Genomic DNA, 65,678 nt, shown 5'->3' with positions numbered 1-65,678 from the left:
GCGTGTCTATAGCATGGGGTCTCCAATCTTGTTCCTGGAGAGCTACTGTCCTGTAAGTTTTCGCCCCAACCCTAATCAAGCGCACCTGATTTTAATAATTAGCTGGTTGATAAGCTGACTCATGTTAGTTACAACTGGGGTTGGAGCTAAAACCTACAGGAGGGTACCTCTAGCCCTGGTCTATAGTTTGCGTCCGAAATCGCACCCTATTCCCTAAGTAGTGTATTACACAGGAAATAGGGTGCTATTTGGGACACAGACACTGTGTGTGACTGGAAACTTAATGAGGATTTCCCTCCACAGGAATGACTTCCAACAACCTTGGGTGGGAGGGAGCTCTCTGACTAATCACTAGCTTGTGCTGGCACTGTGCAGTACTAGGACGCAGCCTATAGACCAGGGGTGTCAAACTCATTCCATAGAGGGCCTATAGTGTATGCAGGTTTTGTCATTTCAATTAATCCCTAGACAACCAGTTGTGGGGAGTTCCTTAATAATTAGTGACATTAATTCATCAATCAAGTACAAGCATGGAGCGAATACCCGCAGACACTCGGCCCTCCGTGGAATGAGTGTGAAACATATGCTATAGACCAGGTCTGGGCAAAGGCCGGCCCGGGGGCCGTATGCGGCCCGCGACCTGATTCAATACGGCCCGCGGAATCATGCTCAGATTTCATAAGGAATTTGCGATAGTAAAGTTTTGAAAAACGTATTTGTTATTCAAATTAAAAGCCCAATGAATACTCGCCTTTGTGTAATGATTTAACTCCCACCGCCTTTTTTATTAAGGCACGTATAAATAACAACTGCACAGAGGACAGACAGTGACTGACAGGCTGACACACACGTCACAGTTACAAATAGTAGATAGCTAGAAATTGTGCAAATTCGTTTTTCAAAGATTTCAAAGAAAAGGAAAGTAGACAATGAATGTAGGGTGTTCCAGCAAGAGTGGACATCAAAATAGTTATTTATTGAGGTATCAGGGAAAGCTGTGTGCTTAGTGTGCAAAGAGAGCATCGCTGTCTTGAAAGACTACAACTTGTCCAGACACTTCCAGACGAAGCATGCAGAGAAATATAGGAATATGTATTCTGAGCAGAAGCCAAGTGCATCGAAAGAGTTGCTTTCCCAGTTGCAAAAGCAGCAAGGACTTTTCACAAAATTGCATTCAGGAAATGCGAGAGCTAGCTTTGCATTGTCCCACAAAATTACAAAACATAGCAAGCCATTCGCCGAAGGCAAATTCATTAAATAATGTTTAATTGACTCTGCACCAATACTTTGCCCCGACAAGAAAGAGCTGTTTGAAAATGTTTCCCTGTCAAGACGAACAGTGACACGGCGTGTTGAGGACATCTCAGAGAATATGGAACAACAGTTGAAAGACAAGGTAAAGGATTGCACCTATTTCTCCTTGGCCCTGGATGAGAGCAGTGATGCACGTGACACGGTGCAGTTGTTGATATTCTTACGAGGCATAACCCCAGACTTTGAAATTACAGAGGAGCTTGCTTCAGTGCAGTCAATGAAGAGCACAACCACAGGGAAAGACTTATTGGAGGAGGTTAATAAGTGTGTGGCAAAGCTGGGACTGAGTTTTGAAAAGTTATCCAGTGTGACCACTGATGGGTGCCCAAACTTGACAGGAAAAAACATTGGCCTTTTGAAAAGGATACAAGATCAAGTAGCTGAGCTGAACCCAGATCAGAAAATAATTTTCCTGCATTGCATTATTCATCAGGAGGTGCTCTGTAAATGTGTTCTGAAAATGAGCCATGTTGTGGATACAGTCACTAAAGTGGTAAACTTCATAAGAGCAAAATCTTTAAACCACAGGCAGTTTGTCTCACTGTTGGAAGAGACAGAGTCGGGTCATGCAGATCTCCCCTACCACACAAACGTGAGAGGACTGAGTTTGGGGAAGGTGCTTAAAAGGATGTGAGACCTGAAGTCGGAGATTGCTGAGTTTTTCCAAGTTAAAGGACAATATGTGGATTCCCCTGAACTGCAAGATAAAGAATGGTTGGCTGATTTTGCCTTCACCGTGGACATCATGGCCGTCATGAATGAACTGAATTCCAAAGTACAAGGGAAGGGCCTTTTTGCACATCAGATATACAGCTTTGTCAAAGCCTTCAAGGGAAAATTACTCCTCCTGACCCGCCAAGTAGAAGCCAACAATCTCACCCATCTTCTGAACACTACTAGTCTGTTCCCTAACAGATGACCAGCGGGAGAAGTATACATCGCTGCTGCGTGCTTTGAACGGTGAGTTTTCTCATCGTTTTGAGGATTATACATGATGTATAATCCTGCAATATGATTCTGGCCCGCGATGGCAAAAATATATGCTAATGTGGCCCTCCATGGAAAATAATTACACAGGCCTCCCATAGATGCTCTGTCCATATTATCCCCTTAATAGGGTAGGCCGGCCAAGTGGTAATGGCTGGAGCTGAATGAGTGGAATGCTATTAAATACATCAAACACATGGTTTTCATATGATTGACAGCCTATATTGGGCCTATATGAATTCAAGCTTCTTTTGAAGCAAATCTTGTGTTCTAGAAACTAATATGTAACACTTTAAAGACATTTGTTTATTATAAAAGCTAAAATGTTGATACAAATACCTGTCCTTTAAATTACAGTAATTTTTTGAATATTAGGTTTCTACATTGTGTAAAAGCTCTATTTTCCTATTGAGATGTATTACATTGAAAATTGTACACTGTCTCAAGATATGTATGAGATATGTCACTCATTCATTACTTTGATCATTGATCTCCTGAAGAAGCTATCACAGAGTTTCTAAATCCAGAGGTGCAACATCCCGAGACTTCCGGGAACGCTTGTGAAACAGACCAAGCAGACCAGGCCGGGGTTTGAGATTTGAGAAGTCAATGAGAGAAGTAAAGCATTCTTCCTTAGTTGTTAATTTTCTTGAAATCTAAAGGCACAACCTAGATTTGAGCCAATGTCTTAAGTAGTTGAACATGTTATTACTCCAACCTTGTGAAAGTGACGGCGTGAGACGACTGTTAGACCCGATGACGTGTTTCTGCGGATGAGCTTAGCTAGCCAACGTCACCATGACATAGCCTACAAGCGAGATCTGGGATTTCTATTGGAGAAGCCGTTTCTGCCTATCTTTTTTTCCTAGTCGCACAGTGCTCCCAAATAAAGATAAATATTTCGTAGCATATGCGACCAAATTGGTCACGCTTTAGAGCCCTGATTCCACCACATGTTCAATCACTTGGGCTTCAGGCTGAGAAATCGAGTGGGAATGTGTTGGTCATAGGCGAATTATGAGGAAAGACTGTATGTACTGTGGTATTCTGTGATGCAGAGAAGCTGTCATGTGTTATTTTTGTTACGTAGTATATCCTAATAAAATATTAAAATACTAAGAGGAATACATAGAAAAGCACTCTGTACTAAAAACAATATGTATAAAGAATGGGGGAAACTCATGACATATAGCATCAAATTAGTGTGTTGACATGTACTACATGTACCAAGTAAATGTATTTTGAATTAGGTCTGAATATATATTTGTATTTTTTATTTGATTTCACCTTTATTTAACCAGGTAGGCCAGTTGAGAACAAGTTCTCATTTACAACTGTGACCTGGCCAAGATAAAGCAAAGCAGTGCGACAAAAAACAAAACAAAAGTACAGTCAATAACACAATAGAAAAATCCATATACAGTGTGTGCAAATGGCGTAAGAAGGTAAGGCAAAAAATAGGTCATAGTAGCGAAGTAATTACAATTTAGCAAATTAACACTGGAGTGATAGATGTACAGATGATGATGTGCAAGTAGAAATACTGGTGTGCAAAAGAGCAAAAAAAGTAAATAAAAACAATATGGGGTTGAGGTAGGTAGTTGGATGGGTTATTTACAGATGGGCTGTGTACAGCTGCAGCGATCGGTAAGCTGCTCAGATAGCTGATGCTTAAAGTTAGTGAGGGAAATATAAGTCTCCATCTTCAGCGATTTTTGCAAATCGTTCCAGTCAAATCAAATCAAATTTATTTATAGAGCCCTTCTTACATCAGCTGATATCTCAAAGTGCTGTACAGAAACCCAGCTTAAAACCCCAAACAGCAAGCAATGCAGGTGTAGAAGCACGTGGCTAGGAAAAACTCCTTAGAAAGGCCAAAACCTAGGAAGAAACCTAGAGAGGAACCAGGCTATGAGGGGTGGCCAGTCCTCTTCTGGCTGTGCCGGGTGGAGATTATAACAGAACATGGCCAAGATGTTCAAATGTTCATAAATGACCAGCATGGTCAAATAATAATAATCACAGTAGTTGTCGAGGGTGCAGCAAGTCAGCACCTCAGGAGTAAATGTCAGTTGGCTTTTCATAGTCGATCAATAAGAGTATCTCTACCGCTCCTGCTGTCTCTAGAGAGTTGAAAACAGCAGGTCTGGGACAGGTAGCACATCCGGTGAACAGGTCAGGGTTCCATAGCCGCAGGCAGAACAGTTGAAACTGGAGCAGCAGCACGGCCAGTCATTGGCAGCAGAGAACTGGAAGGAAAGGCTACCAAAGGAGGTGTTGGCTTTGGGGATGACAATGAAATATACCTGCTGGAGCGCATGCTACGGGTGGGTGTGGTTATGGTGACCAGTGAGCTGAGATAAGGCGGAGATTTACCTAGCAAAGACTTATAGATGACCTGGAGCCAGTGGGTCTAGCGAAGAATATGTAGCGAGGGCCAGCCGACGAGAGCATACAGGTCGCAGTGGTAGGTGGTATATGGGGCTTTGGTGACAAAACGGATGGCATTGTGATAGACTGCATGCAGTTTGCTGAGTAGAGTGTTGGAGGCTATTTTGTAAATGACATCGCCGAAGTCGAGGATCGGTAGGATGGTCAGTTTTACGAGGGTATGTTTGGCAGTGTGAGTGAAGGAGGCTTTGTTGCAAAATAGGAAGCCGATTCTAGATTTAATTTTGGATTGGAGATGCTTAACATGAGTCTGGAAGGAGAGTTACAGTCTAGCCAGACACCTAGGTATTTGTAGTTGTCCACATATTCTAAGTCAGAACCGTCCAGAGCAATGATGCTAGTCGGGCGGGCGGGGGCAGCGATCGGTTGAAATGCATGCATTTAGTTTTACTAGCGTTTAAGAGCAGTTGGAGGCCACGGAAGGAGTATTGTATGGCATTGAAGCTCGTTTGGAGGTTTGTTAACACAGTGTCCAAAGAAGGGCCAGATGTATACAGAATGGTGTCGTCTGCGTAGAGGTGGATCAAGGAATCACCCGCAGCAAGAGCGACATCATTGATATATACAGAGAAAAGAGTCGGCCCGAGAATTGAACCCTGTGGTACCCCCAAAGAGACTGCCAGAGGTCCGGACAACAGGCCCTCCGATTTGACACACTGAACTCTATCTGAGAAGTAGTTGGTGAACCAGGCGAGGCAGTCATTTAAGAAACCAAGGCTGTTGAGTCTGCCGATAAGAATACGGTGATTGACAGAGTCGAAAGTCTTGGCCAGGTCGATGAAGACAGCTGCACAGTACTGTCTTTTATTGATGGTGGTTATGAAATTGTTTAGTACCTTGAGCGTGGCTGACGTGCACCCGTGACCAGCTCGGAAACCGGATTGCACAGCGGAGAAGGTACGGTGGATTCAAAATGGTCAGTGATCTGTTTGTTAACTTGACTTTCGAAGACTTTAGAAAGGCAGGGCAGGATGGATATAGGTCTGTAACAGTTTGGGTCTAGAGTGTCACCCCCTTTGAAGAGGGGGATGACCGCGGCAGCTTTCCAATCTTTAGGAATCTCGGACGATACAAAAGAGAGGTTGAACAGACTGGTAATAGGGGTTGCAACAATGGCGACAGATAATTTTAGAAAGAGAGGGTCCAGATTGTCTATCTCAGCTGATTTGTACGGATCCAGGTTTTGCAGTTCTTTCAGAACATCTGCTATCTGGATTTGGGTGAAGGAGAAGCTAGGCAGGATTGGGCAAGTAGCTGCAGGGGGTGCAGGGCTGTTGGCCGAGGTTGGGGTAGCCAGGACGAAAGCATGGCCAGCCATAGAGAAATGCTTATTGAAATTCTCGATTATTGTGGATTTATCAGTGGTGACAGTGTTTCCTAGCCTCAGTGCAGTGGCCAGCTGGGAGAAGGTGCTCTTATTCTCCATGGACTTCACAGTGTCCCAAAACTTTTTGGAGTTAGAGCTACAGGATGCAAATCTCTGTTTGAAAAAGATAGCCTTTGCTTTCCTAACTGACTGTGTGTATTGGTTCCTGACTTCCCTGAAAAGTTGCATATCGCGGGGACTATTCGATGCCAGTGCAGTACTCCACAGGATGTTTTTGTGCTGGTCGAGGGCAGTCAGGTCTGGAGTGAACCAAGGGCTATATCTGTTCTTAGTTCTACATTTGTTGAAAGGGGCATGCTTATTTAAGATGGTGAGGAAATTACTTTTAAAGAATGACCAGGCATCCTGTACTGACTGGATGAGGTCAATATCCTTCCAGGATACCCGGGCCAGGTCGATTAGAAAGGCCTGCTCGCAGAAGTGTTTTAGGGAGCGTTTGACAGTGATGAGGGGTGGTCGTTTGACCGCGGACCCATTGCAGATGCAGGCAATGAGGCAGTGATCGCTGAGATCCTGATTGAAAATAGCAGGGATGTGTTTGGAGGGCAAGTTGATCAGGATAATATATATGAGGGTGCCCATGTTTATGGATTTAGGGTTGTACCTGGTGGGTTCCTTGATAATTTGTGTGAGATTGAGGGCATCTAGCTTAGATTGTAGGACTGCCGGAGTGTTAAGCATATCCCAGTTTAGGTCACCTAACAGAACGAACTCAGAAGATAGATGGGGGGCAATCAATTCACACATGGTGTCTAGGGAACAGCTGGGAGCTGAGGGGGGTCTAAAACAGTAGGCAACAGTGACAGACTTATTTCTGGAGAGATTCATTTTTAAAATTAGAAGCTCGCACTGTTTGGGCATAGACCTGGAAAGTATGACAGAACTTTGCAGGCTATCTCTGCAGTAGATTGCAACTCCTCCCCCTTTGGCAGTTCTATCTTGACGGAAAATGTTGCAGTTGGGGATGGAAATCTCAAAATTTTTGGTGGCCTTCCTAAGCCAGGATTCAGACACGGCAAGGACATCAGGGTTGGCGGAGTGTGCTAAAGCAGTGAGTAAAACAAACTTAGGTAGGAGGCTTCTGATGTTAACATGCATGAAACCAAGGCTTTTATGGTTACAGAAGTCAACAAATGAGAGCGCCTGGGGACACACAGGTCCTGGGTTAACCTCTACATCTCCCGAGGACAGAGGAGGAGGCTATCAAAACTGGTCATCTAGTGCGTTGGGGACAAAGAATTGAAGGAGCAGATTTCTGGGCGTGGTAGGATAGATTCAGGGCATAATGTACAGACAGGGGTATGGTAGGGTGCGGGTACAGTAGAGGTAAACCTATGCATTGAGTGACGAGAAGAGAGGTTATATCTCTGGACGCACTAGTTATGCTGGGTGACGTCATCGCATGTGTCGGAGGTGGGACTAAAGAGGTATCTGAGGCATGTTGAGTGGGACTAGGGGCTCCGCAGTAAACTAAAACAATGATAACTGTCCTAAACAACAGTATACAAGGCATATTAACATTAGAGAGAGACATAAAGCGAGGCATAAAGCAATCACAGGTGTTGATCGGGAGAGCTAGCTAAGACAACAACGGGTAAGACAACAAGAGCTAATCAGCTAAGACAACAACAGGTAAAATGGCGATGAATGGGCAGAGAGGGTCAGTTAACTACACACAGGGCCTGAGTTCGAGGCTGGGGCCGACAGATAACCAAAATTTAAAAAATGGAGTACCGTGATTAATTGAACAGTCCAGCAGGCATCAGCTATGTAGCCAAGTGATCATAGGGTCCCATGAACAGCAATAGATGAATCAGGGAAGCCGCTAGGTAGTCGTTACTACGCTAGCAAGTGGGAGACATATAATAACTATCAGGTGTAATTCCTGGATACCCACATAAAACAATTATACAGTTTACTATAGAATACTATAGTACTTACTAAATAATTCTATAGTATTTTATAGTAAACTGTAGTATACTGTAGAACACCATACACTATACTGCACACTGTCTAGAGTGACGCAGCGGTCTAAGGCACTGCATCTCAGTGCTAGAGGCATCACTACAGACCCTGGTTCGATCCCAGGCTGTATCACAACCGGCCATGATTGGTAGTCCCATAGGGCGGCGCACAATTGTCCCAGCATAGTCTAGGTTAGGGGAGGGTTTGGCCGCGGTAGGCCGTCATTGTAAAATAAGACTTTGTTCTTAACTGACTTGCCTAGTTAAATAAAGATTAAATAAAGGTGTAAAAAATTTAAAAAAATAAAAAACGGCAAATCGGCGCCCAAAAATACCGATTTCCGATTGTTATGAAAACTTGAAATCGGCCCCGATTAATCGGCCATTACGATTAATTGGTCGACCTCTAGTATTTACATACACTCAATTAGGACATCAGGATTGGCAGAGTGTGCTAAAACAGTGAGTAAAAGAAACGTAGGGAGGAGGATTCTGATGTTAACATGCGGCAGGTAGCCTAGTGGTTAGAGCGTTGGACTTGTAACTGAAAGGTTGCAAGATCAAATCCCTGAGCTGACAAGGTTAAAATAATAATAATCTGTCGTTCTGCCCCTGAACAAGGCAGTTAACCCACTGTTCCTAGGCTGTCATTGAAAATAAGAATATGTTCTTAACTGACTTGCCTAGTTAAATAAAGATAAAAAACCAAGGCTTTTACGGTTACAGAAGTCAATAAATGAGCGCGCCTAGAGACACACATTGTTTAACTTGGGTTAAATTGTTTAACTTGGGTAAAACATTTCAGGTAGCATTCCACAATAAGTTGGGTGAATTTTGGCCCATTCCTCCTGACAGAGCTGGTGTAACCTGTAAAGTCAGGTTTGTAGGCCTCCTTGCCTGCACACGCTTTTTCAGTTCTGCCCACAAATATTCAAGTGGATTGAGGTCAGGGCTTTGTGATGGCCACTCCCAAATGGTTTGACTTTGTTGTCCTTAAGCCATTTTGCCACAACTTTGGAAGTATGCTTGGGGTCATTGTCCATTTGGAAGACCCATTTGCGACCAACCTTTAACTTCCTGACTGATGTCTTGAGATGTTGATTCAATATATACACATAATTTTCCTCCCTCATAATGCCATCTATTTTGTATAGTGCACCAGATCCTCCTGCAGCAAAGCACCCCCACAACATGAGTGGCCTTTCAGGTTATGTCGATATAGGACTCGTTTTACTGTAGATATAGATACTTTAGTACCTGTTTCCTCCAGCATCTTCACATGGTCCTTTGCTGTTGTTCTGGGATTGATTTGCGCTTTTCACACCAAATTACGCTAATCTCTAGGAGACGTCTCCTTCCTGAGCGGTATGACGGATGCGTGTCCCATTGTGTTTATACTTGCGTACTATTGTTTGTACAGACAAACGTGGTACCTTCAGGCGTTTGGAAATTGCTCAAAAGGATGAACCAGACTTGTGGAGGTCTACAAAACATTTTTTTGAGGACTTCGCTGATTTCTTTTGATGTTCCCAGGATGTCAAGCAAAGAGGCACTGAGTGTGAAGGTAGGCCTTGAAATACATCCACAGGTACACCTCCAATTGACTCAAATGATGTCAATTAGCCTAACAGAAGCTTCTAAAGCCATGACATAGTTTTCTGGAATTTTCCAAGCTGTTTAAAGGCACAGTCAACTTAGTGTATGTAAACTTCTGACCCACTGGAATTGTGATACAGTGAATTATAAGAGAAATAATCTGTCTGTAAACAATTGTTGGAAAAATTACTTGTGTCATGCACAAAGTAGATGTCCTAACCAACTTGCAAAAAACTATAGTTTGTTAACATGAAATTTGTGGGGTAGTTGAAAAAGTAGTTTTGTTGACTCCAACCTAAGTTTATGTAAACTTCTGACTTCAACTCTATATCCCTTCCCTTTTTCTACATTTTGTTATGTTACAGCCTTATTCTAAAAAGGATTAAATAAAAGTTTTCCTCATCAATCTACACCCAACACCCAATAATGACAAAGTGAAAACAGTTTTTTTTAGAAATATTTACATAAGTATTCAGTCCCTTTGCTATGAGACTAGAAATTGAGCTCAGGTGCATCCTGTTTCCATTGATCATTCTTGAGATGTTTCTACAACTTGATTTGAGTCCACCTGTGGTAAATTCAATTGATTGGACATGATTTGGAAAGGCACACTCTTGTCTATACAAGGTCCCACAGTTGACAGTGCACGTCAGAGCAAAAACCTAGCCATGAGGTAGAAGGAATTGAAGGGCTCCGAGACAGGATTGTGTCGAGGCACACATCTGGGGAAGGGTACCAAAACATTTCTGTTCTCTCCAAGAACACAGTGGCCTCCATCATTCTTAAATGGAAGAAATTTGGAACCACCAAGACTCTTCCTAGAGTTGGCTGCCCGGCCAAACTGAGCAATCAAGTGAGAAGGGCCTTGGTCAGTGAGGTGACCAAGAATCCAATGGTCACTCCGACAGAGCTCCAGAGTTCCTCTGTGGAGATGGGAGAACCTTCGAGAAGGACAGCCATCTCTGCAGCACCACCAATCTGGCCTTAATGCTAGAGTGGCCAGACGGAAGCCACTCCTCAGTAAAAGGCGCCTATAGTACTCAGACCATGAGAAACAAGATTTTCTGATCTGATTAAACCAAGACGGAACTCTTTGGCCTGAATGCCAAGCGTCATGTCTGGAGGAAACTTGGCACCATCTCTACGGTGAAAAATGGGGGTGGAAGCATCATGCTGTGGGGATGTTTTTCAGTGGCAGGGACTGGGAGATTAGTTAGGATCGAGGGAAAGATGAACGGAGCAAAGCACATTCATCCGGTGCGGACAGAGAAGGATGCCTCGCTTCGCGTTCTTAGGAAACTATGCAGTATTTTGTTACAAGCATTTCGCTACACTCGCATTAACATCTGCTAACCATGTGTATGTGACCAATAAAATTTGATTTGATTTGAAGTACAGAGAGATCCTTGATGAAAACCTACTCCAGAGCGCTCAGGACCTCAGAATGGGGCGAAGGTCAACAGGACAATGACCCTAAGCACACAGCCAAGACAATGCGGGAGTGGCTTCGGGACAAGTCTCTGAATGTCCTTGAGTGGCCCACCAGAGCCCGGACTTAAAACCGATCAAACATCTCTGGAAAGACATGTAAATTGCAGCGACGCTCCCCGTCCAACCTCAGAGAACTTGAGAGGATCTGCAGAGAATAGGAGAAACTCCCCAAATACAGGTGTGTCAAGCTTGTAGTGTCATACCCAAGAAGACTCAAGGCTGTAATCGCTGCCAAAGGTTCTTCAACAAAGTACTAAGTAAAGGGTCTGAATACTTATGTAAATGTGTTATTTAAGTTTTTTATTTTTAATAAATGTGCAAACATTTCTAAAAACCAGTTTTTGCTTTGTCATTATGGGGTATTGTGTATAGATTGATGAGGGGAATAAACGTTTTAATCAATTTTAGAATATGATTGTAATGTGACAAAATGTGGAAAAAGTCAATGGGACTGTATACTTTCCAAATGCAATGTATACACACATAGAGTGGGCTTGAAGCTCTGCTGCCTTGTAAATATACCATCCAATCAAACCAAGAGAAATAGCAGAAAGAAATAAGCAAATGAACAGCAATCTTACTAATAGAGGTGTTAAATGTCACAGCTATTTTTAAAATAGATAGTCATGTGCCACATCAAGTCTTCCTTCACACTATCAGCTTGTATCAACATATATATCAACATGGAGACACACTAGCATACAGTACATATGCCAGAGGTGCAATTAAAGTTCCAAAGTTTCCAGAAAATTAGACAGTAAATACCAAACTTATCTCCACTCTCATAAATCGTTCTCAACAGGTGTTTTATGTTAGTACGGTAGTTGTTTAACCGACAAAGTTATGAGGTTTCTATTGCCCTAAGAAAGTGTGCTTTCTATATCACGGTGACGATTAGGTCTCTCTTATGGCCCATTGCCTTATGATTCCATGGAAGACAGTCATTTTACCCCCAACATATTACAGTAAGTGCATAAACCCACAGTATGTCTGATCTACCAAGAAAAAGTGGTGGGGAGTTCTGGCTGGGGGAGGGGAGGTCAACCTGGGACAGCCCCAGGTAAGTAGGTGGACTGACACCCCTGTCTATCTCATCACTAGAGAGACTACAGAGGCCCAGTAGGAACATATGAGGAGGAGGACATTGTGGGGAGAGCCACAGGATGAGCAACTATGTGGGTTTTCTGCTGCGTCAATTATACCTTGTTGTCCCCAACCTGCCACAAGTTCTCCTTCTCTCTTATGTGTATGCTGTGTTTGTTATATCTAGGTTATATGTCATGTTCCTTCTCAAATTTCCCTAATTAATTCAGTGACTAAAAACATGCCCCGTCACTAGACCGAAACCCACTCCTGTAGTGAATGTTCTATGTCATCCCCAGCTACGGTGTCAGACTGTACCTTGGTTATCAACCATGTGTTTTACAGTTAGTTGTTGTACCCTGCTCAATGCCTGTGGGTCTTCAAGTAGATCAGTGCAATATGGTTACCTATATTGCTAGATTAGTTGGCACACAGGCTTGAAACAAGTCCGTATCGTACTGTTAGCATGTGCACACATCTTGAAATATGGAACAATAATTATATGCCTGCTCTACATACAACATATGGTCAATAATATTGTTGATAAGATCAGTATTGGAGATCATTTGATGCCCCTTATCATACTCTGTCATTGATTAATAGGACTAGTATAAGTGATTTATTCCTATCAATTAAAGCTCTCACTCAGCGCTCTGCATTATAAGAGCATCCATATGGTGACCTTGGTCTTCTTCATCTTCCTAGTCTGGACCTGTATTCTTACTGGCATGTCATGCAATAACACACTGTAACTCAAGTTTTATTTGTGTTTAGTCTATCCATCAGACATCAGTCCTTTATCTTAATTCTTTCTGGAAACTTCCTCTAGACCAAAAAGGAAAAAATCCCAAGACTCACAAGATTCACAAGACATTTTCTCTTTCTATAAATCCTGATGTACGGTTTAGGTATAGGGGAAATGCACGGCAGGAACTTCCCCGGCTGTACTGTAAATCAAATGACATTCCCTTTGTAGCTTCCCAAAATATAAATGTTAGAGACAAATAAATCTGCCTGTTTCTCCCAAGCCCAAAATAGGGCTAGACACATAGTTGTAACGTGAACTGTTCTGATCTGGCCTGAACTTTGTTCAGCTGGGAAGAAGTGAGGGAGGAGAGAGTCTGTCAGAATGATCAACAGTGCAGCGAGGGTCGGAATTCCCCCTTATCTAGTGTCTGGAATCTTTCTCTGGCACACAGCACATGACTGTTAGGGTTTCAGAGAAAGAAAAACAGATAAATACAGTCATTCTAAAAATACATTCGGGAAAGAAACATAGCCTACTGTCATATTTAGCATCATGACATTATTCCACATTACACCACATTAGCCCATTTTGATGTAGAACCTACAATATTTTGGTTTGAGACTGCTTTTCAGCTGTTATGTCCTTAGACAGAATTGAATTAGAGCCTAGTAAACGTTACAGTCTTTAGGGATTTCCAATAAAATCCACAATACAAACAATAAACAAAGGGTAGCATTCAGACATGAGACCATCTACTTAACAGCCTCTTTCATAGTCAGTAACAGTGCTTCACCTGAAACAGTGCTTGAATGCATCTCAAATGGCATCCTCAGTTCTGGAATGTGTCCCAAATGGTATCCTAAGCACTACTTTTGACCAGAGCCCTATGGCCCTGGTCAAAAGTAGTGCACTATATAGGGAATAGGGTGCCATTTGAGATGCAAACCAGACCTCTGGAGACATAATATCTGATTGTGAATGCCAGTCACATTTCTACATTTCACAAGACTGTAGCTGCCAGAGATAAGTAAATATTGCAATTAATAATGCAGGCTTTCTGCAAGAAACAATTCAATAATTCAATAAAATATATACCGAGTGCAGACTGAAGGAAAAGCAGCCAACAAGTGCTCAGCACATGTGGGAACTCCTTTAAGACTGTTGGAAAAGCATTCCTCATGAAGCTGGTTGAGAGAGAGTGTGCAAAGCTGTCATCAAGGCAAAGAGTGTCTACTTTGAAGAATCTCAAATCTCAAATATATTTATTTGTTTATTTCATAGTTTTGATGTATTCACTATTATTCTACAATGTAGAAAAAGCCTTGAATGAGTAGATGTGTCCAAACGTTGGACTGGTGCTGTATATTATAAGATATTATATAAAATAAATATTGTGGGTGTGCAGTTGCTTGTGGAGATCAATGAATTAACAGCTTACATCCTCTTTACCAGGTGCATAGGAAGTCATGTACTGACAGCAGAAGTCATGCGTATGACCAGCACCCACGTAAAACAAAGCAACACAACAACAAAAAGTCTGAGGGATGCATTTGGTGCAGTACTTTCCATCATATGTTGCAGTACTTTCCATCACCTGCTGCAGTACTTTCCATCATATGTTGCAGTGCTTTCCATCAGCTCTGCAACACTTCACTTTCATTGGCAGTTGAAGGTGAATGCAGTAGACACTCATAAATACTTATACAAATGAAAGCCATTTTAGTGTTGATATAATTTCAACCTGATGCATTGTTTTACTGTAGCCTACTTTGGTTGGGAAATGAGCAAGCATCACAGATCATAAATTAGGACAGATCTTCAGACAGATCATAAATTAAGACAGATCATAAATGAAGTCAGATCATCAGGTAGATCATACATGAAAACAGATCGTCAGATAGATCATAAATGAAGACAGATCTTCAGATAGATCGTAAACGAAGACAGATCATAAAGCCATCCTCTAACTCTGTTTGAAAGTGTACTGTACCGTATGTCATTTTGTCAGCATACACTATATCTCTGAGTCTAGACCTATCCCACTGGGCACATCATCTAATTTCAACGTGGATAATTAGGTAATATTTGGTTAGGATGTTGATCATTATGATTACAACCTATATTCACCCACTCAAAAAGATAGCCAAAAGTTAGTTGAATTTCCAATGTGTTATCACTTTCCTTCAACCATCTAAAAGCACAACCAATTTCCAATGGAAAAACAATGTCTGATTTTTGGTTTAGTTGTCACCCAAATGACCATCACTTCGCTTTCAACCATTTAAAAGCACAGTAAAGTTCAAATGGGAAATACAATGTCAGATATTTTGTTTATTTATACAACAGTTTAATGTGTTATCACTGTTCTTCATCTAATAGCACAACCAGATTACCTGGATTGCAGTTGAGATTACATTCAAAGTACATGGTGCAAGTGATCGATGCAGTTCGATATTCTGCGCAGATTATTACAGCAATAGTGAAGATCTCCACAGACCTGCGACAACCTATGCATGCTATCTTGAACATGCACGCTTTATATGATTACATAAGAAGAAATGTATGGATACAGTAACCTCAATATGTGGCCATGGATGTGTTACTCATTTTAAGGTTGAACGCTACATTAGTTTGTAAAATAGCCTTAACTTTCGGCTATTTACTCTATTACAAAAGTAATATTGAATTGTGTTTGATTGACAATGCAACCAAATATCAACATTTAAAGGAGATGTACAGTATCTACTTCTTGGATAGTTCCATCTAAGCCACTGGCTTAATCCTATTCTTTAACTTTTATTTGTGGTTGAGTTGGAGACATGAATGTAACATTTTAATTTGTTAACAAGTTAGTAGGCTATTTATAGTATTTCAAAAGTGATATTGAATTGTGTTTGATTGTCAACACCCAAATATCAACATTCGAGGGAGATTTATCTTCTGCTTGAATAGTTCCATCTGTGCCACTGACTTAGTCTGGCTTTAATTCTAGTTTGTCTACAAATTAATAATTTATATGTTGTATTCACCTCTTCATCTCAACCAACAATATAAGTTAAAGAATAGGAATAAATCCCCCTTTGCCTTGAAAATGCCCTTTTAATAAAGTTTGATATATTTATATTCTTTAACTTTGATTTTTGGTTGAGATGGCGGCTTGAATCGAACATATCAATTATTCATTTGTAGATCAACTGGACGTAAAGGCAGACTAAGTCAGTGGCACAGATGGAACTATCCAAGCAGAAGATACATACACAATTCAATATCACTAAATATCATTACATTTTAAATCAACCAGAGCTTGAAACCCTAGACCTGTTGTATCTCTATTTTTAGTTGAATTCTGGGTTGAATTAAAACAATGGCTTTTTATGACTTTGCAAATGCTATGCAGGCCTAAATAGCATCATTGATGATATATGAGTGATAAAGTATGGTCACATTTAATTTCATCTGTTAAACCTACCCTTTTGAAATGACTTCGATACCAACCGTGAATGTGTTTAGCTAAGCAGGGATTGGTTAAAACCCTGAATGGGAGACCAAAGGGTAGCTCAAATCAAATCAAAGCTTATTTACAGTGAAATGCTTACTTACAGGCTCTAACCAATAGGGCAAAAAAGGTATTTGGTGAACAATAGGTAGGTAAAGAAACAAAACAACAGTAAAAGACAGGCTATATACAGTAGCGAGGCTATAAAAGTAGCGAGGCTACATACAGACACCAGTTAGTCAGGCTGATTGAGGTAGTATGTACATATAGATATGGTTAAAATGACTATGCATATATGATGAACAGAGAGTAGCAGTAGCGTAAAAGAGGGGCTGGCGGGTGGTGGGTGGCGGGACACAATGCAGATAGCCTGGTTCGCCACTGTGCGGGAGCACTGGTTGGTTGGCCCAATTGAGGTAGTATGTACATTAATGTATAGTTAAAGTCACTATGCATACATGATAAACAGAGAGTAGCAGCAGCGTAAAAAGAGGGTTTGGGGGGGGGCACACAATGCAAATAGTCCGGGTAGCCATTTGATCACCTGTTCAGGAGTCTTATGGCTTGGGGGTAAAAACTGTTGAGAAGCCTTTTTGTCCTAGACTTGGCACTCCCGTACCGCTTGCCATGCGGTAGCAGAGAGAACAGTCTATGACTGGGGTGACTGGGGTCTTTGACAATTTTTAGGGCCTTCCTCTGACACCGCCTGGTGTAGAAGTCCTGGATGGCAGGCAGCATAGCCCCAGTGATGTACTGGGCAGTACGCACTACCCTCTGTAGTGCCTTGCGGTCAGAGGTCGAGCAATTGCCGTACCAGGCAGTGATGCAACCAGTCAGGATGCTCTCGATGTTGCAGCTGTAGAACCTTTTGAGAGTCTCAGGACCCATGCCAAATTGTTTTAGTTTCCTGAGGGGGAATAGGTTTTGTCGTGCCCTCTTCACAACTTTCTTGGTGTGTTTGGACCATTCTAGTTTGTTGTTGATGTGGACACCAAGGAACTTGGAGCTCTCAACCTGCTCCACTACAGCCCCGTCGATGAGAATGGGGGCGTGCTCTGTCTTCCTTTTCCTTTAGTCCACAATAATCTCCTTAATCTTGGTTATGTTGAGGGATAGGTTATTATTCTGGCACCACCCGTCCAGGTCTCTGACTTCCTCCCTATAGGTTGTCTCGTCGTTGTCGGTGATCAGGCCAACCACTGTTGTGTCATCTGCAAACTTAATGATGGTGTTGGAGTCGTGCCTGGCTATGCAGTCGTGGGTGAACAGGGAGTACAGGAGGGAACTGAGCACGCACCCCTGGGGATCTCCAGTGTTGAGGATCAGCGTGGCAGATGTGTTGCTACCTACCCTCACCACCTGGGGGCGGCCTGTCAGGAAGTCCAGGATCCAGTTGCAGAGGGAGGTGTTTAGTCCCAGGATCCTTAGCTTAGTGATGAGCTTTGAGGGTACTATGGTGTTGAACGCTGAGCTGTAGTCAATGAATAGCATTCTCACATAAGTGTTCCTTTTGTCCAGGTGGGAAAGGGCAGTGTGGAGTGCAATAAAGATTGCATCACCTGTGGGTCTGTTTGGGCTGTATGCAAATTGGAGTGGGTCTAGGGTTTCTGGGATAATGGTGTTGATGTGAGCCATTACCAACCTTTCAAAGCACTTCATGGCTACGGATGTGAGTGCTACAGGTCTGTAGTCATTTAGGCAGGTTGCCTTAGTGTTCTTGGGCACAGGGACTATGGTGGTCTGCTTAAAACATGTTGGTATTACAAACTTAATCAGGAACATGTTGAAAATGTCAGTGAATACACCTGCCAGTTGGTCAGCACATGCCCAGAGCACACGTCCTGGTAATCCATCTGGCCCCGCAGCCTTGTGTATGTTGACCTGTTTAAAGGTCTTACTCACGTCGGCTACGGAGAGCGTGATCACACAGTCGTCTGGAACAGCTGATGCTCTCATGCATGCCTCAGTGCTGCTTGCCTCGAAGCGAGCATAGAAGTGATTTAGCTCGTCTGATATGCTTGTGTCACTGGGCAGCTTGTGGCTGTGCTGCCCTTTGTAGTCTGTAATAGTTTGCAAGCCCTGCCACATAAGACGAGCGTCGGAGCCGGCGTAGTATGATTCAAGCTTAGCCCTGTATTGACGCTTTGCCTGTTTGATGGTTTGTCGCAGGGCATATTAGGATTTCTCGTAAGCTTCCGGGTTAGAGTCCCGCACCTTGAAAGCGGCAGCTCTACCCTTTAGATCAGTGCGAATGTTGCCTGTAATCCATGGCTTCTGGTTGGGGTATGTACGTACAGTCACTGTGGGGACGACGTCCTCGATGCACTTATTGATAAAGCCAGTGAGTGATGTGGTGTACTCCTCAATGTCATCGGAAGAATCTCGGAACATGTTCCAGTCTGTGATAGCAAAACAGTCCTGTAGTTTAGCATCTGCTTCATCTGACCACTTTTTTATAGACTGAGTCACGGGTGCTTCCTGCTTTAATTTTTGCTTGTAAGCAGGAATCAGGAGGATAGAGCTGTGGTCAGATTTACCAAATGGAGGGCGAGGGAGAGCTTTGTACGCGTCTCTGTGTGATCTAGAATTTTTTTCCCTCTGGTTGCACATTTAACATGTTGATGGAAATTTGGTAGAAGTGATTTAAGTTTCCCTGCATTAAAGTCTCCGGCCACTAGGAGCGCCGCCTCTGGGTGAGTGATTTCCTGTTTGCTTCTTTCCTTATACAGCTGACTGAGTGCGGTCTTAGTGCCAGAATCTGTCTGTGGTGGTAAATAAACAGCCACGAAAAGTATAGCTGAAAACTCTCTAGGCAAGTAGTGTGGCCTGCAATTCATCACAATATACTCTACTTCAGGTGAGCAAAATCTAGAGACTTCCTTAGATTTTGTGCACTAGCTGTTGTTTACAAATATGCACAGACCGCCCCCACTCGTCGTGTGCTGTTCTATCTGTAGATAGATCAATTCTCCAGTAGGAGGTGCTGCCCAGCCTATATATTTTTTCTGATAGTGGATATAATGTTGAAGATCTGATGTTGTTTTAAAGGTACAAATTCAACATATTTTATACAAGGTTTGTCTATGTTGAAATTTGATTACCATGATGACATAATCCTGTGGTTGAAATTTCACCCTCAAAACAACTTTTTTCAATTCCAATGTATTTTCCTTGTTGATTCCATATCAAAATACGTAAAAAAATTACGTTGAAACAGCATTAATTCAAACAGTTTGTGCCCAGTGGGATATTTGTTTATCAGGGAGAACAACACATTGAATTATTTTCTCCCTGATGAGAGAGACAATAAGACTTTCTGGAACAGCGTGTCCACACCCTTGAATAATGTGGAGACACCTTGTGTGACATACTGATCTAATCCCCTAATGTCTTTGGCAAATGCTGCTGCTGACACATCAAAATACACAGACAAAAAATGGAGGGGTAGAGTTTAAACCGTGCCTTGAATGCTCTACACACCATGAAGACAAGAATGGCAGCTCTTGATGTGGAATAGAGTTCCATGTAGTCATGGCTCTATGTGGAACTTTGTACCTCCCATAGTCTGTTCTGGACTTGGGGACTGTGAAGAGGCCTCTTGTGGCATGTCTTGTGGGGCATGCATGGGTGTTCGAGCTGTGTGCCAGTAGTTTAGACAGACAGCTCGGTGCATTCAACATGTCAATACCTCTCATAAATAAAAGTAGTGATGAAGTCAATCTCTCCTCCACTTTCAGCCAGGAGAGATTGACAAGCATATTATTAATATTAGCTCTCTGTGTACATCCAAGGACCAGCCTTGCTTCCCTGTTCTGAGCCAATTGCAATTTTCGTGGCACCTGACCACACGACTGAACAGTAGTCAAGGTGCGACAAAACTAGGGCCTGTAGGACCTGCCTTGTTGATAGTGTTGTTAAGAAGGCAGAACATCGCTTTATTATAGACAGACTTCTCCCCATCTCAGCTACTACTGCGTTAATATGTTTTGACCATGACAGTATACAATCTAGGATTACTCCAAGCAGTTTAGTCATCTCAATTTGCTCAATTTCCACATTATTTATTAAAATATTTAGTTGAGGTTTAGGGTTTAGTGAGTGTTTTGTTCCAAATACAATGCTTTTAGTTTTAGAAATATTTAGGGCTAACTTATTCCTTGCCTCCCACTCTAAAACTAACTGCAGCTCTTTGTTGAGTGTTGCACTCATTTCAGTCGCTGGAGTAGCTGACGTGTATAGGGTCATCCGCATACATACATACATAGACACTCTGGCTTTACTCAAAGTCAGTGGCATGCTGGTTCTGCTCACACTGCCCTACCCTGTGCTTTGACCTCTTTCTCCCCTCTCTCTCCAGATGAAATCTCGCGTCTTGTGACGGCCGGCCGCCCAACAACCTGCCCGCTTGACCCTATCCCCTCCTCTCTTCTCCAGACCATTTCCGGAGACCTTCTCCCTTACCTCACCTCGCTCATCAACTCATCCTTGACCGCTGGCTACGTCCCTTCCGTCTTCAAGAGAGCGAGAGTTGCACCCCTTCTGAAAAAACCTACACTCGATCCCTCCGATGTCAACAACTACAGACCAGTATCCCTTCTTTCTTTTCTCTCCAAAACTCTTGAACGTGCCGTCCTTGGCCAGCTCTCCTGCTATCTCTCTCAGAATGACTTTCTTGATCCAAATCAGTCAGGTTTCAAGACTAGTCATTCAACTGAGACTGCTCTTCTCTGTGTCACGGAGGCGCTCCGCACTGCTAAAGCTAACTCTCTCTCCTCTGCTCTCATCCTTCTAGACCTATCGGCTGCCTTTGATACTGTGAACCATCAGATCCTCCTCTCCACCCTCTCCGAGCTGGGCATCTCCGGCGCGGCCCACGCTTGGATTGCGTCCTACCTGACAGGTCGCTCCTACCAGGTGGCGTGGCGAGAATCTGTCTCCGCACCACGTGCTCTCACCACTGGTGTCCCCCAGGGCTCTGTTCTAGGCCCTCTCCTATTCTCGCTATACACCAAGTCACTTGGCTCTGTCATATCCTCACATGGTCTCTCCTATCATTGCTATGCAGACGACACACAATTAATCTTCTCCTTTCCCCCCTCTGATAACCAGGTGGTGAATCGCATCTCTGCATGTCTGGCAGACATATCAGTGTGGATGACGGATCACCACCTCAAGCTGAACCTCGGCAAGACGGAGCTGCTCTTCCTCCCGGGGAAGGACTGCCCGTTCCATGATCTCGCCATCATGGTTGACAACTCCATTGTGTCCTCCTCCCAGAGTGCTAAGAACCTTGGCGTGATCCTGGACAACACCCTGTCGTTCTCAACTAACATCAAGGCGGTGACCCGTTCCTGTAGGTTCATGCTCTACAACATTCGCAGAGTACGACCCTGCCTCACGCAGGAAGCGGCGCAGGTCCTAATCCAGGCACTTGTCATCTCCCGTCTGGATTACTGCAACTCGCTATTGGCTGGGCTCCCTGCCTGTGCCATTAAACCCCTACAACTCATCCAGAACGCCGCAGCCCGTCTGGTGTTCAACTTTCCCAAGTTCTCTCACGTCACCCCGCTCCTCCGCTCTCTCCACTGGCTTCCAGTTGAAGCTCGCATCCGCTACAAGACCATGGTGCTTGCCTACGGAGCTGTGAGGGGAACGGCACCTCCGTACCTTCAGGCTCTGATCAGGCCCTACACCCAAACAAGGGCACTGCGTTCATCCACCTCTGGCCTGCTCGCCTCCCTACCTCTGAGGAAGTACAGTTCCCGCTCAGCCCAGTCAAAACTGTTCGCTGCTCTGGCACCCCAATGGTGGAACAAACTCCCTCACGACGCCAGGTCAGCGGAGTCAATCACCACCTTCCGGAGACACCTGAAACCCCACCTCTTTAAGGAATACCTAGGATAGGATAAAGTAATCCTTCTAACCCCCCCCCCCCCTTAAAAGAGTTAGATGCACTATTGTAAAGTGGTTGTTCCACTGGATATCATAAGGTGAATGCACCAATTTGTAAGTCGCTCTGGATAAGAGCGTCTGCTAAATGACTTAAATGTTAAATGTTAAATGTCGTTAGTAGAAATTTAAAAAAGCAAGGGGCCTAACATGTGACAATAACGTGAATGTGGTCAATTTGACCCCGACCATCTTGAGTGAGGTCTTTGAGAGTATACAGCTCACTTGACCAGAATTGGGTTGCGTGCCAAACGGCACCCTATTCCCAACATAGGCCCTGGTCAAAAGTAGTGCACCATATAGGGAATATGGTGCCATTTGGGACACACACAGACTAGAGTGTCTCTGCTGACTCGTATGATAAATGAATGAGGTCATTCATTCCCATTTCCCACCCTTACATGATGAACTCCATGCCTCCAGAAGAAATACACTATGTCGTTAAAAAAACATGGCCTCTATTAGTCTGCTGTGAGGAGAAAATGGCATTCCAAATCTTCCACTCTGACCTTCATCACAATGGCTGCTTATCAGCCTGGCCTCTGCCTGCCCAACAGCAGCAGCACCTCTGTTCAGAGGAAGCTAGTGTCAGTCAGTCCCCCATCGCCCATCCACCCACTCAGTCAGTCAGTTCACTCAGACCACCTCCCAGCCACCCACACAAGCCCTGCCTTCATAAGGAAATCACCCACCGCCAACACCTCAATAGGCCCTGATCTGGCTGCCTCTCCCAGAGCTGCCATGTGGCCGGGAAAACACAAGTTAATAATTAGGAACATTCTCAGACCCACAGACCTGAATTTCTGAATGCCTTTTTCCAGATGTTTCACTTCCTGTTGAGATGGTTTTCATAGTCGGTGGTGGAAAAAGTACCCAAATATCATTCTTGAGTAAGTAAGTAAAGATACTGTCATGGAAAATGTTTCAAGTAAAAGTGACAGTCACCCAGTAAAATGCTATTTGAGTAAAAGTCTAAAAGTATATGGTTTTAAATATACTTAAGTATCAAAAGTTAAAGTAAATGCTATAAATAATTTAAAAGCACAAGTTTCTTGTTTTTTGAATTTACGGATAGCCATGGGCACACGCCAACACTCAGACATCATTTAAAAATGAAGCATTTGTGTTTAGTTGAGTCCGCCATATCATAGGCAGTAGGTATGACCACGTGTTGGACCCCTGGACCATTTTACTCTCCTGCTAAGCATTCAAAATGTAACAATGACTTTTGGCTGTCAGGGAAAATATATGGTGGTAAAAGTATGTATTTTCTTTAGGAATGTAATAGAGTAGAAGTGAAAGTTGTCAAAAAAGAAATAGTAAAGTAGAGATATATGCACAAAATTATTTAAGTAGTACTTTAAAGTATTTTTACTTAGTTACTTTAGACCATTGTTCATAGCCTTCCATTCTGCGGCTGCTGTCATACTAGGAAGCCATGCTAATCACTAGACAGGACTGAATAGTGATAAGAACGGAAGTAGAATAGTCCAATCAGAGGAGAAATAGAATATTCTAAAGAATCACAGGTACAGGATCAGAGGAGACACTATCATCAGAGAGTAAAGTTGTCAGTAACTCTTAATACTTTACATAAACACAAACCTCACTCCTCTCTGTAACTTCTTGTAAGTCACTCTGGATGGTAGCGTCTGGTAAATGACTAAAAACTGGAAATGGAAGGGGGGTGCTAGGATTTACTCTGTTTTTATGATGAGTAACAGAGGGAAGGATGTAAGGAAGGGAAGGCAGAGCACATCCTGCTGTGGGCTTCCAGAGTGACGTTACTCTCCCTGTGTGATTCAGTCCTCGTGGGCCACTAGAGTCGTTAATGGTACATCTATGACATCAGTCAGTCAATCCCAGGTCGACTCTTAGAACAAATTGATTGCAGGCACTTGAGCTGAGCAGAGGGGGAACATGGAAATTACTAGGATGTGAGACAGTGAAGTGAAAACAGTCCTATTAACAACAAAATCGCAATTTAATCCCTGCTCAAGAGCATTTCATTATAATGGTAAATTAGCACTAAATCAAACACCACTAATATAAAAACAAGGGAGGGCACAAATGTCATGTAAAAAATTACGTGTTTTCACATATACAGTGGGGAGAACAAGTATTTGATACACTGCCAATTTTGCAGGTTTTCCTACTTACAAAGCATGTAGAGGTCTGTAATTTTTATCATTAGTACACTTCAACTGTGAGAGACGGAATCTAAAACAAAAATCCAGAAAATCACATTGTATGATTTTTAAGTAATTCATTTGCATTTTATTGCATGACATAAGTATTTGATCACCTACCAACCAGTAAGAATTCCGGCTCTCACAGACCTGTTAGTTTTTCTTTAAGAAGCCCTCCTGTTCTCCACTCATTACCTGTATTAACTGCACCTGTTTGAACTCGTTACCTGTATAAAAGACACCTGTCCACACACTCAATCAAACAGACTCCAACCTCTCCACAATGGCCAAGACCAGAGAGCTGTGTAAGGACATCAGGGATAAAATTGTAGACCTGCACAAGGCTGGGATGGGCTACAGGACAATAGGCAAGCAGCTTGGTGAGAAGGCAACAACTGTTGGCGCAATTATTAGAAAATGGAAGAAGTTGAAGACAACGGTCAATCACCCTCGGTCTGGGGCTCCATGCAAGATCTCACCTCGTGGGGCATCAATGATCATGAGGAAGGTGAGGGATGAGCCCAGAACTACACGGCAGGACCTGGTCAATGACCTGAAGAGAGCTGGGACCACAGTCTCAAAGAAAACCATTAGTAACACACTACGCCGTCATGGATGAAAATCCTGCAGCGCACGCAAGGTCCCCCTGCTCAAGCCAGCGCATGTCCAGGCCCGTCTGAAGTTTGCCAATGACCATCTGGATGATCCAGAGGAGGAATGGGAGAAGGTCATGTGGTCTGATGAGGCAAAAATAGAGCTTTTTGGTCTAAACTCCACTTGCCGTGTTTGGAGGAAGAAGAAGGATGAGTACAACCCCAAGAACACCATCCCAACCGTGAAGCATGGAGGTGGAAACATCATTCTTTGGGGATGCTTTTCTGCAAAGGGGACAGGACGACTGCACCGTATTGAGGGGAGGATGGATGGGGCCATGTATCGCGAGATCTTGGCCAACAACCTCCTTCCCTCAGTAAGAGCATTGAAGATGGGTCGTGGCTGGGTCTCCCATCATGACAACGACCCGAAACACACAGCCAGGGCAACTAAGGAGTGGCTCCGTAAGAAGCATCTCAAGGTCCTGGAGTGGCCTAGCCAGTCTCCAGACCTGAACCCAATAGAGAATCTTTGGAGGGAGCTGAAACTCTGTATTGCCCAGCGACAGCCCCGAAACCTGAAGGATCTGGAGAAGGTCTGTATGGAGGAGTGGGCCAAAATCCCTGCTGCAGTGTGTGCAAACCTGGTCAAGAACTACAGGAAACGTATGATCTCTGTAATTGCAAACAAAGGTTTCTGTACCAAATATTAAGTTCTGCTTTTCTGATGTATCAAATACTTATGTCATACAATAAAATGCAAATTAATTACTTAAAAATCATACAATGTGATTTTCTGGATTTTTGTTTTAGATTCCGTCTCTCACAGTTGAAGTGTACCTATGATAAAAAATTACAGACCTCTACATGCTTTGTAAGTAGGAAAACCTGCAAAATCGGCAGTGTTTCAAATACTTGTTCTCCCCACTGTAAATCAGCTGGCATACGGACCAAAATTCCAACCAACATTTCCCAAAATAAAATAAAATGTATAGCTCTGTCTCTGAAACAAATAAAAATGCTAAATCAAGTCTCTGTTTTAATAAGGAAACAGTGTATTTGCCCACCAAATAAAGTAAATGTTTAATCCAGTTAGAAATCCCTATAAATGTGCAAAAATCATAACAAATTAAATACGGATTAATATTACCAGTTCAGTTGCACTGTTCAGTATTTGAGAACGTCTCACTTGTATCACATGAGGAAAACTAGGCCTTTAAAGTATCACCTGGGTGTGTTCAGTTTGCTTCAACGCTTGCTACATTATGTGACGGTTTGTACTGAACGACACATTCCCCTAAACGATTCGCACCGTACTTCAACAGTCTTTGAGGTATGTTTGCTCCCGTTTGGTAGGTGTGGCTAGATCAATATGGGTGTGACCATCTGATATCGCAAAACTCGTGCAGGACACCATATGGTAACTAGCCTCTAGGCTAATATAATCACACCATTTTTGAACTGGTCGTTCAGTACAGTTACTCTGTTACTCTTCCTGTCTCTAAAAATGTTGCCTAACCCAGAACTAAAATCTCACGGAATTTGGTCAGATGCTTGATACCATTTATGGTTACATAGTCTTTCCACGAGAGAAAAGTTTCTAATAAACTTTCATAGTCCAAATGTTCTTCTATTTAACCTTTATCTGACCAAGTTGGTCGGTTCTGAACTATGTCGTTGTCAGTTGATTACATCTCTTCTACAAAGTTATACATATTGGGACACATGCAAATACATCCATTGAACTCACATTTAGAATATTGCATTTAGCATTCAAATGATCCTCCCTGAACATACAATAAGTAGCATGTCATGATTATACAAAAGCATATTGGCACATACTGGCACTGTATGAAAGGAATGATGAGAAGTTGGAACATCAAGCTTTGAAACAGCTTTGAAAAAGATACTGTGTTCTCCTTAGGGAAATATTTGAGTGTTTCTTTTTTTTTTTTTTACCAGAAAGAGACTCTCCGCCAAAACTGAGTGGCACTCCAAAGAAATCCTTCAGCTTGCTGCAGAAAGGTCAAAACCGAGACAAGGGTTTACAATCACTGATAACAAAGTGTGCCCCTAGCTCTCTGTTTTGTCTCTCCATGGCTTACTTGTGCATGAATCACCAAAATTATGTGATTATGTTTTAAGCACCGAGAGCATTGGATAAAGGGATGTATGTCTTTTTAGTTACAAAATACAGGATGCAAACATCCATTCACTGTGGGTTGTCAACACATTTTAATGGTGCCTATTGTATACTTTAGAGGTCACATAGAAGCCATGATTAAATTAGATGAAATATGCATCATCTTGAATCAATATTAATAATTCAAGGCAACAGAATCCTTAAATGTAATAATGGATAAAAACAGTAGGTTAGGCTGACATTACAGGTGTGCTTCAACCTCAGCTCTGAAGAGTCGTAAGGGTCCAATGATCACCTATTGTTACTAAAACTGTGGGCTGGCTGATATTTCTATGCCATGTCAGGTTTTAGCATCCTTTGGCCAATAGGCCATAGAAATTATAGAAATTAATAGAAGGTATTCCTGAAGTGGTTGGAGTCAATACAGTTTCCCTCCCACTCCATCACATAGATAAAATAAAAAGGTTTAATCTAGACAAAAGCAAATAAAACCCGACCTAACAAGGTCTTCAAAGTCTGACAGAAAAGTTCCCTTAGCTATAGTATATAAACATATTTTCCATTCAAAGGAGAAGTGAAGTCATCAACCTCTCTCCTCTCCTCTTTGTTGTTCAACATCAAAGTTATTGATCCCTATCAGCTTCAACAGAACAGACATGAAAGAAAGCAGAAACCCTCAGTTTCCATCTGAAGATGATACTGCAAGACCTTGGAAATCCCTGAGTCATCCCTTCAGAAGCCCTCAGAACTATTCTGCAGCCCTGAAAATAGGGAGGTACAGTACATGCGACCGTGAGGAGATAACATTGTTAATTAGGCAAGTTAATTATATGGTCCTCTGCTCATCAGTGCTTCTGCCCTTCTTCTCTTCCTCTGATGTCACAATGTTAAATGCCTAGAGACTGAACAGACAGAGTTACTCTCATGGATGCTTTGGTGGTATTTTTGGTTAGAGTAAAACAATACCCTCCTTAAAAACTAAGAATGATTCTCATTTGTACCTATGCATTACTCTGAATGCCGTGAAATTAAAAGCTAAAGTGACATTGCAATTAAGCATTTGGAATAGCACATTTAGCTTGAGTAAGGCAGGCGTAAACCCATTCTCTCTCCCAATGGGTGGCAGATGTCTTTTGATGACCACCCGCTGGTGCCCCAGTTCCGCTGCTTGGATGTTGCGAGTGTGCCGAGTGGCGCAGAGGTCTAAGGCTCTCAGTGCAAGAGGTGTCACTACAGTCCCTGATTCGATTCCAGGCTGTATCCCATCCGGCGTAATTGGGAGTCCCATAGGGCGGTGCACAATTGGCCCAGCGTCGTCCAGGTTTGGCCAGGGTAGGCCGTCATTGTAAATAAGAATTTGTTCTTAATTAACTGACTTGGTTACATTTTTTTTAATGCAATCAAGTGAGAGATACTCTGGAGTTAGCTAGATCCCCAGTCCACATCAAACACACTCTCTTCCATGGGTTTCTGTGGCTGCGTTTACACAGGCATCCCAATTCAGATTTTTCCCCCACTAATTAGTTTTTTGACCAATCACATCAGATCTTTTCACATCAGCTCTTTTTCAGAGCTAATCTGATTGGTCAAAATACCAATTAGTGAAAAAAAAGTGTAAACACAGCCTGTTACTCTGATGTATAACCTGGCCATTTTTGCCTACCCAAATGATCTTAGGCTGCATTTACACAAGCAGCACAATTCTGATCTTTATTTCACATTAAAAAAATTCAGAGGTGGTGATGGAGTTCAGAGGTATAGTGGTTCCTGGGAGCATGAGGGTAATGGAGTCTTATGAGTGAAGATGTGGGAAAGAAAAGTGTATGTTTTAAATTGCATGGTTTGTGAATGTGTTCCTGGGCCAGATTGAAAGGCCATGCTGAAAAGGTGACCCTGTGAAACCATTCTTTAGTTTATTAAATATTTGATAAATGCCTTTGTTGTCTGCCTCTACTTCACCCTGGTTGCTTAACCCATATCCTAAAGAATCTGTCACTTTTTCACCTCATGACACATGCACAAATCTGGCAAAAGACCAATCCTGATCTTTTGCCAGATTTTTGGCAAAAGAGCTGATCTGATTGGTCAAGACCAATTAGTGGGAAAATATAAAAATTTGGGCTGCCTGTGTAAACGCAGATTTTTGTGCTTTATAAATACAAAGCCATCGTACTATATGGAAGGTCATCTGTTAATCATGCACGAATCTCAAAATTAAATAGTCCAATGTAAATAGTGTCTCCAACACCAATGCTATAGAAACTCAGCAATGAAATACCCTCATGATGGATCCTGTTCACTATTCCAGTTATTGACAATGTCATATTCATCCATTCGTATATGTAATTCTTAATCGAATGATTCCAAAGAGAGCAAACACAGACACCATTGATTCAGAAGGTCACTCCTTAAAGGTTAAATAAAATGATTTGTCATGACAACAGCAGAGGACGTGGAAGTAAGTACAGCAGAGGACGTGGAAGTAAGTCACCCACTGGGCAAAAACGAGTTGCTGCCGTGTCATTTAAAACAAATGTATCTATGTGATGACTTTGAATCAACGCGGAAAACTGATTGGATTTGCAGAAGTCATCAAGGTAAGGGGATTTCATATTTTTTTCACCAAATTTCTAATTTGAAAACATTGTGAAATGTTTTGTTGCTTTTACGAGAGAGTTTATCATCATAGTCTCAGTTGAATTTAAAAGGTAAGGTCATATTAATATTACTGTCGTTATTGGTTGTAGCGGGCTAGTGACAGTAAGTCCATTTGTTGTTTTTAGGGTGGGTGTGGTATATATCCACTTTATGCCACCAGCTACATGGTTGACTAATTTGAAGAGAAGTGGAGGGTAGTAGGCTACTGTACAAAATGTGATTGTATATAGTGACACATGCAACAACTTGTTTTTCAAGTGAACATAATTTCCCTGCCATGTTTTGTTAAAAGCTAATTCTCACCTGCTATTGTATGCATGTTCTTACATACTGTACGTAGCTTTAAAGAGGATATTTAAAGCTCCTGTTGAATAGGAGAACTTGTACTGAATGATGGCATTTTACACATGCTGATAGGAATTCATGGGGGTATTAGCCAATGGGATGAAACTAGTTAAAGTAATCCAAAATGCTATGTTGGTGTGGATTATGGAAATTCAGAAAGAACTCGTGACAAGGTATTCGTGTCTGATTTACATTTTATCTCAAGACCACTTTCAATCTCCACGTGGATTTTACTAATACCATAGACAAGTATTAGGGCAGCACTGTGAAATCAATAGTTCAAGACAGATTGATTCCTCTGGCACAGAATAGTGACGTAAATTCATGCGATGAAATGAATGCACCAGCATCTTTGTACAGTACAGCTCCCTTGACTTTCAGGTCTGGCTCGATATAACCCAGCAGCCCCCGGCCCAGTTTAACCAGCAAGCCACAGAACCATGGGGGTCCGGGAGCACCACCCACAACACCCCCACTCTACTCCTGAGGGGCTTCCCTGGGGCCTGTCCCCCTATATGTTTTGATTTACTTTTCTGCTCTTTTGCACACCAGTATTTTTACTTGCACATCTGCTCATCTATCACTCGTGTTAATTTGCTAAACTAATTATGTCGCTACTATGGCCTGTTTATTGCCTTACCTCCTCACGCCATTTGCACACTGTATATACTCTTTCTATTGTGTTACTGACTGTACGCTTGTCTATTCCATGTGTAACTGTCACACTGCTTTGCTTCATCTTGGCCAGGTCGCAGTTGTAATTGAGAACTTGTTCTCAAATTGCCTACCTAGTTAAATAAAGGTAAGGGGAAAAAAAGTCCTCATCCAGGAGCCAGCAACTTCAGCAACTACCCTTTTATGCCGTGACTCAATCGCCCTGACAAACACTTTCTTTGGCAGTTGGCTTCAGGGCAGTCTGGCCAGCTTCTTGGTTGCCTCTCCATTAGCCTGAGAACACCTAGCAGACAACCAGAGAAGGGCCATCTATTTAAAGCCAGTAAGATCCAGAAGCTTGTGCAAGCCATGTTGGATAGTTAACTGGACAGACTCCGGCAGCCATCTTGTCAGACAGTGAAAAGTAAAAGATCAGTCTTGCACAGTACATGCTGGTGCATCAGGTCATGGGGCAGAACAGGAGACAGGACCCATGGGTGGCCAGTTGCTGTCTGTGGGACTCGCAGCCTGATGACTTTGCAGTTGCCATGTTCCAAAAACCCCTATTATTTCCTTGGTCCATTAGGTTTATTTTGCGTGAGTAAAAGGCACTGAGTGACAACCATTAGATCTAAGTTGCATCTAGTTCACCTGGAAGATTGTTGGTAAATTCCTAGGGCTAGAACATTAGTTCTAATGTATGGCCAACACTTGTTTGTGGATCAATTTGTATTTCACCAACGTCATTGTCAAATGTTGCATTCTTGTACAGACATTTTGCTCATGGGGCAAAAAAAGCAAACATTCAGTTGTAGTTTGATTAAAGTCAAGCAAATTGTCAAATAATTCAAAATGGTCAATGTGATTTCCATAAACTTTATTTTACGCCAATATAGCACAAATGTGATCATATTGAACATTTCCCATGTGTCAAGACCATACAATTACACAATAAATAAATGTATAAATAAAATAAATACAGGACATTATTGTGCACAAAAATAAAGATTCTGAAGAAGCAGATCCTTTCAAAACGTTGGATTTGACAAGACATTACCTGGAAGTGGTATAATACTTGCACTCAGGAATCACAGTTTAAGGATCAAACTCTGGGTAGAGGGCAATGTAAACCAAAGAGGATGGTACAGTATGATAAACACAATACTTATTTTTTTTACATACTGATACTACAGGGTTATACCATTTTATCAAAATCTTATACCAGGTAGTGACACTAGTGCTATTCAGACATTTGAAGTTAACCAATTCCAAGTAAAAAGTACTTGCCTCCGTAGACCATCTCATGCCACCACATCCACATTCAAAAGGGCTGTTATTGCACAATACAGGCAGACATCCTTCAAAGGCACTTTATCCCCTTTGCCAAATCGCAATGCAATGTAGCGCAGCCTTTTTCAACTGAACACTAAAAATCTATATTACCCAGTTAAGGTTAAAAAATAATGACCTTTTGGTATCTATAGCTAAAAACTAAAATAGTGGTAAAATTACTGCGAATCCAAAGAAAGTGAAAGTCGTCACACCCATTGCCCTCCGTATGCTGTTGTGTACCAATTTGTGAAGTGTAATTATCATAAAAAAGGCAAGCGATGTCAAAGCATAAAAAAAGCGAAGACCAACTTCACAGTTTTGACATTGGGGGGTGGTCACTTGGCAGCTTGTGATCCCACTCTGCCATTTCAGAATCAGGTCTGAGCATTAGCTGAGAGAACAGGGTCAGGTTTTTGTGTGCATGAAGTGAATCAAGCCAGTAGTGTGATACTGTAGTCAGATTATAGGTTCATTCAAAAAAACAAAAAACAAAGGGCACCATAGTCCAGAGGCCAGACACTAGCCTAAGATTGGGGAGGACTCCCTGAATGAACAGAGCCTCCTGGTCATTTGCTCCCAGTGGAAGCAGAAAGCAGCAGGTTGGTTGAGACTTGGATGGCGCCTGGAGTCATGGCCCTGGGGGAGAAGTTTTCCCTAGGTACAGAGCCATGATCAGCTTCCCCCCCCCCCACCTCACCTTACTTGAGCTGTGGGTCCATTATGAATCTCCGTGATGTTGGAGCAGCTGGACCACGTAGCGCATGCGGTGCCTCAGCTCGGCAGAACAGCCCATTTCTGACAGCATGCTCAGGAGGTATGTGTAGGAGACGCGTTCGCGGCTGATATAGGTCAGTAGGTAAGAGTCGGAGGACTTGCACAGGATGATCTTGGTGTGGTCGTTGTAGAAATTCACCTGGGGAGGGGGGAAGGTAAATAAAGTCACGGGGCATAATTAGTGCTAAGCTATCACAAGAGGGTTTTGAAACTAAATTGGTTCTCTAAAAGCAGCATTACATCTACAGGTTGTGACAGTGTGGCTGTAAGGCCTTACCTGCAGGGTACCGTTGTTGAAGAGCATCACCAGAGCATGGTCGGTCTTCACCCACTGCAGAAGGAGCGGTGGCTGGGAGGGAGGCTGGTCTTCACAGTGGAGGTCGCCACCCTGGAAGAGACAAGAAACTTGTTACATTACAACCCCATTTAGATCAAACTACAGTGGCTTGGGAAAGTACTCACCCCCCTGGCATTTTTCTTATTTTGCTGCCTTACAACCTAGAATTAAAGTTGATTTTTGGGGGTTTGTATCATTTGATTTACACATACCTACCAGTTTGAAGATGCAAAATATCTACATTCTTCAAGGCAAATCTGATCCAGCTCGTTCAAGTTGGATGGGTTCCGCTGGCGTACATCCATCTTTAAGTCATACCACAGATTCTCAATTGGATTGAGGTCTGTGGTTTGACTAGGCCATTCCAAGACAAATATTTCCCCTTAATAATCACTGGAGTGTTGCTTTAACAGTATGCTTAGGGTCATTGTCCTGATGGAAGGTGAACCTCCATCCCAGTCTCAAATCTCTGGAAGACTGAAACAGGTTTCCCTCAAGAACTTCCCTGTATTTAGCACCATCCATCATTCAATTTTGACCAGTTTCCTAGTCCCTGCCAATGAAAAACATCCCCACAGCATGATGCTGCCACCACCATGCCTCACTGTTGTGATGGTGTTCGAGGTGTTGTGTTTGCACCAGACATGCCAAAAAGCTAAATTTTAGTCTTGTCTGACCAGAGAACCTTCCTCCATATGTTTGGTGAGTCTCCCACATACCTTTTGGCAAACAAAATGTGTTCCCTTAAACAATGGATTTTTTCTGGCCACTTCTGTGAAGCCCAGCTCTGTGGAGTGTATGGCTTAAAGTGGTGCTATGGACAGATACTCCAATCTCCGCTGTGGAGCTCATTGATGCCTCCGATTAATGCCCTCCTTGCCTGGTCCGTGAGTTTGTGGGCGGCCCTCTTGGCAGGTTTGTTGTGGTGCCATATCCTTTCATTTTTTAAATAATGGATTTAGTCGTGCTCCGTGGGATTTACAAAGTTTAGGATATTTTTTTTTTTAACCCAACCCTTATCTGTACTTCTCCACAGCTTTGTCCCTGACCTGTTTGGAGAGCTCCTTGGTCTTCATGGTGTTGCTTGCTTTGTGGTGCCCCTTGCTTAGAGGCTTTGCAGACTCTGGGGCCTTTCAGAACAGGTGTATATATACACAGAGATCATGTGACAGAGCATGTGACCCTTAAATCAAGTCCACCTGTGTGCAAACTAAATAATTCTGCAATTTCTGAATGTAATTGTTTGCACCAGATCTTATTTAGGGGGTGAATACATATGCACACCACTTTTCCATTTTTTTATTTAAATAAAGTTATTTTTTTTAATTTCACCAATTTAGACTATTTTGTACATGTCCATTAAATGAAATCATAAATAAAAATATTTTTTAAAGACAGGTTGTAATGCAACAAAATAGGAAAAAAGCAGAGGGGGATGAATAGTTTTGCACAGCACTGTACATCCTGATTAGTCATACCCTGATAAGGTGGTTAATAGAGAACCTTCAATGCATTACCTCCATGAGGTTCTGTTCCATGTAGTTGGCCATCAGCTCCACGATCTGCTTCTGACTGCAGAGCTGCTCTGGTAAAGCACTGGCCTGAAAGGTGAAGTGTTTGTTGTTGGTCAAGCAGTAGTGCACAGTCCTGTGGGGAAAACAATGGAGATGCATTAAACAAGACAAGGGTTTGAGACATTGAAAAGGCTACAATAAACCAGCAGAATACAGGTTGGCAAATCAATAAACTAAGGCTAATAACTGCTTGATCATAATTTATCAAGTTGAAAAGGACTCTTACTTGCGTTGATCACACAGACTCAAGTGTGTCCCCTCATTGAAGAGCACACCAATGTTTTGATTGGAGAGCTGGTAGCCAAAGCCATATTTGTTGGAATAATCAACCCACTTTGTGACCCAGATAAAGGATTTGGGCCTGGAAAGACATGGCGGGTTTCTTGTAGCTGGAGAGGAAGACACTAGTTTAGAAATGGCTCAGTAATAGAAGATTTCAGTATAATCAACTTGTTTAAATGCCATTTGAAGTATAGTACTAGAATAGCTTGTGGAGAGGCTTAAAGCTCACCTGCAGGCATGGCAGACAAACAGCTGTTGAGGACCTTCATGGCCGACTCCACTATAGACGCTGGGGTAAGGCCATCTTCACACGCTTGAGAGGGGAGGGTGAAGTTTAGTTGAACTCCCCACCAACAGTGTGACAGTCTGGCAAACTGATTCAACCACTTATCAGGCCCATGAGCTCAGATGTTACAAAACAAGCCATGCACTTATGCCACTTAAATATAACCCATGTAGATGAAAAGCTGTCTCGGCTATACATATGGAAGAGATCATGATCTGTTAGTGGTCCATTATTGGCACATCACCACATTTAAAGCATCACGTTCAGCAATTGAGGTTCATCAAACATAACCCGAGTAGTGACTTACGTTCTGTGCTGCTGGCCACCGTGCCTTTAAAGGAGCGTGATGCTGCAGACTTCCTGGACTCCTCCTCAGCTGGTGTATCCAGCAGACCAGAGCTGACTTGCTGGCCTACTGTGGGAGGGGGAGCCTGAAAGAGGAAACAGCTGTCATGAGCGGTTGTCCTTCCTTAGAAAGAATGGCACATGAGCCAAATGCAGTTTGTTGTATTGAATGAGAGCTACAGACATCAGGGGGCTGGGAGAACTATGATTTACAGAGTGCATATGCAATTGCATTTTGTTCCACAGGCCTGATTCACAAACCTTTTAAAAGATGGATCAAGCCATCACCCACAATCTCCCCATAGATCATCTGGCTGAAATGGGATTCTGCTAAGTACAGTACAACACTATTCTGAGACATTCACTACTATGACTGCCCTCTGAGTCCCTTGATGGTCTAGGTCTCTTGCTTCATCTCGGCTAACAAGCAACACTGCTGCATTGTTTGAAAGTAATTAACCTTAAGTCTAGCCTGCACTATAGAAAAGTTTAGCTTATGCTAAAAACAATCCATCCTTCAAAATACATACCTCATCGGTGCAAACTGTTTTGTAACTCATCTGCCGACTGATGGAGCATTTGACGATGCCGGACACAAGTTTGGAGATGCTCTCTCGCTCTTCACAATGGTTCTTCTCCACTATAAAACCAAACCCGTTAAATTATACCCTGATTCAAGAGTTAATCCTGGGGTTAAACTGCAGCCTTTTGATGGTCAGTCATGACTTGCCACAAAGCTTACCTTTGGATTTTCTCTTGCCAAAGAGACTCTTGGCCATCTTCGTGAAAAACCTCTTGGCAGGGCTGGGCGGGTTGAGCTCTGGCACTGTCACACAGCTGCTGGGAGGCAGTTTATCTGGGGTGAAAGCCTGAGAAAAAAAAGTTTAGGTCAGGGAAACTGCAAATTGTACCCAAATTGCATCTAAAGATGAAGCATAATGCAATTGGAATTTCATTCAAAATACAAGTACAAATCAAGGCATTGGAGGGGGCTCAAAATATAATCCAATGAGTAAAAAGCATCAGGAATTGGTGCTGTAAAGTCACGCCTAATTCCAGGGCATGGGCCACATACCTTGGTGAAGAATTGGTGGTTCAGGATTTGGTCTAGTGTGAGGCGGTCACTGGGGTCCTTCTGCAAAATGCCAGAGATGAGCTTCTGAGCCGCAGGAGACAGGGTCGAGGGCAGGTTGTATTTTACTTCCTTGATACACTTGTATGTCTCCTTCAGGTCAAGGGTTTCAAAGGGAGGGTTCCCACACATCAGCGTGTACCTGGTTAAAGCAAATAAAAATATTAAGTCTCTCCACAGCCAGGTGATTTAAACTGTTGACACATTCCTCTCTGAGGAATGTTATAAAAGCCTAAACTAGCTTACCAGTGGTCTACCGCATAACCCTTAAACCATTTGAATACACTCAATTGTGTATATCATTTACATTCAAGGCCTAAGTAGGAGCTGTAGCACCACCATATATCAAAGTGTGACAAGTACGCACTTAGTCAAATACAACTGACAACAAGACAAACATTCCAAGTATACTTACATTACACAACCTAGTGACCAGACGTCAGACTCTGTTCCATGGCCCTGCCTGTTCAACACCTCGGGTGCAAGGTAGTTTGGCGTTCCACAGATTGTTCTGAGGAGAAACCATTTGCATTAGAGCAGTTGTTCACCTCGGATTGGCTTTGAAGGAAACAAGAATATTCCGCCAAAGGAATAGGACATATTCCACCAGTTTACTTACTTCTTCCTCTGCTCGACTGTTTCCAACTTCGCAGCAAGCCCAAAGTCTCCCAACCGCAACTCCATGTTCTCATTCACAAAGAAATTGCCTGCAAGGGCAACATTTATAAAGTCAGTTTTCCCAGGCCTCCCATGAGGAATAGTCTGAAGTGCTTTGATATAAAAGTACAACCAAATAATGACAAATTCAAAATATGCCACGAAGATGATCAAAATGTCTGAACATAATGAGAGATTGTGTGGTAAAATAATCCAAACGATACATCTTATTCCACAAATCACCCTACACACCTAATTTGAGATCCCTGTGAAGGATGCCTCTGTTGTGAAGGTATTTCAGCCCAGATATGATCTGCCGGAGGTAGTACCGCACTTCTGGGTCTGTCAGTGTGTGTCTTGCTTTCCAAATGTGTGCCAGGGACTACAAAGACACGGTCAGAGTGTTGTTAGTACCCAGTGAACACCCTTCAGAACGTCTGCACAAGCTGTACCACCACAGACCAACGCAACCGCACAGCTCACCTTTCTACTGCAGAGCTCAAGGAAAATATAGATGTTGTCTTGGTCTTCGAAATGATGGGAGAACTTTACCACATGTTTGTGATGTAGGGTTTTGTGAAGTTCGATTTCATTTGTTATCTGTCAGAAGAGTAATAAAACAGGTACACAAAATATATCAGTAGGAATAAAGACTAATCCTTTTTGGAAAGGAGTTAAAGTCTGCAGATGATTGACAATGAAATGCGTCCTTACCTTATCCCTCTGATGAGGTTTTGACACCCTGCTCTGTGGTATCACCTTCACAGCATACATTTTGTTGCTGGAAAGGTCTGTCATTTCATAGCATCTTGCAAAGCCACCCTTTGAAGTAAAACAATACACTACAAATCAGTATCGGCCATAAAAATTACTGTTGACAGTGACATGTCTTTTCATGCATGCTACTTTGCACCTGCCTGTTGGCATTGCCTATCCAATGACGTATGTTGTAACCACACATCTTGTACAAAAATGCGATGCCTTTCTTCAAACAAATTCTTAAATAAGAATGACATTAGCAGTTGTGTCAATTACACTACCATTTGTTTATAATGAAATGTAATTCGAATTAGGATAATGCGACTGCAGCATTTTAACAAAACAAAAAAATCTTCCCCATGCGGCAGCAGACAGGCGAAGATGTTTAGACACTGGGCTGTGTTGATACATACATATTCTAAATGCATCTTGTATCATGATACAATGTATGTACATTCTATCAACTACTTAATTATCAGTGACACGTCCGGCGTTACATCGCATCATTACAACTGGCAAAAGAACGTTAAGCCATCCATCATGAGAATAGTTATTTTAATAAAATAAAAAGGCGGCTGGAAGATAGCCTACCAATGACCTCAAAATAAAGTCAGAAGAGACAATCTCGATAGTACCTTTGATTATACCTCGCTAGAGAATTAATGAAGCTGGTTGAGTGTCATATCCCGCACGTGGTCATTATCCCGCAATGAAACAATCACATTTGAGTGTAACGTGTACCCAGCCCTTGCTCGCAGAACATGCGAACCAACCCGGAATAAATCATGCCAATTAATGAAAGTTGCCACGTTGTAACACTGACGCAGCAATAGCCAATCTCTTCATACTACCATCAAGCCACATTATCACCAGAACGGCGTCTAAATAATTGATTTGTGTGCGATACATAGCAGCACGTAGATCACATTGATAGAATAATATACCTTTCCCAGAAGCTTTCCTTTGCTGTAAGATTTTCCTGTCTTGGAATCAGTCACCACCTGGGCGAGATCTGGTTTGATTTGTTCCGATTTTGTCTTGTTCGGTTTAATAGGAAGAATAACTTGGCCATGTTCTGGACAAGGCTTGAATAGATCCGGATTCATCGTGAGACATGAAGTACGCTGAGAGGTGGTAAAACACGCAGTATCCATTCATCCAAAAATAATTATCCAACAATCCTCTGAATAAACAATTTATCCTTTTAGCGGTGTTGTATCCTGAAATGCAACTCGTATACATCTGACATGCCCAAGCAGAAAATTCCTCAGCTATATAAACTGTCCCTGACGTCACAGAAGTGGGCGGATGAATAGGTGGCTCATTCCTGAAATGAACCAACCATATTTGCTCGAAATACTTCTCAATCAAAGCTGACTGAAACGATAAATGTGATTTTTATGTGTGTGTGAAATACTGAATGTCCCCATGAACAATTTATCCAGTCACGTGACTGTATTGATTCCACTGCTGTTGAATGATGTGATTTTTTTGAGAGACATGGACGGTTTAAACCTGTCTTATAAAATAGGCAAGACATTTTTTCACATTATCAGAGCAACAACACTATCATACAGTGGTGTAAAGTACTTTTAAGTAAAAATACTTTAAAGTACTACTTAAGTCGTTTTTGGGGTTATTTGTACTTTATTTTACTATTTATATTTTTGACAACTTTTACTTCACTACATGCCTAAAGAAAAGTATGTACTTTTTACTCCATACATTTTTCCTGACACCCAAAAGTACTCGTTACATTTTCAATGCTTAGCAGGAGAGAAAAATGGTTCAATTCACATACTTATCAAGAGAACATCCCTGGTCATCCTTACTGCCTCTGATCTGAAGGACTCACTAAATACATGCTTCGTTTGTAAATGATGTCTGAGTGTTAGTGTGCAACTGGCTAGTTGTAAATAAAAAAAATAGAAAATGTGTCGTCTGCTTTGCTTAATATAAGGAATTTAAAACGTTTTATACCTGTACTTTTACTTTTGATACTTAAGTATATTTTAGCAATTACATTTACTTTGATACTTAAGTATATTTAAAACCAAATACTTTTAGACTTTTACTCAAGTAGTATTTTACTGGGTGACTTTCACTTTTACTTGAGTCATTTTCTATTAACGTATCTTTACCTTTACTCTAGTATGACAATTGGGTACATTTCCCACCATTGCTATTCTATCAGAGCACGTCACACATGACATGGATATTCACGATTAAATATATATTTATTCACGTATCTTGTTAGTGTGATTTTGTCTCAAAATTTGTAATGTAACCAGTATCTTAGGAATTAAATTACATGTAATAAAATAAAAACCGCAATCAACGAACAGCATTTTATCACATTGACATTATCACTTGGCTGAACATATTGAGGCTGTCTACTCATTTCACTTCTGACAGTGCATGGGAAAGTGATTCCAGATGCCACCTAGCGGAGTAAACATTGAATGGTTTCAGCATGAACTATACCACATTCGGCAGTGGGGGCGCGGGGGTCCGGCTTTAAATGTACTCATGAAAGTTGTAATAGTAGAATGCACAAAGTGCAATTTCGAACTTGGGTAGTGCATCATGAGTTCCTCTTGTCATGTTAGTCATTGCATACCTTAGCGAGCTATTTATAACTTGTCAGAAATGTCCAGATCAACTAGCCCATGCCAGCTAACGTTTTTTATTTAGTTTTTTTAGCCTATAAATATTGCTGTACTTTTTTTGTCACTCAAATATCACATGACTACACATTAGACATGGTAAAATGTATAGAATTGAAAGGAAAATAGCTTTAAAACATCAAAATGTTCTTTGCACCTCATGAGAAAATGTGTAGAATTGCAGGAAATAAGCTTTAAACATGCTAAATTCCCTACACCAATAAGAGGGGTGCGAACAGCTTGTGTCATGAACAGGGCCTGTGGCCATAGAAATAGTCTAGGGGTGCACAGCGGTGTTACCCAATGCTGGAAGGGGGGACCGCAACGCGGAGTGTCTGGATACAGCTATATTAGTCATATACCACAACCCCCTAAGGTGCCTTATAGCTATTATAAACTTGTTAACATCGTAAAATGATTTTTGTCATACCTGCAGTAGAGTCTGATATATCACAGATTTCAGACAATCAGGGCTCAAACCACCTTGTTTATAATGGCAAATAATCAGTGGCTGGGTTAATTCAGGATCTGGACACACCCAGTAGGTCAACCCTTTCTCAGCTTTACATGTTGAGACGCTGTTTTCAAAACGGTAAATTTTCAGCAATCGGAAAGCTGCTTCCTTGGTTGTAGGCATAAAATACATTTTACGAATAAATAATGTTTCTTTTTAATAAAGGTTCCTGCTAATAATTGCCCCCCTGTAATTCAAACAATGGCAATCCCTTTTTATGTAAATGTCCCTGGGGTCTGCATCTTGATCACTTCACTTGCATTTCAGAATCAGACTATGGAAGGCAACAATAAACATTTAATTATAGTGAATAACTTTGACATTTTATTCTGAAATGCATGAATGAATACATACATGCAATTTTACCTTCACAAATATACTTTGTGATCTTCCTCATAAAGTGGGATTTTAACACAGTTATCACCTTTTGAATGATTTGAGGATGAACAGTACTGCAAACTTTCATTTTCAACCAGTCTAAAGACTTTTAAGAGGGCATTGGAATGCAAAATCAATGTACAAAAATAAAAAAACGAATGAAGGACTGGAAGGTTGGTAGATTTAGAGCAGGGGTGTCAAACTCATTCCATGGAAGGCCTAGTGCAGGGTTTTCCAAACTCAGTCCCTGGGATCCCAAGGGGTGCACGTTTAGGTTTTTGCCCTAGCACTACACAGCTGATTCAAATAATCACCAAGTTTAGACAATTTGAATGAGCCCAGGACAGAGTTTGTGAATCGCTGGCCTAGTGTCTGCAGGTTTTTGATTACAATTAAGACCTAGAAAACCAGGTGAGGGAAGCTCTTTACTAATTAGTGATCTTAATTCATGAATTAAGTACAAGGGAGGAGCGAAAACACGCAGACACTCGGCTCTAGGTGCAATGAGGTTGACACGTGATTTAGAGGGGGTGGATCAGGTTCAAAACATGCCCATGTTGCTAATGTCTCCATCTCCTTTGGCTTTCTTGTCCTGGGACTCAGACCAGGCCTTGTTGATGGTGCGCTTCATCTCATCGTCCCCATCAGAGTACATCTTTTTCAGCATGCTCATTAGTCCATCGCTAGGATCAGCATTCTCGTCTGGGTTTACACTGGGCTTACTGTGCAAAAGCGACAATGTTATTTGTATTTCTCTAAGAAGGTTTGGCAGTAAACATCCTGAACAGTGTCAAAGTTACAGCTCAATATCCATTACAAGTCTAATCAATTAAGAGTGATTTAATCTTGAACCATTCAATTATTTAGCACACTAAATTGTGTTTGACTTACTCCTTTTCTTTGATCTGTTTCTGCACCTGTGTTAAGCATTCCCACTTCTTGGTAGTCTTCTTCTTACACATTACCAGGACCATATCCGTTTTAATCTATAACAAATAAGGATATGACAAGGTGTGTGTAATTTACACTTTGCCCAGATAAAGTATTGCAGTTTACAATGTTGATGTAAATCTAAAAGAATCAAACACCTTTTTAGAGCTGTCCTGAACATCAACAGGATTAAGAAGATTGTTGATCGTCATTTGATGGTTCTTCCCATCCAAATCGTTCACAAGTAGAACGAAAGACCTGTATGCAGGAAACAATAGATCAGTTTAAATTTTTAAAAAAATAAACAGGCAAAAGTATTGACTAAGAGAGAGCAAAGAAAAGGGATTAAAGCATTTATCAATGTGACATGACTAAAGCATAGCCTACCTCTCTGTGAAAGTGACCATCACATTTTCTGGTGCAATCTTGTGTACACCATTGAGGGTGATGTAGATTTTGACAAAATGTTCTGATTGGTCCCACCCTGCGTCAAAGAACATGCATTCATTGTAAAAGCAGCAGTTGCCGTTGCCTACATTTTTTAAAATTAGTGTTTGCTAGCTGAGCTGCTAGGAAAGCAATTCATACTTTTAGATATTACAAAAGTAGTACCATAGTTGTTTATTTTGACTGTGTATGCTTTTGAGGCAGACGTTGAATCTGCCTCCCTTTTTGCCTGCTGCTCTTTCTGATGTCGCTTCACTGAAATTTCCTTCTCAATCTTCTTCTGTTCCTGTTTGAGGACATCCTGAACACGTGTTCTCTCAGACTTCTCCAGAAGACTGGCGATCTCCTGTAGGTCTGTCTCCAACTGGTTGATCTAAGTGTATATATATATATAAAAAAACGTTTGTCTGAACATCGAGAATAAAGTTAACGTTAGCTAGCAAACATTGATTTGCAACAGCTAGCTAGTAAGCAACTCACTCGTTAGCTAGCTAACAAGTAAGTTAGCTGCCACACCAAAACGCCAACATTAAGCTAACTAAAGTTGACTAGCTACTTGACATGCCACGGTTGACTTAATATTTAGTTAACTAACGTTACTGGTCCGTACAAACTGTGTACAATTTAGATCATATTAAAATAACTAGAATTAAATATTCTAGCTCATTCCCAATTCTATGGCGCAACATCAGCTAACGTTAGCTAGCTTGCTAACGATACCATCCCAGATAAGCATTGGTAGCTAACTGGCAAGTAACCAGGCTGAGAAGACTTTGACCGGGCTATTTTCATGCAATCCTCAGCAGTCCCATAACAAGATGGCTGATTACCTGTTCGCTGAGGTCCATTTCGTCGTTTATTCTGTAAGGTTTGTATGGGTGTGTTTGGATAGATTAACAGCGAAGATTCCAATTGCTCCTTTGTAACAATGAAAATGCTCCGTCTAGAGCGATTGATGTTTGAGTTGAGTTCCGCCAATATTTTCACCTTTCGCTATCGGTCAAAATGTGCACTGTACAATGTCCAAGGATACCTGAAAATCAATTAGCCTATGAATCATTTTTTTAAACTTTTCTTTCACATTACTAGAGTTGAAGGAAACAAGTACAACTACTATTTGGCTCAGAATAAAAATCAACAGTGTATTTAGATGAAAGCACTATATTTGCTCTGAGACGCAGTAGTAGTACGTTTTATTGGTTTCTCGCAGTCACACTGAATTGTACAAATTTACAATCATAACATCAATCATATATAATTATCGAATAGTAAAATCCTAAACTAGCAAAACACTTGTGCAATATGCTGAAATCGCTCTGCCATTTCCTGGTTGCTAAAATTCTAATAGTTCGCCTAATTTCAGTTTGTGACAAAACAAGCAATTCATTAGTGTTGAGAATCAACGTACCATCTAAACCGCTGTGAAATATGTCAATAACCCAAAACATAGTATTTTCAGCTGGTTGAAGCTGGTGTACAAAACTGAAAGTAAAGACACAAAAACTAAACTTAAGAACAGAAAGCATACAAATAGTGCACAAAGAACTGATCTACCGCTTCTTATATACTGACAAAAAATATAAAGGCAACATGCAACAATTTCAACGACTTTAATGAGTTATAGTTTATATAAGGAAACCAGTCAAATAAATTAATCAGGCCCTAATCTATGGATTTCACATGACTGCGCAGCCATGGGTGGGCCTGGGAGGGCATAGATCCACCCACTTGGCAGCCAGGCCTACCCACAGGCCACTGAGGAGCCCAGCCAATCAGAATGAGTTTTTCCCCACAAAGGGGCTTTATTAAAGCAGTCCTGGGCTGGTGTGGTTACACGTGGTCTGGGGTTGTGAGGCCGGTTGGACTTAAAACCAAGTTCTCTAAAACGACGTTGAGGTGGGTTATGGTAGAGAAATTAACATTAAATTATCTTGCAACAGCTCTGGTGGACATTCCTGCAGTCAGCATGCCAATTGCACACTCCCTCAAAATCTGTGGCAATGTGTTGTGACAAAACTGCACATTTTAGAGTGGCCTTTTATTGCCCCCAGCACAAGGTACACCTGTGTAATGAAAATAAAAAAGAGCCGCACACTCTAGGAGCTCAGATGCAAAAATATTTAATTTACCAACGTTTCGACAGGCAAGCTGTCTTCATCAGGGTACAATCACAGACACTGCGGGATGACTCGTTTATATATAGTGTCAAGACACACAGGTGTCTGTAATCATGGCCAAGAGTGGCCTAATATCATTGGTTAATTTCTCATATTAAAATGGCATAGAAAGAGCAACATACAATAAATACAAATGGATAGCATACGATCATAGACTCACTAAAGACCACACAAGACTACAAACAACCACAATGGCAAAGTCACAACAAACACAACAATCACAAGAATGGCTTCAGATCAAGTCCACGTTAAGACCGAAGGGAGCAAGGGTCTTTAAATAAAATATCCAAGCAGCCTCTCTTCTTAACAATAAATTATCAAGGTCACCCCCTCTCCTAGGGAGGGTGACATGTTCGATGCCAATATAACGCAAAGATGAAATCGAGTGGCCTGCCTCCAAAAAGTGGGCCGCAACTGGGTAGGTCAAGTTTTTGCACCTAATGGTGCTACGATGCTCTGAGATACGTACTTTTAATTCACGCTTTGTTTTACCCACATCATTTTTACCACAAGGACAAGTTATAAGATAAATAACTGCCTTAGTGGAGCACGTAATAACACATTTGATTGGGATCGATTTCCCTGTTTGTGGATGTTTGAAGGATCTGCATTTATAAGTGCCATTGCATTGGGCACAGCCATTACACTTATAATTTCCATCCAGTAGGGGCGCAAATAGACGTTGTTCAGGAATATCTTGGGGGGTTAAATCAGAGTGTACCAATTGGTCTCTGAGATTTCTGCCCCGCGAAAATACGACCAAGGGAAGGTCCGAAAACACATTACCGAGACTATCATCGGATTTTAGAATATGCCAATGTTTGTGAACGATTCCCTTAATTTGTTCAGAGCGCTTTGAATAGCGGGTAGTTAGAATGCAAGAATGCGTCTTTTTGCGAGACTGCCCTTGAAAAAGGTCATGTCTCGTTTTGTTTTGAATTTTCTCAATGGCATTATTAATCTGATCATTTTTGTACCCCCTCTCCTTGAACTTTCTTTGCGTCTCAGCCATATTTCTGTCGAAATCTGATTGTTTTTTGCAAATTCTTTTGATTCGACAGAATTGGCTGTAGGGCAAACTATTTTTCAAGGGAAGTGGGTGACAACTGTCAGCCCTCAACAAACTGTTACGATCAGTAGGTTTCCTGTAAAGATCAGTGTATAGAACATTATCTTCACACAAGATCAAGAAAACTGATTTGACGTGTATCAGATTGCATAGTAAATCTCAAATGTTCAGAACAGGAGTTAAGAAAATCACCTGTGTAATGATCATACTGTTTAATCAGCATCTTGATATGCCACACCTGTCATGTGGATGGATTATCTTGGCAAAGGAGAAATGCTCACAAACAGGGATATAAACAAACTTGTGCACAAAATGAGAGACATAAGCTTTCTGTGCATATGGAAAAATTCTGGGATCTTTAATTTCAGGGAAAACAGAAAGGAAAACGCCACACTGCTGCTCATGCTCCCAGGTGATATTTATTTATAACAACGTTTCGACCCTTAGGTCTTCATCATGCATCCATATCCCAGGGGCCTGTTGCACAAAACTAGGATAAGGGATTAAGCCAGGATATCTTGGTGATCCTGGCTCAATTGATCCGTAATCCGGTTGCACTAAAGATGGATAGGGGGCAGGAGGATATGTTATGGTATAAATTACCATGGAGATTTATTCTGTGGAGCTAGCCTGCTCCAGACCAGGCTAAATTCCAGGATCTATTTAATCTCATCCCTAATGTCAGTCAGCAGTCACCACAAATGGAAACCAATAGTTATTTCACTGCTCACTATACATTGTTATCACATATAACTAGACCCACTGTTATTTAAACGTTTGTGATCATTAATTTCAATGATTTTGGATAAAAAATGATTTTTAGATGATGTTGCTATCATTAGATAATTTACAGTTTCCCATAGACTATAAGGCTATATATAAAATGATAGAATATTAGGGCCACAGAGGGGAAAAAAACACAAGTCATAATATTGTAACCAGTTGTTTTAAAGGAGGACAGTTGTTAAAATGACAGACGTGGGGCATTTCGTGAAATTGTACTTCAGTATGGTTTCATAAACAAAGACATGCTGATGTGCCAGAATATTAAGTATCACATTGTCATAAGTATCAAAACTGTAAAAACAATATGTAGCTTTTCTGCAGAAAGAACCAGCCTCATAAATTTATGACTTTATCCTTTTTCTTCAGTGTGGCCCTAGTACTCTGTCATATAAACAAATACACATTCCATATGAATATAAAAACACAATGTGTAACATTATGTTCCTTTATTGAATAAGGACAAAACAAAGCAGGTAAACCATCAGCTCCTTTCGAAACTGAAGTCACAGTGACTCTACAAGATGGAAAGCACAGAATCCAAGCATATTATACAAAATGATACATACACATTCAAAGGTCTGTATATAACACACCCTGCATGTCTGCACACTAAAATAAATGCAGGACAAATCCATACACATCAACTGAACAGACAAATGAATGGATGCAGTAGCCTCCCTGCAGCCTTGTATTACACACAGTATACCGCACAAACATCATAAGAGGCCAAATTCGTCAAAAAACGAACCCAAAAAAAACCAAATTCCTCTGCCACCGCAGGACATATTTAACCAAAATTGAAAGCACACATACTAACTAAAATAATTCAACACATATTGGTCCCTCAGCAGCCGACCACTGTCGTCATCAGGGAAGATTGCCGGATTGTCCCAGTCCATGGCTGGTGGCACTCTGGGGGCCCTCTCCTTCCTCAGGCAGGCCACATTGTGGAGGACAGCACAAGCCACAGTAATATCACATGCCCTAACAGGGCTGACCCTTAATTTGTGAAGGCAGTGAAAGCGTGCCTTCAGGAGGCCAAAGGTCATTTCAACTCTGGCCCTGGTCCTGGCATGGGCATGGTTGTAGGCCTGCTGTGCTTCCTGGGGGTCTGTGAAAGGTGTCAGGAGAAAAGGCTGGCAGCCATACCCCCTGTCTCCCAGCAACACACCAGAGAATTCACCTGTCAACACAAAATCTCATCATTACTACCTCATAAACACAGTGATATTCTTGACACAGCCATGATGGTTATAAATAGGGGTTGTGTGGCTTACCTTGTGATAGGCACTGATAGATTTCAGAGGCCCGAAAGATTCTGGAGTCATGGACTGAGCCAGGCCATTTTGCCACAACATTGCTGATCACACAGTCAGCATTGCAGACCATCTGAAATCATAAGATGAGGAATATTACACCAATCAATGCACATCACTGGCAATGCAGAGTGTTCGTCAATGGACAATATCAAAAAGTTATGTTCACCTGAACATTAATGCTGTGAAAGGATTTCCTATTCACAAAATCGGCCTCATGGGCACCTGAGGGGGCTTTTATCCTTATGTGTGTGCAGTCCACTGCACCAATGACATTGGGGAAACCTGTCACACAAAGTAATGAGTATCCTACTATGTGTTAACAGTTGTCCTGTAATTTGTAGATCCTCTTACCTGCAATCCTATAGAACTCCTCTTTGATGTCACAGAGTCTTCTGTGGCCAGGGAAGGAGATGAAGACATCTGCTAATGCTTTGATAGCCAGACACACACTCCTTATTGTGCGGCAAATTGTGGCCTTGTTCAGCATCCCCCACTGAGTACAGGAAGGCTCCACTAGCAAAAAAGCGCAAGGCCACACAAACCATTTGCTCCACACTCAGTGCATGGCTCCGTGCAGTGCGGTGCTTAATCCTGGGACCCAGTAGTCTGCATAGATACCTGATGCCATCTGCAGAAAACCTGTATCTTTCATATAGATGGTCATCAGGGAAGGCCAGTGGGTCCAACCGGTCCCTGAAGACCCTTTCTCGCCTGAAGGCTCTCCTCAGCACAAGTGCTTCTTCATCCACCACATCTCGCACGAATGGGCATGCCATTGTCAGAGCAGAAAGGAACACACAATTTTGGGCCTTCATATAGGCTAGTGGCCACACCTGGTGCTGGGGGGGTGGGCAAAAGAGGGCGATGCCTTATAACGATGACTTGGTTGTACTGATTGCTGGGAAAATAAAAAAAACCTTAGAAAGATGCCACCGTCCTGTGTGCTCACAATAAGAGCTCATATGTCATGGCTCACTTGACTTTACGAGAATATACCTAATTTTTATTTTGAGCTGTGTCATCTTCTTGGAGCTGGGGGAGGAAAGAAAAATAATGATTAATACATTTGTGTTACAGTTAGCATACAGTGTACATTGAAGGCATATCTCACCTCCCTCTCAAGTTTTTTTATTTCAAGGTCCAGTTTCCTAATTGTCCTCTTTTTTATTTCGGACTCCAGTGCAAGATTTTCCATCTTTTTCTTCTTGTACTGAATGTCTATGTCTGCCAGTTCTATTTGGCGCCGGAGGTGGTTGCCATACAACTTTCTGATAGCTTGTGAGCTCTGTGAACACAATACAATTAGCGCAGCTGGAATTTGGCAGGATGTGGTGTCCTTTTATTAATACGCACTATGTTGCCAGGCTGGTTTTCCCACTGTATAGCATCTGGGTCCTGTAAAAGAAATTAGATTTTTTGATTTTGATGAGGACTCCTCACCATTGTAGAGTAAATAGTACTTTCACAGTCTTAACATGATACCTCATGCCTTCTGGAATCCAGAGAGATGGTCTCCTCCTCATCATCGTCTCCATCATGTGCAGTTGCTGCTGCACTGGGGCCTTCACCCTATCACATTTAATCGGATTCATATTGAAGCTAGTAGACAAGACATGCCAGGCCTACAGTATGCCTTTGATGAAGTACTCACTGGATCAGCATCGTCTGGTGCTTGTGCTGGTGGCTCTAACAGGAACACAGTGCTGCCAGACACTGCAAGGCAATAGGTAAACCAAAGTCAGACAGTCCAAATTGATTCAATATGAATGTGGTTGTATCCCATGTAGAGATGGAAGGACATACCTTGAATGAAGCGGGTGGCATCTTGGGAGGAACCTATGCTCGTCTCTTTCCCCCCAGGGATCCCCTCTAAGACGGGCCTGCCTTTATTTAGCTCCAAGGCCATGTCCTCTGCTGGGGTAAGGTCAGCCTTTGGTGACCCACCACCCGTGCCTTGTCTGTGGGTATTCTTTTTCACTGCTAAAACAGTACAGACAATGTGTGAGCAGGCACCTTCTGGGTACAATATATGCTTGTGCTTTGTTAAATATTAGTCAGGGACCATACCATTCTGCAGAATGTTCTTGTATTTGATTTTGACCTGCTGCCATGTCCGTTTTGGCCCGTTCATGTTTAATCTACACACACACACACACACACACACACACACACACACACACACACACACACACACACACACACATTTAATGGAGTCACACTGCAAAAAATTACTTGGTATTTTTGTCTTGTTTTCAGTAAAAATATCAAAAAATGTATCATAGCTTTATACAGTGTGATGGAGTTACTTTACACAATTTCACTCATATCTGCAGTGCATTTCAAATAAAAATTTAACCGTTTCATAATTACAGTACAACTGCATTTTTGGAGATGTGAATTAAATATTTGAATTGTAATTGTGATGTTTCAGCGGAGCGGTGAGTGTGTAATTGTGCACTACTTACGCATTCAGGCGGTCTGCAATACTTTGCCACGCTTTTTCTCTTTGCTTTATCACTGTGGCGGTGTTGCCTTTCTTCTTAATTATATCTTTTACCTCCTCGTATGCCTCCATGAGGATTTGTGCTTCAGACGGGGAAAAGTACGCGGCTCTAGTTGCCATGGTAAATCAGTTAATCTGTGATCTGTGGCGGGGTCTATTTGAGTGAGCCGTGAGCGCGCACCTATCCAGGATTGGTTTCACCTGGCTTAATGAATCCGTGTCTGCTCATCCTGGCTTGGTCTTTGTGCAACCAATTAAGCCTGGACGCACATGTTTTGGCTTCATTGAGCTCAGCTGAGTCATTTATCCCGGATGTCTTAATTCTACTTTTGTGCAACAGGCCCCAGGTGGGGGTGAAAGGTCCTATATATAGGGGCAGTACTCAGTGACATAACTTCCTGAAACAGGAAGTAAAACATGTATAACAAAGGTTCACAATATTAACATTCAATGTATCAAAATATATGATCATACACAAGGAATGTGAATGTGATCAACATTTACAGTAATATACATAGACATACAATATATTTTATTTCAGCTCATGAAAACATGGGACCAACACAAATCAAATCGTATATGTCACATGCACATGCTCTTACAAGCCCTTAACCAACAATGCAGTTCAAGAAATAGAGTGAAGAAAATATTAACAAAATAAACTAAAGTGAAGAAAAAAAATCTCAAAATCAAAAAGTAACACAAGAAAATGACATAACAATAACGAAGCTAGATACACGGGGTACAGGTACCGAGTCAATGTGCAGGGGTACAGGTTAGTCGAGGTAATTTGTAAAGTGACTATGCATAGATAATAAACAGCGAGTAGCAGCAGTGTAAAAACAAAGGGGGGTCAATGTAAATAGTCCAGGTGGCCATTTGATTAATTGTTCAGCAGTCTTATGGCTTGGGGGTAGAAGCTGTTAAGGAGCCTTTTGGTCCTAGACTTGGCGCTCTGGTACCTCTTGCCGTGCGGTAGCAGAGAGAACAGTCTATGACTTGGGGGACTGGAGTCTTTGACCATTTTTTGGGCCTTCCTCTGACACCGCCTAGTATATAGGTCCTGGATGTCTGGAAGCTTGGCCCCAGTGATGTACTGGGCCGTACGCACTACCCTCTGTAGCGCCTTACAGTCAGATGCCGAGCAGTTGCCATACCATGCGGTGATGCAACCGGTTAGGATGCTCTCGATGGTGCAGCTGTAGAACTTTTTGAGGATCTGGGGACCCATGCCAACTTGACATGTTGCGTTGATATTTTTGTTCAGTACTTTCTTTCAATGAGAATGACAGATCTATAGCTCACATTTCTATGTGAATTTGGTCAGGTCGCCCAAAAAGTTACATATTGCAGCTTTAATATAATACATTTTTAAAATATGCCTTCCTAATATTGTGTTGCATCCCCTTTTGCCCTCAGGACACCCTCAAATCGTCGGGGCATGGACTACAAGGTGTCGAAAGCGTTCCACAGGGATGCTGGCCCATGTTGACTCCACAGTTGTGTCAAGTTGGCTGGATGTTGGGTGGTGGACCATTCTTGATACACAAGGGAAACAGTTAAGTGTGAAAAACCCAGCAGCGTTGCAGTTCTTGAGACACTTAAATCAGTGTGCCTGGCACCTACTACCATAGCCTGTTCAAAGGCACTTAAATATTTTGTCTTGCCCATTCACCCTCAGAATGGCATACATACCATGTCTCACGGCTTGAAAATCCTTATTCAACCTGTCTCTCCTCCTCTTTATCTACACTGATTGAAGTGGATTTAAAATGTGACATCAAGAAGGGATCATAGCTTCACCTGGTCAGTCTGTCATGGAAAGAGCAGATGTTCCTAATGTTTTGTACACTGTGTATACAAAACAACAATACTATGACAACAAGGTTAGGGCTGGCAGTTTTAGAAAATACATCTTTAGAGTTCTTAGGAAGGCATTTTTAAGGCCCTGGGCTCTTTGGTGTGCATTGATCTGTTTAGTGAAGTATGGAATGGGAGAGTTCTGATAACGGCCTGTGCGTGTCATGGGAGTGTTCAGTTTGTGGCTGTTTGCTCGTCCAGTAATTTGTTATGTGCAACTGAGCCTGCGCAGACCGCAAAAACAACAGTCAACAGGATGAGATGTTTACATGCCACAGTATCCCGTTTTAGATCAGCATATCCCAGGCATCTTATCCAGGTTTCTCATAACCAGGATACAAGCTTTTTCAGGTTATTGTAAACGGGACGATGTTTATATGTGTCAACTCAAAAACAGAATACTTGAGTATCCCAAATAATAACGGGACACTGGTGTGCATGTAAACGTAGTTAATGTCTCAGGGATAAATGTGAGCCACACTGGTTGTGAAAAAGATCTGTGAAATTACCTGATGTTATTGTTCAAAAGACCAGTTAGTGAAACATAATTTTTTTAACGAATTGGGCTCCCTGTGTAAACGCAGCCATTGAATAGTTACATTCAATAATGGAAAAGACACTTTGCTAGTGAAAGCACTTTGTCAGAATGATAACAAGTGAATGGACAACCTCATTTGAGCACTGTGAGCTCTCAGCAATACCAAATGTTTAATTGAACATAGAAAATGATAAGTTATCTCAGGAGCATCCTTGACATAAGGCTTTTTACAACACCAACAGCAAAGCACCGATTCTCATTAAAAGTCAATCAGGAGGGGATTCAAACATACATCCTTTTATTTGTTTTAATACAGTTGACACCTTTAAGCTGCCAGTTGCAACCTTCAATTAACATAATTCAAAGTGGGGTGGAAAAGAAAAACAGAGTTCACAGCATAGTGTACTGTGTTGGTCCGGTCGTCCGACAATGACTAACCATTACTTTACTCACTGCAAACGATGACCACCTATTATTATTATTTTTTACCACTACATCATTGAGATAAATAAAATCACCACATGGCCCGCTGTATTCCAGACATCTGGTTGTGGTCCGCCAGGTGACGGAAGACTATGCGACTGAGACGCCACCTGCGCTTGACGCCCCGCGGCCGTGAGGTCATCACACATCTATTCCGGATTCGTACTGGGCAGCTGTCACGTGGCAGCGCGGCGATTTCTTTATCAGCAACATCCTGCAAGGACAGTTATTTGTCATGTAAAATAGTGGAGGCTTAATATTCGTCAAACATAAGCTACTCAAACAAGTTGTCGTTACCATTAATTGAATTATAATTGATGTTATCATAGGACATCCCGCCCCAGTAGTTTCAATGTCACGCGCACAAGTACAGTGAAAAGCCTTTCTTGCAAGCTTTAAACCCCACAATGCAGTAATCAATATCAGTGTGGCACTGAAAGCAACATAAGGGGGGGGGAAAGGAATAAGAACATGATCTGTGCGTTTGAGATGTTGACGATGAGTATGACGTGTCTTTTCTCATTAACGACAGCTCTGCTAGCGTTAATGTCAAAATACATTCTTTACTCACCAAATATGGAGTTTTACTGGGCAATAATCTTAATTTACTCCCTTTACGGCCAAATTCCAAAAATTTACAAGCAACTGAAAAAAATGCCACTTTGACACCTCCAATGTACAGAGCTGTTGTAAACTTACGACCTGTGCGTGGCAGTAATGAGTGATTGGAGGTGCCAAATAGGATTTTTTTCAGTTGCTTGTAATTAAAAAATATTATTTTTGTTGCTGTCTAATGGGAGTTTGAATCAAAACTTCCTGGGCGTTAGAGAAGACACGTCATACTCATCGTCGGCATCTCTAACGCACAGATACTGGGGCAAGGACATCCCAACAAACTATTCAACAAAACACAAAATTCTGAACATTACAACCACAGAAAAGATAGTTGAAGCACAATATGCATAATTGTGGGCTACCTGAAGCTCCTTGGGGAGAACAGTGTTCTTCCTTAGTGCATTGATCCGTAGTCTTTCATCTGCATAGTCAAAGGCCATCTGCCTTCTCTTCACGTCGCGTAGCATTCTCCAGTCAACATAGTACCCTCTGACCTGCTCCACCACACTCCAGCCGCTTCTCAGAGTCTGGAACACAGAAATGAATAAGTTGAGAAACCATACACAGATGATAGCATACAGGAGATCTACCTCTGGTCCACGTTCATTCGTAGGATACGCATACAGCTCGTAGTGTTGATCCAACGCATGCACGTGTATCAGAAGCAGAGCCAGTCTGGTGGCACACAAAGTGCTGCTCAAACGTTTTCCTTCGTAGTTAGAAGACTTAGCCCAAAGGCCGGCAGATGGCGATAGTCATTTCATCTTACCATACAAAGGAAACGCCTTTGCAGCCTGAATAGAGAATGTATGAACCGGTCCACAGGGGATACGAGTGTATAACCGGCTGCATGCAGTCTCTTTGGACGGTAAGCGGAAATTACTCAATATCGCCATCTGCCGGCCTTTGGGCTACAGAAGAATGGCCGTGCATGCAGAGAAAAGCTATCCAGCACTCTAGCAACATCTTTACTTTGGTGAGTTACGAAAATAGATTGAAGCCAGTAGTCACTTAACAAAGTTGGGGAAACAAACATCTTCTATGAAATGATAAATGGAAAGCATCAGAGCATAGAGGCCATAGTGATCCTGTTAAATTACTAGAGTGTCAACTAGAGTGTCAATGTCATAAACCCTCAAAGTTGCATTATGGCAGCCATATTGGTCAGGGAGAAATCCAAACCAGTCTAATTGGAATTAATGGCAGTAGAAGCATGACCCTGATTTTACTTGTGCAGGAAAATAAAATGTGATATTAGAAATTGTGTAATAGAATTAGTCAACCTAAACATTGTCAAAAAGTTATCAATAGTTTATAGAGGTTTTATACACATTTTCTGTATAAATAGCCTCATATGTAAACAGACCATGAATGTATCCTATCATCAACTGACCTCAGCCAGTGTATGGCTGTGGATCGACTGCATGGTCTGAATGTAATATTGGCAAAATGTATGGAATCACTCCTCAAACTGTCTTGCTAGCCTAGTGCAGATAAATTCATTATTTTACATTATCTTATCACAGCACTGGTTGACCAACTCCCTGACCTTTATCCCATCATAAGAAGGTTCATGTCCATTCTAGTATTCTAATTCTATTACGGTAGAGGCAAATAATTAGTCGTTATCGCGCGATGGACCAGAGTTAGGCTTTCGTTAGCATACTAGCTAGCAATCCCGTCTTCTGCTCCTCTTTCAGGTTATAAAGTCCACAACTGAAATGTACCCTTGATGAAATCCTTAACAATAATTCAAACGACGCCATACCTGTTTAGGTGTACAAAAGGAGTGAAAAACATTTAACCCCGCAAGTGCAGTCCTACAGGCCGCCGCCATCTTGACAAGTGCGTCTTCTTCTGTAATGCTCGAAATGTTGATTTGCACAATACTACCACCTTGCGACAAGGCGGGAGTTGGCCTGCATGTAGTTTACACTGGGTTGTCACTATTACAGCCACAAAGTAAAATTGTATTTTTCGCAACAATTCATGAAAACAAAAAATGTTGGTCTTAATTTAAGGCTAGGGTTAGGCATCAGGTTAGCAGTGTGGTTAAGGTCAGGGTTAAGGTTCGTGTTAGATTTAAAATCAGGTTTTGAGAGAAATTGTAGAAATAGGCAGAGTTTAGCCTTAATTATGATATTGTAACGAGTGACGACCTTTTACACTGTGTGAACTCATTCAGGTCAGGTGCAATGCAAATGCAATAAACACAAAATATCTTGAATAACAATAATAAATATAATTAAATTAGGTTTTAATGACTAGATCGAGAAGGGAAAAAGAGAGAGATTCCCTGCAGAACCCCATTTTCACCTAAGGATGGCAGTATTTGTTCACGGTGATGAAATTATTCGATATCTCAGTCTGAATAATGTTTTGATTTAATCAGTTTCACATCAAATCGGTTGAGGGCAGTCCTTAATCATTTATAAAACAATACAAGTTAATTCTTTCACAATTTTCCACCAGACCATCATCGTATGTAGCTGCTTGAAGATGCGTTCCTGGATAAATACTAACACATAATAAACTGCTAATGTGTTCACAATAAAGAGACACAATATGGAGCTAAGTTGGAATTTTGAATACAGTTCAACTCATCAAATTCACATTATACACTATGTGTATAATGTGAGATACCCTCCCTCGGCCGGCTCTAGGCATAAGCGACATAAGAGGTCGCTTAGGACCCCTGGCCGATAGGGGACCTACAACAACAAAAAAATGAAAATGATATATATATACAGTACCAGTCAAAAGTTTGGACACACCTACTCATTCAAGGGTTTTTCTTTATTTGTACTATTTTCTACATTGTAGAATAGTGAAAACATCAAAACTATGAAAAAACACATATGGAATCATGTAGTAACCCAAAAAGTGTTGAACAAATCAAAATTCATTTTAGATTTTAGATTCTTCAAAGTAGCCACCCTTTGCCTTGATGACAGCTTTGCACACTCTTGGCATTCTCTCAACCAGCTTCACCTGGAATCCTTTTCCAACAGTCTTGGCGGTGTTCCCACATATGCTGAACACTTGTTGGCTGCTTTTCCTTCACTCTGCGGTCCAACTCATCCCACACCATCTCAATTGGGTTGAGGTTGGGTGATTATGGAGGCCAGGTCATCTGATGCAGCACTCCATCACTCTCATTCTTGGTCAAATAGCCCTTACACAGCCTGGAGGTGTGTAGGGTCATTGTCCTGTTGAAAAACAAATGATAGTCACACTAAGTGCAAACCAGATGGGATGGCGTATCACTGCAGAATGCTGTGATAGCCATGTTGGTTAAGTGTGCCTTGAATTCTAAATAAATCACTGACAGTGTCACCAGCAAAGCCCCCCCCCCCACCATCACACCTCCTCCTCGCTTTATGGTGGGAACCACACATGCGGAGATCATCCGTTAACCTACTCTGCGTCTCACAGATGACATGCGGTTGGAACCAAAAATCTCACATTTGGACTCATCAGACCAAACAACAGATTTCCACCAGTCTAATGTCCATTGCTCGTGTTTCTTGGACCAAGCAACCTCTTTCTGAGGTTTGTAGCTCAAATGAACTTATCCTCTGCAGCCGAGGTAACGCTGGGTTTTCCTTTCCTGTGGCGGTCCTCATGAGAGCCAGTTTTATCATAGCGCTTGATGGTTTTTACGACTGCACTTGAAGAAACTTGACATTTTCCGCATTGACTGACCTTCATGTCTTAAAGTAATGATGGACGCTTTGCTTATTTGAGCTGTTTTTGCCATAATATGGTCTTCCTCTTTTACCAAATAGGGCTTCTGCATAACACCACTACGTTGTCACAGCACAACTGTGCCTTTGAACGGGGTATGGTAGTAGGTGCCAGGCGCACTGGTTTGAGTGTGTCAAGAACTGCAACGCTGCTGGGTTTTTCACGCTCAACAGTTTCCCGTGTGTATCAAGAATGGTCCACCACCCAAAGGTCATCCAGCCAAGTTTACACCACTGTGGGAAGCATTGGAGTCAACATGGGCCAGCATCCCTGTGGAACGCTTTCACACCTTGTAGAGTCCATGCCCCACAAATTGAGGCTCTTCTGAGGGCAAAAGGGGTTTAACTCAATATTAGGAACGTGTTCTTAATGTTTTGTCCACTCAGTGTTTATTTTTTGGAACTCAGTCTGTTGACTGTTGAGAGTTAGAATAGTAGAATACACAAGTTGCAATATCAACGTTTGGTTGTGCATCAGCAGTTTTTCTCTTGTTATGTCAGCCACTGACAGTCACTCAATTTGCCATGTCAGCACACATTTTTAAGATTGGTAAGTTATTCTAGCCAGCTATCTGAACTTATAGTCCTCATGGTCAAATTATCTACCGGGCATGGGGGCCCGTGCCTAGAGCTCTGACCTCCAGGGGCCCTGTCATGCCAAATAGTGTCCCACTGCCCAAACGTGTCCCCCCCCTGTGTCACAATGGGATTCGAGAAGCTACTATCATCTGTTGCTAGAACATGCCAAATTCTGCCTGGGCTACGTAAGGAAAGAAAAAAATTGCAATGTTCTGATTGTTCTGAGGCGTGCAGAGAGAGAAGCGTGTGCCGTCAAAAGACGGGAAAATGTGATCATTGTTGCAGGTTATTTATGATATGTTTTAGCGGGAAATCTCACCGATTATTGGTGAATAAAGTACGAATCATGATCCATGCATGGTCATTGGTGTTTCTTGCTTGCAAAATTTGATTGCAAACCTTGATTTAGCTAGCATGAGAATGCTGCAAGCAAGCATGGATACTGCAAACTATGGCTGCAAACACTACTGTGAGGTAAGCTTTTCCAAATCTCTTTATTTAGCTAGCCAGCTAAGCTAAGCTTTGTTTTGTACTATTTGTGTTTGTAGAAATTCAGTTGATTTAAATAGATATCTCGAATACTAGGTAGCCTATGACAAGTATAATGGCAAGTGCTATATCAGCTGTGAAATGTTATGGGAAATAGGTGAACTCCATTAATCAGTCTTCTGGTCATCATGAGCGATCAGATTGTACCTGGGTCTACTAATAGAGAAGCTGATTTCAGACTAGCAATAACAGTACCTATTGAATACCAATGTATGTGTGTAAATTAATTGATTTCTTGCTGAATTACTACATTCATGATAGGTAGTTTAACCATAGTTTTTTTTTGGTTCCATACCAGGCTGCCATGGCGTGGGCTTCTGTCAAACAACTTCCTCCCTGCAACAATAGAAATGCGAGCTGAGCTTTCGAAAATCAGCAGGCAAGACATTCAGATACTTTCCATGTTTACATTGCACAATTAATTCTCTGATTATGTAATTGTTTAAATTAGCATAACGTCTCAATTACAAGCAGTATGTTGCCCTTCTTTTTTAAAGCTCCATTCCTCTGAAATCCCTACCATCACTGCCACGGATCCCTCCGGAACTTTCATTACGCACACCTGGCCCCTATTCCCATTGATTAGTAATTGTATAAATATGCCCTTGGTTCACCATTGTCAATTATTGTTACAAAGTCCGTTGGTCGCGTGAGTACCTGTGCTGTGTTGTTTTGGCTTTCGTGCCGCGTGTATTGCACAGATGATTACGAGTCTCGTCCCGTGAGGTATCATTGTGCACTTGTGTTATTTATTCGAGGTACTCCTCGCTCTTTTTTGGGGGTTTCAACTAGAGGTTGACCGATTCATCTGAATGGCCGATTAATTGGGGCCGATTTCAAGTTTTCATAAGAATCGGAAATCAGTATTTTTGGACACCGATTTGGCCGATAAAAAAAAGAATATATATATTTATTTTTTATTTTTACACCTTTATTTAATCTTTATTTAACTAGGCAAGTCAGTTAAGAACACATTCTTATTTTCAATGACGGCTTAGGAACGGTGGGTTAACTGTCTCGCTCAGGGGCAGAACGACAGATTTTCACCTTGTCAGCTCGGGGGATTCAATCTTGCAACCTTACAGTTAACTAGTCCAACGCTCTAACCACCTGAATGCAGTAAGCCAAGGTAAGTTGCTAGCTAGCATTAAACTTATCTTATAAAAAACAATCAATCAATCAATCATAATCAATAGTTAACTACACATGGTTGATGATATTACTAGTTTATCTAGCGTGTCCTGCGTTGTATATAATCGATGCGGTGCGTATCGTTGCTCCAATGTGTACCTAACCATAAACATCAATGCCTTTCTTAAAATCAATACACAGAAGTATATATTTTTAAACCTGCATATTTAGCTAAAATAAATCCAAGTTAGCAGGCAATATTAACCAGGTGAAATGGTGTCACTTCTCTTGCGTTCATTGCACGCAGAGTCTGTGTATATGCAACAGTTTGGGCTGCCTAATTTGCCAGAATTTTACGTAATTATGACATAACATTGAAGGTTGTGCAATGTAACAGGAATATTTAGACTTATGGATGCCACCCATTTGATAAAATACGGAACGGTTCCGTATTTCACTGAAAGAATAAACATCTTGTTTTCGAGATGATAGTTTCCGGATTCGACCATATTAATGACCTAAGGCTCATATTTCTATGTGTTATTATGTTATAACTAAGTCTATGATTTGATAGAGCAGTCTGACTGAGCGGTGGTAGGCAGCAGCAGGCTCGTAAGCATTCATTCTAACAGTACTTTCGTGCATTTTGCAAGCAGCTCTTTGTTGTGCTTCAAGCATTGCGTTGTTTATGACTCCAAGCCTATCAACTCCCGAGATTAGGCTGGTGTAACCGATGTGAAATGGCTAGCTAGTTAGCGGGGTACGGGCTAATAGCGTTTCAAACGTCACTCGCTCTGAGACTTGGAGTGGTTGTTCCCCTTGCTCTGCATGGGAAACGCTGCTTCGAGGGTGGCTGTTGTCGATGTGTTCCTGGTTCGAGCCCAGGTAGGAGCGAGGAGAGGGACGGAAGCTATACTGTTACACTGGCAATACTAAAGTGCCTATTAGAACATCCAATAGTCAAAGGTTAATGAAATACAAATGGTATAGAGAGAAATAGTCCTACAATTCCTATAATAACTACAACCTAAAACTTCTTACCTGGGAATATTGAAGACTCATGTTAAAAGGAACCGCCAGCTTTCATATGTTCTCATGTTCTGAGCAAGGAACTTAAACGTTAGCTTTCTTACATGGCACATATTGCACTTTTACTTTCTTCTCCAACACTTTGTTTTTGCATTATTTAAACCAAATTGAGCATGTTTCATTATTTATTTGAGGCTAAATTGATTTTATTGATGTATTATATTAAGTTAAAATAGGTGTTCATTCAGTATTGTTGCAATTGTCATTATTACAAAAAAAACAAAAAAATCGTCCGATTAATCGGTATCGGCTTTTTTGGTCCTCCAATAATCGGTATCGGTATCGGCTTTGAAAAATCATAATCGGTCGACCTCTAGTTTCAACCCTGTGTTTTGTTTACGTGTTTGTTGGGTCTTCGTCCCCGTGCCTTTACACGGCAAGCTGTAATTTGGGAAATAAAATACCCTATTATGCATTCCTGCACCTGTCTCCCGATCCCTCTATAACAGCGTGACAATCACTGCAGCAAGTGCAACTTTGATATTTTATTAGGATCCCCATTAGCTGTTGCAAAAGCAGCAGCTACTCTTCCTGGGGTCCACACAAAACATGAAACATAATACAGAATGACATAATACAGAACATCAATAGACAAGAACAGCTCAAGGACAGAACTACATACATTTTAAAAAAGGCACACGTAGCCTACATATCAATGCATACACACAAACTATCTAGGTCAAATTCGGGGAGAGGCATGGGGCCACGAGGTGTTGCTTTATCTGTTTTTTGAAACCAGGTTTGCTGTTTATTTGAGCAATATGAAATGGAAGGATGTTCCATGCAATAAGGGCTCTATATAATAATGTATGCTTTCTTGAATTTGCTCTGGATTTGGGGACTGTGAAAAGACCCCTGGTGGCATGTCTGGTGGGATAAGTGTGTGTGTCAGAGCTGTGTGTAAGTTGACTATGCAAACAATTTTGGATTTTCAACGCATTGTTTCTTATAAAAATAAGTGATGCAGTCGTTTTCTCCTCAACTATTAGCCAAGAGAGACTGGCATGCATAGTATTTATATCATCCCTCTGATTACATTTAAGAGCAAAACGTGCCGCTCTGTTCTGGGCCAGCTGCAGCTTAACTAGGTATTTCCTTGCAGCACTGGACCACGGGGCGGCAGGGTAGCCTAGTGGTTAGAGCGTTGGACTAGTAACCGAAAGGTTGCAAGTTCAAATCCCCGAGCTGACAAGGTACAAATCTGTCGTTCTGCCCCTGAACAGGCAGTTAACCCACTGTTCCTAGGCCGTCATTGAAAATAAGAATTTGTTCTTAACTGACTTGCCTAGTTAAATAAAGGTAAAAAAAAAAAAAAAAACATGACTGAACAATAATCAAGATTAGACAAAACTAGAGCCTGCAGAACTTGCTTTTTGGAGAGGGGTGTCAAAAAAGCAGAGCGTCTCTATATTACGGCTAGACCTCTCCCTATCTTTACAACCATTGAATCTATATGTTTTGACCATGACAGTTTACAATCTAAGGTAACGCCAAGTAATTTAGTCTCCTCAACTTGTTCAACAGCCACACAATTCATTTCCAAATTAGCACTTAAGGAATGATTTGTACCAAATACAATGCTCTTCATTTTAGAGATGTTCAGGACCAGTTTATTACTGGCCACCCATTCCAAAACAGACTGCAACTATTTGCAGTGACTTCATTAGCTGTGGTTGCTGATGCGTATATGGTTGAATCATCAGCATACATGGACACACATGCTTTGTTTAATGCCAGTGGCAGGTCATTGGTAAAAATAGAAAATAATAGAGGGCCTAGAGAGCTGCCCTGCGGTACACCATACTTTACATGTTTGACATTAGAGAAGCTTCCATTAAAGAAAACCCTTTGAGTTCTGTTAGATAGATAGCTCTGAATCCACAATATGGCAGAGGTTGAAAAGCCAGAGCACATACGTGCCAGTCGTACCCCTCCTCAAGAAACGAACACTTCTCAAACAGGTATCCTTTCTTTCTTTTCTATCTATAAACTGTGTCGGAACAGCACTGAACAAATCAGATTCAGTTGTTAACTAAACACAATTCATTTGTGCTATATCTTGAACTTAGCCCACCTTCAAGACCGAGATTTTGTATGTCGGTCTAGCAGTATAACACTAACCCGTCATGCGAGTTAATTACCATCATGCGAGTTTATTACATGTTGCCGCAGACAGGAAGCAGAATGGAGCATGTGCGCGCAAACATTGACATCTATGTTTGGTTTGATTTGAAGGGGGGGGGGTGGTAGCATCTAACAGATTTATTTCATTATTTCCTGGACACTGCTTGGTGATGCAAACAACGCATATCTTTTCAGAACCATCCACTGACCACAGATATACCCTCCGACATGGTAAAAAGATAGCAAAACCGGCACAGACATAGGTCAGTAAATAAGTCGCACGGATGGTTTGTACGAAAGGTTTCCTCTCTCGAGCTGTTCTCACACTAGGTGTGACGTGGGGCTCGTCGGTGGTAATTTATTAATGGATGACGGGTTGCGATCATTTCGGTTATAAGGGTGCTCTTACACTCTGGGTATTATATTCGTGCATGCATACCATTTTGAGAATTATAGCACCTTAGTGTGCCATTTCAGTGTATTTGGCCTGTTAAGAGAATTAGTAATTATTTTTTATTAAAACTATATACAAGCTGTAGAAGAGAATATACTTGAGTTCAACACTAACGGAATTAGACTGCAACAGCCATAACTAGCATGTTACGTTGGGAATTGTATTAGCTCCCACCCTTTCCGGGGTCCTTATAGGAATTAGTCATATTCCATCCATCCAGTAATTTTTAATGGCCTTGTCATTAATGTGTTACTACTGCCACCTAGTGGTGCTTTAGTTTAATCCCTTTATATGCCATAACATTGTTATAGTGATGCCTTTATAGTTTATATTGTAAGTGGTGTCATATAATGTCATTGTATTTCTATGTATGTTATCCTGATATTAATGGCACTTTGTATTCTGCTCTCTCCTAGAGAAACCACACATTCACTCTTCCACACCCACAGTTATGGATCAGTGGTACACGCAGTAGCCTTCCTAGTGATAAACCCTTAACCCTGTACATACTTTGCCTGTTAAATACTGTTATTCCTCCAAGTAATCTACAAGTCAACCGTTCACTGTGCATTGCCACCATTGCGTTCTAACTGGCGCCCGGAGGTGAACATGCCCAAACCAAACCAGCAACCTAAGAATAATACAGTCCTTTAGCCCTTACATGCGAGGAACCTCAGATATTCTCGTCCAATTCATTTTAAAAAGGAGGCAAAGCAAGAGGACGTGAGGAATTGAAGAAAGACACATTGAGAAAGAGCTTATCCCTGAATCCCAAATCAACCCCTAGCCCTTACACCCTATACACTTGTGTAGACCTGAGCGGATTGGATAGGTGTAAGCAATATGGGGACAATTTAACCTGGCCTGGATCTACCTGTAACCTGTGTGTTTTCTTTCTGCATCCTTCTATGCCTCTGTCTCTGTCCCTTTCCCGTTAACTCTGCTCCTGTTCTTCAGGATCTAGGGGTTCTGTCATGCTCTGAGACAACTACTGTATCCCTTCCCCTTCCCCAGACCACCTGATGTCCTCTAGGTGCTCTGTCATGCTCTGAGAAGCCTACCGTATCCCTTCCCCAGACCTGGATCTACCTGATGTCCTCTAGGGGTTCTGTCATGCTCTGAGAAGCCTACGGTATCCCTTCCCCAGACCTGGGTCTACCTGATGTCCTCTAGGGGTTCTGTCATGCTCTGAGAA

The 65,678-nt window shown here is 41.8% G+C and overlaps 4 protein-coding genes across 7 annotated transcripts; all 4 read right to left on the bottom strand.

The window, feature by feature from the left end:
* Positions 1-31,910: 31,910 nt before the first annotated feature.
* plk3 (polo-like kinase 3 (Drosophila)) lies at positions 31,911-39,789 on the bottom strand. The gene is made up of 15 exons (XM_071376131.1): positions 39,471-39,789; positions 38,482-38,589; positions 38,251-38,367; positions 38,020-38,149; positions 37,730-37,817; positions 37,526-37,621; positions 37,054-37,252; positions 36,721-36,847; positions 36,509-36,618; positions 35,941-36,064; positions 35,577-35,660; positions 35,292-35,454; positions 35,009-35,138; positions 33,432-33,542; positions 31,911-33,293 (listed from the first exon to the last, which is right to left on the bottom strand). The coding sequence occupies exons 1-15, from the start codon at positions 39,678-39,680 to the stop codon at positions 33,099-33,101; spliced, it is 1,992 nt and encodes a 663-aa protein (XP_071232232.1). The 5' UTR covers positions 39,681-39,789; the 3' UTR covers positions 31,911-33,098.
* A 2,196-nt stretch (positions 39,790-41,985) lies between these two features.
* Positions 41,986-44,628, bottom strand: cacybp (calcyclin binding protein). The gene is made up of 6 exons (XM_071377667.1): positions 44,292-44,628; positions 43,627-43,834; positions 43,402-43,498; positions 43,173-43,272; positions 42,976-43,070; positions 41,986-42,806 (listed from the first exon to the last, which is right to left on the bottom strand). Exons 1-6 carry the CDS (start codon positions 44,307-44,309, stop codon positions 42,626-42,628), a joined length of 699 nt encoding a protein of 232 aa, XP_071233768.1. The 5' UTR covers positions 44,310-44,628; the 3' UTR covers positions 41,986-42,625.
* A 3,275-nt stretch (positions 44,629-47,903) lies between these two features.
* Positions 47,904-51,663, bottom strand: LOC139560132 (myb/SANT-like DNA-binding domain-containing protein 4). Of its 4 annotated transcripts, XM_071376666.1 has the most exons (11): positions 51,278-51,663; positions 50,880-50,950; positions 50,616-50,792; positions 50,464-50,525; positions 50,295-50,381; positions 50,166-50,207; positions 49,924-50,097; positions 49,809-49,844; positions 49,164-49,710; positions 48,771-48,882; positions 47,904-48,676 (listed from the first exon to the last, which is right to left on the bottom strand). In XM_071376666.1, exons 1-8 carry the CDS (start codon positions 51,433-51,435, stop codon positions 49,809-49,811), a joined length of 807 nt encoding a protein of 268 aa, XP_071232767.1. In that variant the 5' UTR covers positions 51,436-51,663; the 3' UTR covers positions 47,904-48,676; positions 48,771-48,882; positions 49,164-49,710. The 4 variants fall into 4 exon arrangements, with proteins under 4 accessions (XP_071232767.1, XP_071232766.1, XP_071232765.1 ...); XM_071376665.1 differs by adding an exon at positions 48,979-49,094 and having other exon boundaries at positions 49,164-50,097; XM_071376664.1 differs by having other exon boundaries at positions 49,809-50,097.
* Positions 51,664-53,994: 2,331 nt separating this feature from the next.
* On the bottom strand, positions 53,995-56,749 carry mrps14 (mitochondrial ribosomal protein S14). Its single transcript, XM_071376149.1, has 3 exons — positions 56,580-56,749; positions 55,174-55,338; positions 53,995-54,410 (listed from the first exon to the last, which is right to left on the bottom strand). The coding sequence occupies exons 1-3, from the start codon at positions 56,646-56,648 to the stop codon at positions 54,228-54,230; spliced, it is 417 nt and encodes a 138-aa protein (XP_071232250.1). The 5' UTR covers positions 56,649-56,749; the 3' UTR covers positions 53,995-54,227.
* Positions 56,750-65,678: the final 8,929 nt, after the last annotated feature.

The sequence above is a fragment of the Salvelinus alpinus genome, chromosome 30 (genome assembly GCF_045679555.1).
Source record: "Salvelinus alpinus chromosome 30, SLU_Salpinus.1, whole genome shotgun sequence".
Lineage (NCBI taxonomy): Eukaryota > Metazoa > Chordata > Actinopteri > Salmoniformes > Salmonidae > Salvelinus > Salvelinus alpinus.
Note: the sequence above shows the minus strand (reverse complement) of the source record. Positions and strands in the feature narration are given on the sequence as shown.

Bases quoted from the DNA above. Each gene is read 5' to 3' on its own strand.
- plk3 (XM_071376131.1), bottom strand. From the start codon at position 39,680: ATGGATACTGCGTGTTTTACCACCTCTCAGCGTACTTCATGTCTCACG. The intron at 35,661-35,940 runs GTAAGTCACTAC...TCCCCTCTCAAG, and splicing joins GGTGGCCAGCAGCACAGAAC to CGTGTGAAGATGGCCTTACC. The intron at 35,455-35,576 runs GTGAGCTTTAAG...CTTCCTCTCCAG, and splicing joins TTTGTCTGCCATGCCTGCAG to CTACAAGAAACCCGCCATGT.
- cacybp (XM_071377667.1), bottom strand. The intron at 43,499-43,626 runs GTACTACTTTTG...TCTTTGACGCAG, and splicing joins AGTCAAAATAAACAACTATG to GGTGGGACCAATCAGAACAT. The intron at 42,807-42,975 runs GTAAGTCAAACA...GCTTTTGCACAG, and splicing joins AAACAGATCAAAGAAAAGGA to TAAGCCCAGTGTAAACCCAG.
- LOC139560132 (XM_071376665.1), bottom strand. From the start codon at position 51,435: ATGGCAACTAGAGCCGCGTACTTTTCCCCGTCTGAAGCACAAATCCTC. The intron at 50,526-50,615 runs GTATGTCCTTCC...ATTGCCTTGCAG, and splicing joins TGCCACCCGCTTCATTCAAG to TGTCTGGCAGCACTGTGTTC. The intron at 50,098-50,165 runs GTGCGTATTAAT...TTGTGTTCACAG, and splicing joins AAAACCAGCCTGGCAACATA to AGCTCACAAGCTATCAGAAA.
- mrps14 (XM_071376149.1), bottom strand. From the start codon at position 56,648: ATGGCGGCGGCCTGTAGGACTGCACTTGCGGGGTTAAATGTTTTTCAC. The intron at 55,339-56,579 runs GTATGGCGTCGT...TCTGTGTTCCAG, and splicing joins CCTTTTGTACACCTAAACAG to ACTCTGAGAAGCGGCTGGAG. The intron at 54,411-55,173 runs GTAGCCCACAAT...CTGTCCTTGCAG, and splicing joins TTCTCCCCAAGGAGCTTCAG to GATGTTGCTGATAAAGAAAT.